This window comes from Peromyscus eremicus, chromosome 7 (assembly GCF_949786415.1).
Source record: "Peromyscus eremicus chromosome 7, PerEre_H2_v1, whole genome shotgun sequence".
Lineage (NCBI taxonomy): Eukaryota > Metazoa > Chordata > Mammalia > Rodentia > Cricetidae > Peromyscus > Peromyscus eremicus.
Window position 1 is genome coordinate 12,060,317 of NC_081422.1, and position 71,547 is coordinate 12,131,863.

The 71,547-nt window shown below is 44.3% G+C and overlaps 2 protein-coding genes across 3 annotated transcripts; one reads left to right on the plus strand and one right to left on the minus strand.

The window, feature by feature from the left end:
• Positions 1-6,660: 6,660 nt before the first annotated feature.
• Positions 6,661-16,271, minus strand: LOC131914739 (synapsin-1-like). The gene is made up of 2 exons (XM_059267360.1): positions 16,228-16,271; positions 6,661-10,106 (listed from the first exon to the last, which is right to left on the minus strand). Exon 2 carries the CDS (start codon positions 9,517-9,519, stop codon positions 9,097-9,099), a length of 423 nt encoding a protein of 140 aa, XP_059123343.1. The 5' UTR covers positions 9,520-10,106; positions 16,228-16,271; the 3' UTR covers positions 6,661-9,096.
• Positions 9,325-46,109, plus strand: Slc36a4 (solute carrier family 36 member 4). Of its 2 annotated transcripts, none has more exons than XM_059267358.1 (11): positions 9,325-9,427; positions 27,017-27,140; positions 28,167-28,257; positions 29,432-29,520; positions 30,984-31,079; positions 32,121-32,205; positions 34,114-34,341; positions 35,940-36,038; positions 39,880-40,049; positions 44,405-44,574; positions 45,645-46,109. In XM_059267358.1, the coding sequence occupies exons 1-11, from the start codon at positions 9,382-9,384 to the stop codon at positions 45,944-45,946; spliced, it is 1,500 nt and encodes a 499-aa protein (XP_059123341.1). In that variant the 5' UTR covers positions 9,325-9,381; the 3' UTR covers positions 45,947-46,109. The 2 variants fall into 2 exon arrangements, with proteins under 2 accessions (XP_059123341.1, XP_059123342.1); XM_059267359.1 differs by having other exon boundaries at positions 44,405-44,561; positions 45,645-45,794.
• Positions 46,110-71,547: the final 25,438 nt, after the last annotated feature.

Sequence of the window (71,547 nt, forward strand, 5' to 3'; positions counted from 1 at the left end):
TAATAAAAGGGAAAAAAGAAGAAAGAAAAGGTGTGGTTCTATAGCAAGACGTCTCTCAATTAGAGGGACAGGGAGTTACAGCCTTTGCTGAGTGTATGCTGTCACACGGTCCAGCTGCATTGCCCTCAGAACAGCTGTGGAACATGTGGCTGCTCCTCACCTGCCCTGTACTCTGCACCCTTTGTTTGCTGAATGTAACATACGTCTGGTGGTTCCTGGACTCAGTCCTCCAGCTGTCTCTGTGAAGACTGAAGTAGCACATTGGGTGGCAACACCAGGCACTTAAATTTTCTCAGATGTTCAGGACTGAAGGAGCTGTATGGGGCCAGAGTGTTAGATAGGCTCTTGAAACAGACAATACACCACCAAGAATCAAAATATCTGGACAATTTGCTGTTATTTTCTGGCAGATGGCCATTCAGATGGTCTTAGAGGAGGATGCATTTCAAAGAATTCAGGGCCCTCCTTAAGTTTATGGTCTTAAGGTTTTGTCTGTGGTAACTATGTATCCCTGTGAGCAATACCAAACCCAGATCTGCTTTGATGATAAAAGGGACTTAGTGACATCTGAGCCATGCTTACATGTTAGATGGTGGGTTTTCCTATGACGATGTAACTTCTTCAAACTGGGATGCCGGGAATAAGAGAAAATGCAGACTGCCTGAGCAGACTGGGGCCAGGTGATCAGCAGGCTCCACCCGCAGATATCACTCAACTGGGAGTGGACCCTTATTTCAACTGAATTGAGGGGCAGAGCAAGCCAGAGTAAAGGAGAGGTTGAGAGTGAGAGAGAGAAACACACAGAGAAATCACAGAGACACTCTGACTAGTTTGTGGTTATTCTCAAATGGCTGAGGAAAGCTGAGGGCTTCAGTTGATAAATCCCTGCTCGGGAGTCTCACACAAAAGAAGGCATCTCAGTTAAGGATAAGTCACATGCTGGGTCTGCTGAGGACAGGTAGAGCTCTTGCAAATATTGGACGTGACAGATAATGAACTACAGTGAATACAAACAAGACTGACAGGAAGGCACTCAGTAAACAGAGCACAGTGTACTTGGCTACCAACCACGCTGTAGGGGAAACAGGTAGACGTTTTTCTCCTTATTTTAAATGCCATCTCTTTCTAAAATGTCTCTCTCCGAGTCCCGGAAATTTCTGGTGGTGTGAACTTCGTGGACTGGGATGTGACTGTCTAACCGGAACTTCTTCCTGAAGCTTTCTAATGTCTGTGCTATCAGGGGCTGGATGGTGGTGTCATTAATCAGGATTCCTAGGGACCTGTGTATCCCAGGTTGACTTCCCTCGGGAGCTCTGGTTCTCAGTGGGGCTGATATTCTCAACAGTATCACTAAGTTCTGAACATGTACATCAGATCAGCATGAGAGAGCGTCTGATGCAGGAATTCCAGGCTTCCTCATGCATAACATGGCTCTCCAGTGACCTACTTATCAGAAATCTTTCACACACTCCCTTTGAACTGTGATGAAAGTGGGCTACATACAAGCTGACAGGCACAGCCTGTGAAATTAAATCCCAAGCCAGACCTTGATGTTAAAATCCTGAAACAGAGAGCTAAATTTACACAGGAGGATCTGAGCATTCAGAGGAATCCCGGGCTTCAGTGCTCAGCAGGACAACAGTCTGATTTGAAGACAGAGCAAGTGAAGTCATGTCCTCATAGTTTAGCCGAGACATAATGCCTACAGTGGAATGGGAGCACTTTTAGGGCGTGCTCTCTCATCGGAGGCTTTGAAACCACGCATTTATTAAAATCGGAGCTGTGTAGGCCACTCCTGTGCTTTCCAGCTCTTACTGTGAGTCTTTATGTGTGTATTGTTCTCTGAACAGCTTACATTTTCTGAAGACAAATAGTATGCTGGCATGTTAGCGGTGACACTTGGAGCAGTTAGTCACCTGACTCCACAGGGACTTTCCTAATCTTTCATTGGTCCCAAGAGGACACGTTCACAGAAATGTGTGATGACTGAGTCACATACTGTACAGTGAGGGGCAGTGTGAACAGCACTCACTGAGAGCTGGGGACCTCGAGAAGCTGTGAAGCAGAGTGGGAAACACCCTCCTAGAGTCACAGCTACATTTGGCTTCCAAGTGTGACACTTGGGGAAGTTGCTTAGTCTAAAGCATGTCACCTCTGCTCTTTGGTAAATTCTCTGCAGTGTTTGGGACTAGTCCTAAGACTGGAGCACACCGGGCAAATGCTCTACCACCGAGCTATCGCCTCAGCTCTAGTTTGTATTGGTTTTGTTCTGAGATAGAATGGCTGGCTTTGACTCACTGGGTAGCCCAGGCATGCCTTGAACTGGCCACCTTCTGCCTCAGCCTTCCAAGTAGCAGGCATTACAGGCCTGTGCCACTGGGTTTGGCTTCCCCTGTTTGACTGTGTAGTTGTATAACTGAAAAAAAAAAAAAAAAGAATGTAAGCCAGGTAGGATGGTGCACACCTGTAATCCTAGCAGGTGTGTGTGTGTGTGTGTGTGTGTGTGTGTGTGTGTGTGTGTGTGAAGGGTGAGTGAAGACAGGAGGAGCAGGAGTTAGAGGATAGCCTCATTTACATTTGGAGGTAGCCTGGGCTACATGAGATGTTGACCTACAAAACCATAAATAAATAAATAAATAGATAGATAGATAGATAGATAGATAAATAAATAATTGATTCTACTTACAGTCTTTGTGGTATCTTGACAGACATACATCGTGAAATGGTTATCATAGTCAAGCTAACATACCCATCACCTGTGTGGTATCCTTGCCCTATGCATATGTAATAAGATCACTGAACACCTATTCTTGCAAATTTCCACCATACCATGCACTCAGTATGTTAACTATAACCACCAAGCTGTAAATTAGAATTCCTTAACTTATTTATGGCCCATCGCTGCAACCAATAAGGCCATGGATGTGCATGGATATCGGCATTACAAGGACACAGAGGCACACTGAAAGGCTAACTGAAGGCAGTGGAGGCAGGAAAGGACTGTTTACCTGTTCTGTTGGTTTGTTTGCTTGTTTGCTTTTGGTGAGTAGGCACAGTGGGCTCAATGCCAGATAACCCTAACCTCAATGGGGTGGTGATGAGAAGTGTGGCCTTTGAGAGCTTATGAGGGTGATAGCCTCATGAACAAGATTACTATCCTTATAAAAGGGACCTCAGAGAGCCGTCTTATCATCCTTCTACTGTGTGGAGGCAATTAGAAGGTAGCAGTCTGCAGCTGGGAGGAGGCTCACACCACTTGTACTCTGCTAACACCTTAATTTCAGATTCCAGTCCAGAGCTATGATCTGCCAGTTTCTTTGTTCCCCCTTTTTTTATTAAGAGATTTTCTATTCATTTTACATACCGACCACAGATTCCCTTGTCCTCCCTCCTCCCACCCCCCAGCATTCCCCCCCAACCCACCCCCTATTCCCATCTCCTCCAAGGCAAGGTCTCCCATGGGGAGTCAGCAGAGCCAGAGTCAGTTGAGGTAGGTCTAAGCCCCTCCTCCCTGCACCAAGGCTGCGCAAAGTGTCTCACCATAGGCACTAAGCTCCAAAAAGCCAGAATAGCCAGTTTCTTTGTCTACCGGACACCTATTGAATGGAACTTGGTTACTGAAGGCTCAGCTAATTAAGAAAGCAGATATTTAGAGAACTCAACACAACACGGGAAGGTAGAGCCCCTTAGGTTAGAGTCTTGAGAGGAACCACATTTTGTACCCTATAAGGAAGGCACAGTGGGAGTGAATACCTAGCTCCATTCCGCCCTGTGGTCTCCTTCCAGAAACCTGAATGGAAACATAACTCAAGAGAGCCACTGAGTACTCTGTGCAGCGAGGCTGTCCAGGACAAGGAGCTAGGTAGAAAGTGGGTGTGAGCTCGGTTGGAAGCTGGCATTAACCGGGGAAGGCCACCACAGTTAGCATGCTGCCTGTCACAACCCTTGTAGTAAGGAGACAAATGCAGAGTGAACTCCAGAATCTAGCTGGACCTTTGAGAACAGTGGATGATCTGAGAACATTTTAATGTTTTCTGCACATGATCTTTAGAACATTTCGGAATGTATCAGTGTGCGTGCCCAAAGGCTTTCCCAATAGCAGAGCCTATATGCTCTGTTGTACATGGGATGATTGCAGCCTTAACAGTACCTATTGCTCCACAATTGCGAGCATGCTCACTGAGCCCTGCCAATCTGGGGCAACACAGACTGCTGTGAGGCAGCTCCTCAGCTGGGCTTCCTCTTTCTCACCTGTGCCATGCTTTCCCAGGACACCCTTCTTAGGTCAGTTAGTATAACAAGCAGTGTTTCAGTTCACTGCCTTAAATTTCCAGTGTGGAACATTTACCTTTCCCAGCCCCAAACGAAAGCGACTTATAACTTACGATGGTTCCTGACAAACTTTCACATGTAAGTGGGTTTAAATGGGTATCATAGCTGGATGAGTTAGTATTAGTTTAAACCTGTCACTTGTGGGTCGGTAGTCTTTAATAAATACACAGGCTCCTTTTGTCTCTAAGTATAGTAATTTAAATAACATTTCAGGAAATACATTTTCTTCGTCATCTTCACAGACTCTAAAAATTTAGAATCTGAGGTGCTGTGTCCTTAGCCATAGAGATGGTTGGCATTGAAGCAGTGAATTTGTGCTGGGCACAATAAAACATACTGGAGATCCTGGCTACTGGGGAAAACGAGGCAGCAGGATTGATTGTTTGAGACCAATCTGAACAATTACTGAAACTGTCTCAAAAAAGAAACAAAAATGTGCTGGGATGTAACTCATCGGTGGAGAACTTACTTGGCAGTTCAGTATTGAGATAAACACAACACAACACAACACAACACACACACAAACACACACACACACACACACACACACACCCCTTTCTATCTCCCCCGTCAACACCATGACCACCAGCACCACCACCAAAATACCAAAGGATTCTGAAAATTACTACAGAACAGGAAACAGTATGATTTTAAAAATTAATAAGTTTCATGTTATAGATGACTTTCTAGGATATTTGTCTTAATAAAAATTAATAATTTGTAGAGGCTGATATTTCTTTTGAGAATTTAGTATTTTTTTAACCACGTACATAGCTTAAAATCAAATAGGACTTATGACAAAAGATGGAGTCTTGCCTACTTATTTTGTTTTGAGAGGCCACTGCTCTAAACTCAGGAACTTCATTTTGTATTTGCTTCCACACTTCAAGAAAGCACACACTAATTTTTCCGTTTTGTTTATCATCATTTCCCCATAACCATAAAAAGTAAGAACTTAGAATCTTTATATCAGCCTGCACCTGCAGAATCGTAACGTGTTTGCCGTTGTTCATCATCTCTTGGGATGTGGCTGTGTGTATTACTCATGGCCAAGGCGTATTATGTGCTCTGCTCATACTTTATTTCTTTTTATCAACATTGCATTAACTAGACCTGCTGTCCGTGTGTCTATCCAGCCCCTCACCTTGTCCTGCTGCTTGGCTTTTGTCACGTCTGCAGCAAAGTCTTTTGATGTTCTCCAAAAGGAGTAAAATGTCTTTTTGCCCAAATTTTATAATTTCAGAATATTCCTTAACTTCACCATTTCTTTTATCCCTTCCTGGTGCTCCAGGTGGACGGACATCTCTCCAGGTGCAACTGTGGTCTGGGATCTCTTAGGACTTCCTCGCCTGCCTAGGATTCTTGCTTTCTTGGTTGCCATGTTGCCATGTCTTCTAACTAGGTTTACGCCTTAATTCTGGTAAAGTGTTCTTCCAGAGCTCACTAAGACAAAGTACATGAGATGGCCAGACTGAGTTTTTATGTTATATCAAAGCATGTTTGTATTTTTCTTTCACTGTATCCACAGTTTGGATAGAGTTTTAGCTGGGTGTGCTTTCCTTGAAAAAGTGGAATTCAATGCTTCATGGAGCTCTAGCCTTTGACGTTTGCTATGAATCAGCAGGTGAGCTTCAAGCCAAGGAGGCTCTCCCCATTGCTTTTTAGTATTTAAACTGGCAGCACAATGTTTAGCGTCTTTCTGTTGTTTTCATTATTCTAAAGTTTTATGATAATATGTCTTGGTTTAAGTTGGCTGTCACCTGCTGTATTGGGCAGTCAGGGGTCTGCTCAGTTATGAACAAATGCCCTTCAACGATAGTGTTCTTCAGTCCCAATGTGTGATTCCTGATTTCCTTCTCTTTTGTCTACCTGAATTAAGATTCCAGATCTGCTGGGTGGATCCTATACTTAACTCTTCTTTGTCTGTTGGTTCTGCTTCCTGCTCCCACATTATTCTCTTTTTCATCGCATTCTATTTTCGTTTTGTGGATGTGCTGGCTGTATTTTTGTCAACTGGACACAATTCTAGACATCTGAAAAGAGAGAACCTCAATTGAGAGAATGCCTCCATTTTGGCCTGTAGACAAGTCTATTGTCTTGATTGATGAAGTGCCCAGCTCTCTGTGGGCAGTGCCACTCCTGAGGAGGTGTTTCTGGGTGCTGTTAGAAAGCAGAGTGAGCAGGCAGTACCTCTTCATGGCTTCTGCTCCAGTGCCTGCCTCCAGGTTCCTGCCGTGAGTTCCCACCCTGGGTTCCCCCAGTGATGGACTTCCATGCTGTAAGGTGAACTAAACTCTTTCCTCCTCAAGCTGCTTTATCATAGCAACAGAAACCCTAACTAAGACAGCGGATATGATGTGTTTATAAAAAATTATGTGAGGACAGTGTGAAGCCTTTTCACAATAAGTTAAACTCACACATCATTTTTCTTGGTTTTCAGCTTGAGAAGTCAGTCCTAAAGAGCTAAGTAAACAAAGACACTGCAGTAAAGGTCATGTTATCAGCCCAGTGAGGAATCTCCCAGGGCACTGTCATTGTGTCCTACGTCCACCCATTGGACACCTTCGATGTTCAGAAGATAGGGAGGAGGTTGCTCCTCCTTCCCGGAAATCAGCAGATGGTGAAGCCACTTTAAAATACAAAATAGGCAATGCCTAACAGGCAAGCTGAAATGGTCTTCTCTACACACATGCCTGGTCAACTCTTCCCGAAGCAGAGTCCAACTGTTCAACCTCCACGATCTGAAGAGGGTTCTCAACCAGCAACACTCTGTCATTTTCCTCAGCAGCAGTCAAGCTGATCTGTCAGCTTCCCCTTCTCTTCCCCCTCTCTCCCCAGCTTCTCCACTCTCTCTGGCTTGCTGTGTCAGGCACCTTCAGTTCCATGTGGACGGAGGCAGTGACATTCTACACCTTCAACTACAGCAGTGGTCGCAGTTCCTATGGTGGCAAGGACTAGTGTGTGCTTCCTTATATGTGATTTTGCCTCTCAAGTCTGTAGTCACTCCCTGTCTGCTGTGGTCTGAAAATAGTAAGTGGAAAATCTTAGAAATAAAGAAGTCGTTCTCTGTGCATTCAAGGCCAGCCTGGTCTACAGAGCAAGTTCTAGGACAGCCAGGGCTACACAGAGAAACCTTGTCTCGAAAAACAAAACAAAACAACAACAAAGAGGAAGTCACAAATTACAAACCGCACTCTGAGTACTGTGGTGAAGTCTCACACTGACGTACCCTCCTCTGCATGCTTGTGAATCTCCTCTTCTTGTAGAGTATCCATGCTGTATACACTACCCTCCCAGTACTCACTCAGTGTCTTGGTTTATCTTACCTACTATCAGGTACCATAGAGCTTGTGTTCAAGTGACCCTTAGGAAGAAGCCCACGCCCCAATGCCAGTCTCACACGTCTTTTATTTTATCAGTTAAACCCTGTCTTACGTTTGCTTACATAGGGTTCAGTGTTTATTTCACCCACAGTTGCAGGCATTCTGTCAGTCTTGCATTGTAGGGGACTACTGCCTCAGTTCATAAGACCGGGAGCAAGAGTGACATAATGATGTACGATAGCATAGTTCTCTTGATTCCTCACTACCTGGTTTTTTCTCACATCACAGGAATGAAGCCCAGTCTGGAAGCCCGTCTTAACCAGGCCTCGCAGGACAGTCCGGCTAGTCTCCCCGTGTGCCATCATCAACAGGCAATGGCTTTTGATGCTTTTAACACAGTGATAAACATGGGCTATCAATTCTGATACAGATCTCTGCTGCCGTGCAGCCCAGGGACCCGGGTCCCAGTAGCTCACCATCTCTGCTACATTTGTGCTATTTGTGAGGAGTGAGGATTTCCCTGTGATGTGTATGTGTTTTCAGGGGAAAACGGGGTGTGAGCAAAAGTTTTACTGTGCCTAGTTATCTGATGAAAACCTTGAGGATTTTTGAGAGGAGGAAAGATGTGGGGCTGAGAGGAACTGGTTCTCTCTTAATCCGGGGAGTTTGAATATCTAACACACTGAGTTTTTATTAGTGGTCTGAACCCAGACTGCCCTGTTCCCACAGAAACAAACATACCTCTTTCCTGAGCTGACTCCAAAACACAGACAAGAAACAAAAAGTTTTGTGTGATGTCCTGACAGTAATTTCTAAGTTATTTGTTTACTTACTTAATTTTTTTGTTTTTTGGAGACAAAATCTCATGCAGCTCAGGCTGGCCTCGAATGCCATACAAAATTAAGGATAGCCTTAAACTCCAGCCTCATCCTCCCAAGTGCTGGGATTACAGGCATTTGCCACGGTAGTAGTCTTTCAAATTTTAATTTTATGGTAAGGCAGGGTCTGTGTATGCAGCCTTGGGTGTCTTGGAACTTTCTATGTAGCCGAGGCTGGCCTTGAACTCACAGAAACCTGCCTGCCTCTTCTTCCCAGCGTTGGATTACCTGAGTAAGCCACTACACAGTCTTCAGTCTCAAAACTAAATATTTTTCTAATCAGAAGCGTGTTTTTTCCTGTGGGTTCATCATGTATTTATTGGGGTCCACCAGAGGCCAGCTTTGCATGCAGGCCGGGAGTCCCCGCTGCAGTGGTGGTTCCCTGCCTTGCCTTCACTGGCTCACTGTGGGTGGTGAGGTGACATCCCTTTGCGTGGACAGTGAGCACAGTGGGTTCCAGCATCGCGCGGTCTCTCCGGTGCCCACAGAACCACGCAGCAATGTGTGTAGTGCTTGACAGCGCGGGACACCTCCCTTTGCCTCAACCCTAGCTTCAGCTGTCCTTAAGATGCTGAGAGTGTAACCTGGGATGGAGGAAGACCGACCGTCGACCGTCGGAGTTGCAGGCTGCCGGCTTTCTGCGCGGCCCGAGGCCCCGTTTTCCGGCACGCGAAGCCCCGGGTTCGGATCCCCCGGCCTCTCGGAATCGCGCCTGTCACCCCGCGAGGCGCAGTCCCTCGTGGGCTGCGGTCGAGGCCGGCCCGGGCCCCGCCCCTCGGGGCGGCTCTGCGCATGCTCGGCAGTGCGGGCGGCAGAGCGGGCGGCGGCGACCTGGAGACCCCCGAGGGATGGAAGCGCCGGCGCCGGCGGAGGCGGCGGGATGCGAGGAGCTCGGTGGGTGTCTGCGGGGCCCGACCCGGACCCGGGGCGTGGGCATCTGTCGTGTTCGCAGTCCGGGGTGCGGGCCTCCGCGTCCGCGGCGGCATCCGGGCTCCCTGTGTGTCGCGCGTCTGGCGGGGGCGTCCCTGCGCGCGCACTGAGCACTGGGGGACTGGGGACGGGGTGGCGCGGTGTGCAGAGACCCCAGGCAGAGGCTGGGAGGTCCTGGGACCCCGGCTGGGGTGCGCGCCTCCAGGGCCAGCACCTCGCAGTGGTCCCTAGGCCTGGCCTGGCCTTGCAGGGCGCTGGCTGCATCGTGTGTGTCGATGTCTGTCTGCTGGGGTGTCTTCAGGTCTCTTGTCTGTGTGTCGGTCTGTCTGGCCACCGGCCTGTTCTTGTAGCGCTGTGCGCCCGCGCGGGGAGTCGCCCAGTTTGTTCACGTCCACGTCAAAGGGAGGCGGGAGCAGCTGCCACTGGTTTTTTTCCAGGATGTTTAAAGGAAGTTGCCATTGTGTTCTTTTCTAAGCTAAGCCCAGATCTCAACTCTGGGCGTCTCCAGGCGAAGCCTCTTTTGACTCTGTGCTCCCCAGCTGTTCTGACTGGGATGTGGCTGCCAGGGAGAGCAGGACGCACTTGGGCGTGACCTGCCCTCACTCTGCTTCCAAGGTTTTGGAAGGCTTGCTTCTGTTTGCTGCTGTCAGAAAGAAAAACAGAAGCCGGGGTTAGGATAAAACAATGTCTTCCCAGCTGCACACTGAGCTTAGGAATATTTCTAATTCCGTGCAGGATGTTAACCCTGAAGAAAGAGGTTAAATTAAGATGCACTTCAAAGTACTTTATGGGCTGGCGTTTCTGTAATAATGGGCCAGCACTTTGTAGTTGTTTTCTTTAAAGTTACGATAATGGTGGAAAGTGTAAGGGTAAAGTAACTTTTATTGAGAGCCTCAAGCAGGGAGCTACATAATTTGCTAGCCAGTGTCCACTTGATCCTCCCAGGAGTCCAGCGAGGCAAGTTTTTTTTGTCTTTCAATTAAGCTCATTAAAGTCACGACCATGTTCCTACAGACTCGAGTTTATGTAACTTTTCAGTTCATGGATAACTTATGTTGGTGAGGTGTGAGGAGATTGGCAGGAGCAGGATAGTACATTATTATTAAAACCTATAAAGTTGGTGTCGTAATAGAACACACCTGCAATCCCATTTTCCTGGACTGAAGCAAGAGGACAATTATAGCCTGTGCCTCACAGCAAGCTCCAGGCTAGTCTGGTCCACAGAGTGAGATTCCCTCCAGAAAAGTGAATCTCTTCCCTCAGCAATTTTATGTCTAGGATATTTCTCAAAGAAGTGAATCATGTGATAGCATTTTACATTAGGCTGAGAAGATGGTTCAGTGTGAAATAGCACTTCCCCTGCAAGTCTGATGGCCTGGATTTGGACCCCCAGAACCATGTAAAGTGGAGCGTGGCCATCTGTTATCCCTGTACCCTGAGATGGGAGGACAGAGGCGGGAGAATCACTCGTTGACTTCAGTGCCAGCTGCATGGCACAGCAGCAGGAACAAGAGAATTCCTGCCTCGAGCAAGGCGGGAGTGAGACTAGATGACCCAGCTATCCTCTGACCAACACACACACACACCCCTACACACCTGCCAGAGGACTTTCATTGCAGCATTTGTAATGGGGTTGAGGTAGTTACTGTCTAAATGTCCAATGAAAGGCCATGGGCTAAGATGTGATTTAGCCATATAGTCATCTACTGATTAGCCATTAAACATGATATGGAAGAATGTTCACCATGCATCATAGCTGGAAAATTGTGTTGGTTCTCTCCTCCCCAGCCCTCTTTTTGAATTTTCAAGGTGGGGTCTCACTGTGTAGCTCAGGATACAGGAAACATGAAAAAAGACCCCCCCCCCAAAAAAAAAAACCCATTAGGATGCCTGCCTTGGTTACTGTGTTTAGTAACCAGACGCAGACAGTGAACAGGGGAGATTCCAGTCAGGTAATTATACAGCGTGTCCAGTGAAGGGTGCTGTGGAAGAAGAGCAGTGTGAGGGAATTTGAAGTGAGAATGAGCTGAGTGTTTACAGTAACATGACTGACTTAGGTTTAGTTATCTGTTTATTTTTGAGACAGGGCCTTCCTGTGTATCCTCAGCTGTCTTGGAACTGAGAGGTCTGCCTACCTCTGCCTCCTGAGTACAAGTGCCAGGATTAAAGAGTGAGCCTTGCATGAGTTAGGTTTTAAGAAGATGATGGGGGAGGCACATGGGAATGTAGCTAGGCTGATAGAGTATTTGTCTAATAGGCCTTAAGCTCTGGGTTTGATCCCCAGTACTGGATAAACTGGGCTTAGTGTACGACACTCAGGAGGAGACAGAGGAGGATTGGAAGTTCAAGGTCACTCTCTGCTACATAGCAAGTCTGAAGCCAGCCTGGTCTACATGAGACCTTGTTTTAAAAAATAATACAGTACAAAATAAGGTAAGCTTCTGGTGGTTTCCATGTGAAGAAGGGATTAAAAGGCACAAGCAGAAGCTGGAGGAAAGAGGCCAGCGTGCTGTCAGACCAGCATGGCGGCAGTGATGCAAACGGAGAGGCCATTAGACTGTGCATGTGAGGATGTGGACCAGCTCGGTTGGTAGACAGGATGGCTCCAGGGACCTGCATGTCTGAGAATGAAGGTGCCTTGGATTGAGGGCTTACAGCAGTTTCATACTGTGCCCAGCCTTCTATGTTTCCCTCTTTAGAAGAAGGGGCTTCATTTTGTCTCCCTTGAGTACGTGCTGGACTTAACTTCTGATGATTAGCCTTTGACTGATGTGATGGTTCACCACTTCAGAGCTAGACAGTGGAGGCACTGTGCCTTCCTCTTGGCACGCTCAGTAGAATTACTCCCTGGAAGGGAAGCCTGCTGCCGTGTTAGGAAGATACTCAGGCAGCCCCAAGACAGCATCCATGGGGCACAGATTGGAGGCGCCTGACAGAAGCCACGGACCTTTCTTTTTCTTTTTCTTTCTTTCTTTTTTTTTTTTAAATAAAGTAAAAACCAACTGCTATCAACAATAGAAGTGATCCCCACATAAGAGGTGACTTGTTTGCTGGGTGAGGTCACATGGGTTTGGAGAGGAGATGAGAAGTTTGGTGTGTAGAGTTACTGGAGGGTGAGAGGTCTAGGGAGGAAGCTTGGAAGTTGTCAGCATGTAGGTGAGGTCTGGGGAGGAAACTGGACATCGTCAGCGTGTAGGTGAGGTCTGGGGAGGAAGTTTGGAAGTCATCAGCATATAGGTGAGGTCTGGGGAGGAAGCTGGAAGTTGTCAGCATATAGGTGAGGTCTGGGGAGGAAGCTGGAAGTTGTCAGCGTATAGGTGAGGTCTGGGGAGGAAGCTGGAAGTGTCAGCATATAGGTGAGGTCTGGGGAGGAAGCTGGAAGTTGTCAGCATATAGGTGAGGTCTGGGGAGGAAGCTGGAAGTTGTCAGCATGTAGGTGAGGTCTGGGGAGGAAGCTTGGACATCATCAGCATATAGGTCGTACTGAAGCTGTGGAGAGGGCAGGGAAGGGAAGGGGAGGCGAGGGATGGAGGAATGGAGAAAGAGATACAAAAATGTCTGAGTTATTACCGAGGCAGTGTCTGGATGGTGAGGTGGTTTTAGAATGTGCTGTCACACTGTAACCATGCTTTCTGATTTTCTACAGTGGCTGAGTGTTACACAGTGTAAAAGGCATTTTAACATTGGGCATCTGTGGAGAACACTGCTGGAGATGAAGGTCAGCTTCTTAGCTCAAGGCTGGTCTTCATGTCACAAGTCATTGGGGAGTTCTAGACTGTTTATATACTATTCTCTCAACCACAGGAATAAAGTAGTCTTACTTCATGATCAAGATAGTAGTTCATAGGTGTAGGTGACAGCATCGTGCTATTTTTTTATAAAAGAAACCGTGTGTACTTTGTCTTGTTTTCATTGCCAACATATAAATGGTTTCTTATTTTGCTGGAATAAGAAGAGCAATCTAACATTACTTCATGTTTTTAAAACTTTCATAATGAGAAGAGGATACAGATGTTCTTTCTGTGGTCCATCTGCACCCTCACTAGCTTATTCCTACTTTGGTGCATTTTCTTCTCTGCATTTCCACTTTACTTTTTAAAACATTGCAGTGTAGTATGAGTACGTAGTTCCTCTCCTGATTCATCATAAGCTGTGACTGCTCTTGTTTGTCTGAGACTCCTAACCACAATATGAAGTCAGGGTTGTGTTTTGTAGAAGGGGTGTGCCTTAGTGAGTAGAGTAAGCTGTATACTTAACAAGTTTTGAGAAGTCATGTTTCGACAAACATCTTTATCAGTAGCTTGCCAGTAATGAGCACTGTAAGACTTAATGCATATTGCTAAGTTTGTTAGTCTTTAGCTACAACTGGAGCTTAAGCTGATTTTGGGGTAGGCAGTTGAGGCTGAAACAAGAGTTGGGGTGACATAAGAGAGCATTTGTGTTCTGCCTCATTCAAGTTTCATTAGTGTGTGTGCATAGTATGTCTAAGGTGTATAACACTGAATCAGATGAGTGTTTCTTATTCATACATGTTATCCACTTGTAAATAGAAATAATTATGCCCCAATAGTTTGAAATCCACTGCTTACTGGTATTTTATAAGGCATTATTGATTTTTATCTGTTTTACCACAGCTTTTTATCAGAACTGTCTAATTTACTGCTTGGCCAAAGAGTATATCAAAACACCAACAGATAACAGACTATGTGTAAACTACATTCGCTCATGTAATTTTTAATTTCTTGATGTATAGTATTCAGATGTTATTCTGTGTGATCTTAACTCTGTTTAATCTTTTCCCATATTATGTCTTTAGTATCATCACTATGGTTATTATTTCAGAGTTAATTCACTAATTCATGTAGTGTGTGTGTGTGTGTATGCATGCATGTGTGCGTGCGTACATGCATGTGTGCACACGCACACAGGAGCGGCCAGGGTACAGCTGTAGGAGTCAGTTCTTTCTTTGTACTGTGTAGGTCCCAGGGGTCTTCAGGCTTCGTAGCAAGCATCCTTACAGACTAAGCTGTCTCTCTGGCTGTCCGTAAGGATGAATTTTGCCTTAGTTTGTGTTTCTCTTTAGCTGGTATAACTTCCCGTCTTTGCAAACTCAGTCTTATTGGGCACTTTGTAGCTCCAAAATGCTCATTATTAACTATTTTTATTAATAGTTCTGATGTCTTGTCAAAGATTAGTACTTTAAAATCCTAGACAATATATGTCACTTGTGCTTTGGTACACAGCGAGGGCGGAACTGCTGTGCATGTGCTGTGGAGTGGACTCAGTGCTTCATGCCTGCTGCATCATTTCACTGTCTGTCCTCTGAGAGGTAGAAGTTGTGACTTTCATCGGGTGTGTGATATAACAGGCCAAGAGGCCTCTGGGTAAGATGTCATCCAGCTGACTTCATTCCTTGCTTAAAGCTCTCCAGCAGCCACTGGCTACACGAGGTTGGTCTCTGAGTATTTGCAATGTGTGTGTCCCAGTAAATGCACCCTGGATTTCAGGTCCTCGGTATGGAAAACCCTGCTTTTTGTGTTGGCTCTCTTGTCGGGTGGCAGTATGTTGGACTCATCAGATTAAACACAATGCACTATTAGATGTCCTCTCACCAGCAGGCAGAGGTTCAGGCCTGGTGTGTGCTCTGTAGAGGTCTCCTGACCAAAGCCAGTGTTGCTTGCTAGAGGCTAACATAAGAAACATCACTGCATTTCCTAGGGGGTCTGACACAAGAGTTATTGTGGTATTTACATACTATATCCTGAAGTTCAGAACAGAATACAGTGTGTCATTGTACAGGTAGTGATTCATGGGGTTTCTGAGAGTTATAAGTGACGGAGTTTGTAGCAGATCTCACCCTTAGGTCCTGGTTGAAGTGGGATATTCAGGGATGTTTTAAGTTGTAGCTCCTTAGCTGTAGCTTTCCTGCTGTTAGCATCTGAGTATCTTTTAATTCTTCAGATTGGAGTTACTTTGTGGCCTTTAAGCTGATGTAGTCAGTTTTAGAACCTGACCCTTCACCTGTTTTTAGTTTAGTTAAAGGAGATAAATATTCCTTAGTATGTATTGTTCTTCCAGTAATGAAGTCTGAAACAAGGGGCCGTCATAGAGCCTTCCCAGCTGCCTTTAGACATCATTCAAGCACCGAGACAGGCCTTCGTTAGCAGAGCACCATGCCTCTGAGTTCCGCTTCGGTGGCAGAGTCAAAGTAATACGTAAATGTAGACTCCCAAGCTCCTAACCTGTTAGGGAATTTTCTCTCAATTTCAACTTTTACAAATTCATTCCCTTAAATCTCATTATGAGAAGGTTAGAGGAGTATCCTGGAATAATTAACTTTTATTAAGATGTTCAATATGAGGGATAAAAACATGGATTGAAAGCAAAGAAATATAGCAACAGATTTTTTTCACAGTAAGTCGTGGCTAATGTTTCCTGGACTGTTATAACATTGAGAATGACTTTAGAACTGGGGAAAAGTGGAACTTGGGGCTGGACAACAAACTTCAGTCAGTCGCTAAACAACCTAAGTTAGGAGGGAGCAAGAGCCCAGCTGACCTGTGAGAGTCATGTGAACACTGTGATGCCGATTTGAAAGTCAACCATAGATTACAAAACTGTTATCTACAGCCATTTTGATACTTGTAGGTTAGATTCCCAGGTTTTAGCTAAAAAAGATACTGAAAATAAATTCCCCACCTATACAATGAAAGCAAACTTCTCATTTAGAGTTGATACATTTTCAAAGTCATGAGAGAACTTACCTTTTCCTGGACGTTCCATGGCTGCTGTGATCTCTCTGGCAGCCGGCTTCAAATAATGGATGGTTAAGGTTTTGAAATACTGAGGTGATAACTATCTTTATGGAGAACACAGTGAACTCACTCCAGCCACAGCCCAGGGCAGAAAGAAATTAGAAAGTGGGCGTAACTGGTAGTTTGGACAAGCTGAGTGAATCAAAGTGAATGAAGCCAAGAGCCCACATGGCAGCGGGGTGCACTGAGGCATAAAACCAAAGCTGATGGAAAGAATAGGGGTGGCTGATGGGGTTCACTAGCTTCCCCAGAAGTCACATGTTGGTCCAGTACCTCAGGAAGTGATCTTACTTGAGACAGGACCTGCTGTAGAAGGCAGGTGACTGATGTCCTTACAGAGGTGTGGACTTAGGTAAGGCTTAGTTATGGGGGAGTGTTGCATGAACATGAAAATGACCACATACAAAATGGGACAGAGCCTTCCCAGCCGCTGACAGGAATTCACTCTCCCAACACTCGTATTTCAGGCTTCAGCCCTCTTGACCTTTGGGATGATGGATTTTTGCTGTCCCATTTTGTAATGGTAACCCTCACAAACTGCAGTGATGGTTTTGGAGGGGAAACAATGCATTGCTTTGTATGGACATAACAGAAAAGGAAGCAGGATCTGCTCCTAGAAAGGAAACTTATAACCGATCCTAATGTGTGTCTAGGGTAATTATGAGATGACGTCACAGTAGACCTGCCGTGGCCAAACGATTACTGTCCCCTTCTGAGTTTTCACTGTATTCAGGTCTAGCCTGTCCATTCTTTGCTACTAGAGACCGAGAAAAAAGGCAACGTACAGAGTAACCCATGGAGAATACACCGAGGATGACTGAGTCAGAGGAGCCACCCAAAGACGAAAGGCAGTGGAGCCTGAATTATCAAAGTCCTCATGAGTTTAGATGGATGACAGGAATTTGGAGCATTCCGTAGCTTAGCTGATTTTAGCCTGTCTGTTAGTTACATCACTTCAGGAGGAAGGATGTAAGCAGAGACTTTTAAAGTATTTCCCGGTATTGCAAAGCCTTGCCAAATCATTAAAAATCCATTGGCTGTACTCCAGGTGGTGCTAGACTGGACTGCCCAAGCTAACGGATGAACACATCAGTCCCAAGCCTATGAATTCAGTTATGGACAAAATTCAATGACTCAAGGAACAGTGCAAGGAGACCCACAGATGCTACAGTGCAAAGACATGAGAAACAGAGAAAGAAACACTGTGTATCAAGTTGTTGTAAACATGGAGAGTGGACAGGGCAGAGCATGGAGTGGACAGGGCAGAGCATGGAGTGGACAGGGCAGAGCATGGAGTAGACAGGGCAGAGCATGGAATGGACAGGGGGACAGCATGGAGTGGACAGGGCAGAGCATGGAGTGGACAGGGGGACAGCATGGAGTGGACAGGGCAGAGCATGGAGTGGACAGGGGGACAGCATGGAGTGGACAGGGCAGAGCATGGAGTGGACAGGGGGACAGCATGGAGTGGACAGGGGGACAGCATGGAGTGGACAGGGGCAGTATCAGGATATGTGAAGAGGTGGGAGTAGAAAACTAGGAAGAAACTTTGGAAAGCTCCTTGAATGTGATCGTCTTAAAGTGCTAAGAGTTGGGGGCTGGAGAAATGGCTCAGAGGTTAAGAGCACTGGCCGTTCTTCCAGGGGTCCTGAGTTCAATTCCCAACCACCACATGGTGGCTCATAACCATCTATAATGAGATCTGGTGCCCTCTTATGGTGTGCAGGCATACATGCAAGCAGAACACTGTATACAAAATAAATAAATAAATCTTTTAAAAAAAAGTGCTAAGAGTCTGAACAGAGAGGCCTGGTCTTCAAGTTAGCAGTTCAAGGCCTGAGGCCCGGAAATTAATTTTATTAGTAGTAGGACTGAGGGTCAGCCTTGGCAAAGATTGCTTATAGAGAAGAGCTAGACAGAGCAGAGGAGAGGCTCCCCTCACCCCGGCAGTGAAGGGAGAGAGAGGAAGAGAAAGCTGAGGACCTTGCAGAGGGAATTGAGCCAAAAGACATGTTGCTTCCTCCTCACCCTCATCCAGGACCTAAGCTGGACTTCATGATTCAGGATCCTTGTATGTGAGGTGTTTAGGAATAGGGAAATGCAAAGTAGATAGGAAATTATGAATTGTCAAGGGAGAGTATATTGAAATAAAAAGGTAATGTGTCCTTGAAAAACGAGAAATGAAAATGTAGCAAAGACAGACGTCCAAAGGGTCTTAAAGAAAGATGCTGAAGTGAAAGATGGGCAGGGGAGCAACACGGGCAGGTGGAGCCCCAAGAGAGAGTTTGAACCTGCAAGTATCTGGAACTATCATCCAAGATTTTAGAAACAAAAGAGAAAACCAGAATCAGTGTGTCAAAAAGGCCCATTCAGCTCCAGAGAGACGGACTCAGGAGGACCAGATTAAGTCACCCATAATGAAGTATTTGGGCCTTAAGGATACAGGTAGGAGGAAACCAAGATGACAGTGGCAGCCACAGCAGCCTGAGCATCGTGCTCCAGCCTCTTGGTTGCAGTAGCTGTAGCCTCAGCCAGGCTCTGATCTCCCCTGAGAGTGAGTGATCCTGCTCCTCTCTGGCCAGGTGAGAGGGGACCTAGAGAGCACCGGGGCGAGAGAGTCCTGCTTGTACCTGGCAGGCACCAAGACTGGGATCATCAGGAACAGATCCTGTGAGGTCTGTGACCCCTCTGGCTCCTACAGTCCTTCCTCCCTCTCTTCAGCAGGACTCCCCAAGCCCAGGCTAATGTTTGGCTGTGGATCTCTGCATCTGTTTCCATCGGTCATTGGATGAAGGCTCTCTGATGACAATTGGGGTAGTCAGCAATCTGGTCACAGGAGATGGACAGTTCAGGCTATGTATCCACTATTGCTAAGAGTCTTAGCTGGGGTTATCCTTGTAGATTCACGGGGGTTTCCCTTCCATCAGGTTTCTACCTGACCCTGAAATGTGCCCCCTTTCCAGCCATCTCTTTCAGTATTTGCCCCCTCCACCCACTCCTTAACTTGATCCCTCAAGTTCCCATCCCCACCTATCCCCAGTCCATGCAGGAGATCTCTTCTATTTCCCCTTCCCAGGGAGATCCATGTGTGCCCTCTTGAGCCCTCCTTGTTACCTAGCCTCTTTGGGTCTGTGAATTATAGCATGGTTTTCCTCTACTTTACAGCCATTATCCACTTATGAGGGAGTATATACCACATTTGTCTTTCTGGATCTGGGTTACCTCACTCAGGATGATTTTTTTTTTCTAGTTCTGTCCATTTGCCTTCAAATTTCATGATGTCTTTGTTTTTAACAGCTGAGTAATACTCCATTGTGTAAATGTACCACATTTTCTTTATCCATTCTTTGGTTGAGGTGCATTCTTAGGTTGTTTCCAGGTTCTGGTTATAATGAATAAAGCTGTTAAATATAGTTGAACAAGTGTCCTTGTGGTATGATTGAGCATCTTTGGGTATAGAAACCCACACAAACAACTAACCGTGCTCATAGGAACTCACAGAGTCTGAACCAACAACCAGGGAGCCTGCATTTGACCGACCTAGGCCCTCTACATATATATGACAGTTGTGTAGCTTGGTCTACATGTGGGAGCAGGGGCAGTCCCTAATGCTTTGGCTGGCTCTTGGGAATCTATTCTTCATACTAGATTGCCCTGCCTATCCTTAATACAAGGGGTGGTGCTTAGTCTTACTGCAACTGGATATATCATGCTTTGTTGATACTCATGGGAGGCCTGCCCCTTTCTGAGCAGAAACAGAGGAGGATGGGGGTGCAGAATGGGAGGGAGGAGATGGGAGGAGTGGAGGGAGGGGAAATTATGATTGGGATGTAAAATAAAATTTTAAAAAAAGGAAAGAAAGAAACAGCTTCTGGACACTGGAACACCAAGGCCCGGCCTAGCCCTAGCTGGGCCCAGGTGCGCTGGGAAGCACAGAGATCACACCAGGGTTCCATGGCCGGCTGGGTGTGGTGGGAAGTGAGTGAGTAGATGGTGGGGTGATGGGAGAGGGAAAATGAGCAAATAGGCGGTGGAGAAAGGGAAGACCAGCCGTTTGTGCACTCTGAAGTGAGTTGGAGAGGAGACAGGAAGACAGATGCTCCTCTTGTCCTTGGGAAAAGGTGAATGACATCGTCCATCAACCCAGCCGGTAACAAACACAGGTGCTTGTGGGCCTATGAGTCTTCCTTTGAGAAAACCGACCACTGATGAGCCACTGTGTCTCCCAGAGCTGCCTCCTAGCCCGGGAAGAGGAGCAGCACCTGCAGAATGGAGCCCCACAGCTGACTGGACGTGCCCTGCTGTGTCTGCTTCTCATCACTGGCCTAGCTGCTGACCTCTCTAGTTGGTCGTGGTGGTGGTTCAGCCGTGAGACTGGACAATTCTATGTTGAGTTACAGTTTTACAGTGCTATGCTTAACTTTGGCCAGAGACTTATTTCCTTTGGAAGCTTTGGGTTGAACAAACACTTGACACCCAGAAGCCCCACCCACTGCCATGTAGAGTAGGCAGGAAGAAGACACCCAGAGACCCCGCTCGAAGCACAAGCTACTACAATGTGCAGGTGTGGGGTGGAGAGATGGGAGAGAGAGAGAAGCAGAACAGCTTGAGCAGTATGAAGAGAGGCGGATCTGGAGACTGGAGGGTGGAGAGGAACAGCCTGATGCGAGTGGCCTGCAAAGCCACCTGAGGCCATGTGAAGTTCCTACACGTGCTGCCACTGAAGGCCAGGTCTGGGTGTGAGGCCGTGCAGCAGCAGGGGTCTGTGTTGATGTCCATGGTCCATGTTACTACCAAAGAACGTGTGGATGTCCCTGGTCTGCTGCCTGGGACCACAGTATCCAAGGGCTGCACAGAGTTGGTCCCACCCCTCACTGGGTGCAGCACGAGAGAGAGCTGCTGAGCTGCCCTTGCCCCTTGATGGCTGCAGCACTTGGGAGAGTGGGCTCTGCACCTCACCTGGGCAACACAGTATGGCTGGCTCTGGTGCCGGGGGTGGGGTGGGGCGGATGAACCAGCTTTGAGGGTATGAGAGTGGGAGAGCTGGACCCGTCCCTCATCTGCTGTGTGGTGACGTGGGTGAGGGAGAGATGCCCTCTACCCCCCTTACCCCTAGCCACCTGCAGCAGGTGGGAGAGCTGGTCCTGCCTCTCACTGGCTGTAGAACTTGGGAGAGCAGGCCCTGTACCTCCCTCACCTGAGCAGCCTAGTAGAGCTGGCCCTGGTGGTGTAGGTGTGGGTGAACTGGCCCTGAGGGCATGAGAGCAGGAGAACTGCTGCCTTCGGCATTAGCTGGGCTAGCTGGTGCGGTGCTGGAGAACTCACCCTGGTGGTGAGGATGCGGGAGAGCTGGTGGGCTGACCAAGTCAGCTATCATCCAGTTCCAGATCCAGGGCTCTGAGTTGGCCCACTCCAACATCCATCCCCATCTATGAACTGGAGCACGTGAAGGGGCCATTCCTTCAGATACAAAGCTGCAGGATCTTCATGACACAGGGCAGCAACAGGATATACAAGAGGAATTCCAGTGAGGATCCTGCATTGATAGTGTAGCAGGAGCCAGAGGCCTCAAAGCAGACCAGTGACTCATTGAAATGAAGATTTACAAGTAAAGATGTATGGACTAAAGGGTATACTGTGTGACTAATGGTGACACACTACAGCTTCCGTGATGAGATTTTTTATTTTTAATTTTTAAAAAATTTTTGCAGATGAGGTTGTAAGGGCAGAGGATGGATACGAAGGGATGAGGAGATGAGTGGGATTGAGGTGCATGATGTGAAATCTACAAGAATCAATAAGGAGTTAAAAAAGAAAAACCAATACAGGTAGGTCATTAGGCCATTTAGGGAAAAGAACAAATCAATGACTGAAAAGGTGAGTCTGGTATTGGAACACCCGGGAGAAGCTATAGGAGGGCAAGGCAAGCATGAACCGAGGATTTTATACCCAGCCCTTTAGATAGCTGGATCATGGGAAGCATTAGACAAATGCAGAGAAAGCAAAAGCCAACAGGTGCTGGTGTGGACGGGGAAAAGAGTAACCTTGCTGCTGGTGGAAATGTGAATTAGTGCAGGTGTTGTGGAAATACCACATATTTTCCTTTAAATAAATAAATAAAAACCAAAAATAGAGTGACCACATGGCTTGGCTATGCTATTCCTGTGTAGAGTCCTAAAAGACTTAATAATCCTTCTATGGAGATACCATGTTCATTGATGTTGTATCCACAATAGTTAGGAAATGGAGCCAGCACTGATGTCCATCAATAGATGAATAGATTTAAAACAAAACAAAACAAAACACTAATGTGATTAAGTTGCTATCCACGGAAATAGCTTAATGATTATAGGAAATTATTGGGGGCTTGTATGTATATTTCTACTCTTATTTAAGGTATTGTGTTTATAAAACTCATTTAAAATTGCAATATACAATTAAAAAAATACAGATTAGCCGGGTGGTGGTGGTGCGCACCTTTAATCCCAGCACTTGGGAGGCAGAGCCAGGCGGATCTCTGTGAGTTCGAGACCAGCCTGGTTTACAGATCCAGGACAGGCACCAAAACTATACAGAGAAACCCTGTCAGGAAAAAAAAAAGAAAGTCATGTTAGTTAAGTTTTCTAGGTATACATAGATATATTTCAGATAGACAGGTAATCTTCAAACACTTCAAAAACCTACAAAATATGGCATTTAAAATGTTTTAAAAATTTAGACTTTCTGGACAGTGAGACATGTCTGCTCCTGGCAGCACCGATTTACTTCAAAGAAGAGAAGATGGGCATCAAAGACACCCTATATGGAGTTTATCTTCACCTTGGCAAAAATAGCCATTTGGGCAAGAAACTGTTCTTGCCTGGACTGCTTGACAAAATGTTGTATCGATTGGACATGCAGGACCCATGGAAAAATGACCACTAAATTCTGCCAAAACAAGGCAAGATGGTCCTTCAGGTTCCTGCTTCACAGAGGAGATTGCCAGACATTCTATAGGACACAGGGAAATTGGCTGAGAGACTAGGCCTATAGGCTGAAAATGGATGCCACAGTGGTACAGAGGAACTTTGGATGACTGTCCAGGCAGCCAGCTGTCTCTGTCATTCTAGATTTTTGAAAGTTGCTTACAATGCATTTCCTATTTACTTAGGTAATATTATATCCTTCTGGGATCTTTGATGTAGTTAAAGACTAGATAGTTATAATTTTTCTTGGTTACAATAAAAGGTAAATTAGATATGAAACTTTACACTCAGAAATATAAGTTAAATGATAAAATATTTTCTTTAATTTTGCCAAATACAAATAGACAAGATATTGCAACTGTAATTCTTGCTTGATAACTGTTTGTTATATATAATTTTGCCATATTAAAGCTAAAACCTTTTTTTTTAATTAGAAAAGGGGACGTGCTGGAGGATGTCTTTCTGTTCACTGTGGATATATATTATTCCTATTGGTTAATAAATAAGCTGCTTTGGCCATGGGAAGGTAGCTTAAAGGCAGGTGGGAAATCCAAGGAGAGAGAAAGGAAGGAGAAAGGCAGAGTCTAGAGAGACACCAGCACTGCCAGGAGAAGCAAGATGTGAAAGTACCAGTAAGCCACGGCCATGTGGCAACTGATAGATAAATAGAAATGGGTTAAGTTATAAGAGCTAGCTAGCAAGAAGCCTGCCACAGGCCATGCAGTTTGTAAATAATATAAACCTCTATGTGTTTACTTGGGTCCCAGTGGCTGCGGGACTATGGGTGAGAGAGATTTGTCTGGACCGTGGGTGGGTGGGGGGCAAGTGGGACCCTAGAAATTTATGGCTACACAAAATAATGGAATTTTATGCAGCTTTAAGAAAGATAAAATCATGACATTTATAGAAAAATTGTGAAATTGGAAATTATGTTATGTGAAAGATTCCAGACTCCAAAAGACAGTGCAGACTTTCTCCCATATGTGGATCTTAAATCCTAATTTTTATATAAGTATTTTGGTGATAGTAGAGGCCATGAAACTAGAAAGGGCTCCATGAGAGGGGAAATGAGGTCTTAGGAAGGGTTGGGGAGGGTATGAAGGAGGGTGCATGGGAGCAGAAGAGAGGCTCCTGGGGGGATGGTGGGGCAGATGGAGTCAGTGGGAGGAAAGTAGGGGCATGTAGGGGGAAGGTCAACAAAAATGAACCATGTATGAAAATATGAAACCCAGTACTTTGTATACTAGATTTTGAATGAATGAATCCTTGGAGAATACTGTAGTGGTGATTCCTTCCTGAAGAATCTGCTAGGACTGTGTTCTCAGAGTGAGTCCCCAACATATCAGGGTCTCAAGGCCTTACTCTCAGCTCCAGCCCAAGCACACTGAGTCAGAAACTTGGGGGTGGAGCATGTCAGTTCGCTAGCGAGCCCTATGGGGCCTTTCTGAGACATCCTAATTGGCATAAACTCTGGATGATCAAGGAAATGGTCAGAGAACTGTAGTTGAGTGCCAGTCTTGTCTGCAGATCTAAATCTAAGGTGTAGATGGAGACATGATGGGAAGAATGTTTACAGAAAATGATACAGTTGATAACAGAGAACACAAGATGGCAACAGAAGAGGCTGCAGGCCACCATGGCAGGGAGAACATGATGGCAGATGGTGCATGGCTTCAGTGGTCCTATCCTGGTGGGAGCATGCATGAGCTGCTTGCCCACTTCTCAGTGGACCAGGAAGTAGAGACAGGACAGAAGGCAGGCTGAGCTGTGAACCTCAAGGCCCGCCCTGCCTAGAGACCCACGTCTAGCTAGGCTGTACTTCTAAAGGTCCACAGTCTCCCTAAACATCAGTACCTGCTGGGGACCAAGTGTTCAAACACATGAGCCAGTGGACACTTCACATTTGAACTATAGCACACAGGTAGTAGGTAGACATTGTATAACAATCAAAACTGTCAAGGCAGGCAGGAGAGATGGCTCAGTTGTTAAAAATGTGCACTGCTCTTGCAGAGGACCTGAGTTTAGTTCCTAGTACCTATACAGGTGGCTAGCAATCACTTGCAGTTCCAGTTCCAAGGGATCTGATGCCTCCTGCTGGCCTCCGGAGGCACTGCACTCACTCTTACACAGACCCACGTACAGATGCACATACACACATGATTTAAAAATCTTAGAACTGTCTAGATAGTAAAAAGTTAAGGAGAAGAGAAGAACCAAGGACATCCTAAAAGATAGAGTGATAGAGGTGACCAGTGGAACAGGCCAGGAAATTGGAGTCTGTGGCCCTGCCCTTGACCCCCTGTCCTGAAACAGCTCAGAAGAGTTAATTGGTGCAGCTGTGGAAATGAAAGCCCTAATGTGGAATTTCAAGACCTTTCTAGTTCTTAGGAAGGATGCTGCCACAGGGTGAACCGAGACCATGTGTGTGAACTCCGCAGTAACTCATAGAAGTGAGTCTGCATTTGAGAGGGAAAAAGCAATTGCACCAAATGGTGAAAAGCAAAGAATGCACAAGGTGTTAGTGCTTGTTGTTGTTGTTGCAAGTTTAAACCTGAAATTACGCTAAGATGAAGAGTTTGAAGAGCGAGGTTGATCATTTCTAGCTCTAGTTATTCTGTCCCCGGTATGTCAGCTTCCCGTGAGTGGTAGATCAAAGTGTTGACCTTTAAAATCTCTGAACTTCAGTCATTTTTGTTTTGTTTTGAGACAGGGTTTCTCTGTGTAGCCCTGGCTGTCCTGGATCTCACTCTGTAGACCAGACTGGCCTCGAACTCAGAGCTCTGCCTGCCTCTGGGTCCTGAGTGCTGGGATTAAAGGCATGTGCCATCATGCCTGGCTTTGTATTTCAGTCTTAATGAACTCAGATTTAGTAATTTCTATTGCAATAAGAGGACAGTGAGGAATAGTCACATGAAAACATTGTTAGAAAGAAGAGAATGTTTTGATACTAAAATTTTTAACTTTGGAATGACTGTAATTTTAAGTATTTAAAAACACAATTACTCACCTATTACAATGTGACTTGAAGCTGACCAGATGTGGAAAATATGTTTGATTATTTCTTCACATTTCTTGTCCTGTAAACTTCATGTGGATAAAATAAGAACTGTTATCTATATTACTTAAGCTTTTTCCTCTACACTGTATATAATCCAATAGAATGTTTCTTTATGACAATATCAAGACTCAGGGGCTTGCTGGGCGGTGGTGGTGCACGCCTTTAATCCCAGCACTTGGGAGGCAGAGGCAGGAGGATCTCTGTGAGTTCAAGGCCAGCCTGGGCTACAGAGTGAGTTCCAGGAAAGGTGCAAAGCTACACAGAGAAACCCTGTCTCAAAAAAACAAAAACAAAAAAGGAAAAAAAAAAAAGACTCGGGGGCCAAGGTGAATTAAGATACTCATCTGCAGTGAATACAGATGGTGCGCGTGCGTGCGTGCGTGCGTGTGTGTGCCTGAAGTTGACCTTGAGTATCTTTCTAAGTTGTCTCCACTTTATTTATTGAGACAAGATCTTTCACTGAATTCAGGGTTTATGGTATCTTGCTAGTCTATCTTTCCCTAGAGAAGATGTTACAAGCAGCTGCTCTGGCTACCTGGCTTCTTTGTGAGTGCCAGGGATCAGAACTCAGGTCCTTAAACTTGTGGGCCAGTTGTTTCATCCAGCGAGCCATCTCGTCTCTGTAGCCTGATACTTCCTGATATTTAAAAATTCGAGAGATATAGCCTTACATCAGTTTTACAGCCAGTGGTACAGGACTGTTTCTGTTTTGCAGATATGGATGTGATGAGGCCCTTAATAAACGAGCAGAATTTCGATGGGACGTCAGACGAGGAGCAGGAACATACGCTCCTGCCTGTGCAGAAGCACTACCAGCTGGATGGGCAGCATGGGATTTCGTGAGTGTCAGGGTCGTGGGTCCTGGGCTCGGTCTGACTCTGTGTGCACTTCCTAGTCTCCTCCAGGTCTGAGTGTTTACAGATGCTACAGATGACACAGAGATGATTCGGAAGACTAAGGAGTCAGACAGACACCTAGATGCTTGTAGTCTGGGAGAGAAGGATATTATGACATTGAACAGCATGGGGATTTCTTCAGTGCTGATGGATGTCCAGCCCTGTGTCCCTCAAAGAACGGTGTCAGTGAGAAGACAGAAGTGTTTAGTGTTAGGAGAATGGCTTCTCAGAGGGAAGGAGCTCGTGTAGAATGAGGAGACAGTTACTGGTAGAATGGGTTATAAAACCATGTTTTGGTGCCTTGTGATCATTGAATTCTTGCTTTAATAGTGATTTTGTGATTAAGCACAGACACATGAAATTTGACCAAGTATAAACTAAAAACACCGAATAACTCTAGGTAGTTGGTTTTTGTTTGTTTTTTTGTTTGTTTGTTTGTTTTTAGGTAGTTGTTTTTGTTTCATGAGTTTGAAGTTTGGGTTTCTCTTAATTTCAGTTTGTTTCTTCTTGGTCAAGGAGATGACCTCCAGTTACTCCTAGAAACTTCCAACTCCTAAGGAAGCTCGTGATAGCAAATTATTATTTTACCTGAGGGTAGTGTTAAAACTTGTATAAATATTTTTTCTTTTATAACTTCCTTTTAGGGTAGCAATCATAGATCAAATGTTTAGAGCCATAATTATCTAGACAGTGCCAACAAGTCCTTCTGTTTTACCAGCCAGATCCTCAATGTTCTTGACACCATAGCAGCAAAGCATCTTATGAGAAAACTGCCATTTTAGTTGACTCTTCTATATGCCCCATATTTCATTGAATTTCCACAATAATTCTCTGTACTTGCCTTTTATGAGTGAAGATGGGATTTGATCCTAGGGTGACTTCTTGCCTGCCGGTGGGATGGAAACCATTACTTGTTTGTTGCCTAGGTCCTAGGTTGAATGCTTAAATCCTACGATTTTCACTTTCCAGATTCATGCAGACTCTGATGCATCTGCTTAAGGGGAACATCGGGACCGGCCTTTTGGGGCTCCCCTTGGCAATCAAGAATGCCGGCATTGTGGTAAGGCTGTCCATGTGCCCTCCACTCTAGATACAGTCTGTGAAAATGATTGAAAGCTACCATCTCGCCTCATCCAGTATGGGTTACATGTAGGTGGCCATTGGCTGTTGTCCTGATACAATTATGTGAACTCTAATAATCATGGTGCCTAACCTAGAGTGAGAATTACTGTTTTCATTTATATGTGATTGCTTATTTTTAATATTTAACAACAAAGTCTCAAACCTAACCCAGTTCTTAATTTCTGAAGATGAGTATGTCTCATTTTGGGGAGTTGTCAGAGGCTTAAGCAGTGTACCCACAGCAACTAATGTATTAAGGGAATGGATTTTTTTTTGTGTGTAATCTCATTAGTATTTTAGAGTCATTATAATGTGTATGCAGTATTCATAACTAAGAAGAATAGTTGAAATGAGTAACAGCGTCTTTGAAACACCAATATCAAGGCAGTGTTAAAGACAGTTGCTGTAACTGTTGCATTTGAGGGCCTTGGTGAGGTGGGTTCCTGGATGAAGTAAACTACACAGAACTGTTTTTAAATGGGTTGATTTCCATGGAGGGTGTAGCTATCCAATTTTTCTGTCCTGTGTGTAAAGTAACTAGATTTTTGATTGTTCAGGTAAGCTTTGCCCGGTTCTGTTACCCACCATAATCCAGGCTTCCCTTTGCATCTGCTACCCAGCCATGATCCAGGCACTTGGAGTCTGGCGAGTACACACTTGAAACTTTTCATGGGACCACCTTTTGAAAGAATTATTTCCTAATTGCTGTCCCTGACACACGTGCAGATTCTCCAAGAGCAATCTTTAGAAGGTTAAAGATCTTTTTTGTCCAGACAGGGTGTCTCAGTGTGTACTACACCCGTGGGACACTGATGATGCTGTAGATTTATCCTCCTGTGCTGCTGTGACATTGCGTTCCATACTCTGCTGAGTGTCTACTCTAACACAGGCTTCAGTGGCCAAGTCGGCAAGTTAGCATCATTGTCTAAAATATCACCTGAAATAATTTCTGTGTCAGAATCACTGATTTTCTTCATGTCTGTGAGGATTTAATCAGTGGATTCAACAATTTTTTCACTGTAAATGAATTGTCTATTGACCCATTGCTTATAATAAGCTCGCTCAGTTTTTAAAAGTGAATATTTAAATCTTCTGTATTTTCTTCTCCACAGCTTGGCCCAATCAGCCTTGTGTTTATAGGAATTATTTCCGTCCACTGTATGCACATATTGGTACGTTGCAGTCACTTTCTATGTCAGAGGTAAATGTGGACTCATTAAGTCTCTTTGATTTATTGTAAAGCTTCATATTTGCTTAGAGCATCCTTGTCTCGTGTATCTCTTGTGCTTTGCCTCTAGAGGTTGTGTTTCCTTCCACACCGGACACAGCTGAGATAATAACCAGGGGGCAGGCTAGCATTTCTGTAGATAATGTGGTCAGGGTCTGTGGGCAGTCATCCCTTATGTTCTCAGAGGACTGGTTCCAGGATCCCCATGGATACCTACACGTGCTCAAGTCCCTCACATAAAAAGATGCAACCTCTGTCCAACCTTCCAGATGCCATAATCATCTTTAATACAGTATAAATGCTATGCACATTATTATTCTATACTATTCGCCAAATGGTGACAAGAAAAATAAAGTTGTGTATGTAATTATCACAGACATGTTTTTTCATGAATTTTCCATATGCAGTTGGTTAACCCACACATGAGGAACTCGTGGGTAAGGAGGGATGATGACTGTACTTCCTTCAGTGTTGACTGTTGTCTGTGTGTATACGCTGTATGTATGTGGGCACATGGATGATAGTGCATATGTGGAGGTGAGAGGACTTGTGGAGTCAGCACTTTCCTCCACTCTCGGGGCTGCTGGGGTTGAGCTCAGGTTGTTGGGCTTTTCTGGCAAGTACTTTAGCTGCTGAGTCATCTTGCTGGCCTGTGACAACAGACATTCAAAAGGTGCTCTGCTGGGGAGATGGGGTGGGTTCTTTTATCTAGTAGAGGAGGAAACCACGCAGCTGTGCATTTGAAGTGGCAGCTCCAGGTCTTCAGGTTGTTGGTGATTCAGTTTGGGGCAGAGCGGCTTTAGTGACAATGATAAGTGGGCTGACAGACCTAGACAAATATATATCCCCTTTCAGTTCTGCTTCATGAAATGCTTCATGGTATAGTGGACCAGGGGTCTGGCCCCAACATTTTCATTAAATGGTCATATAAACGGTTTAATGTAAACTGTTTATATCATGCCTGCTGTTTAAATAACGATGCAGACCCTAGAGAGGAAAGTGGAATAGAGCATGGAGAAGGAACACTGGCTTCATGGAGGTGTTCTGAAGACTGAACACGACAGTGTATTTGGAACTGTATTGCAGAGCCTGCACGCTGTTCCACAGGGCCACCACAGGATGGGTCATCTTCAGATGACCAGTACAATTGCTAGTTTGCGGTGCTTGAAGTATTTAAATCAAAGCTGTCTGAGTCCTATAAATAGGAAAACTACAGCAGCAGATAAAATTTTGTATGCCTGCAACAGGGCAGATGATATTTTGAAATCTCTTGACTCATGCTCATGGGTACACAGATATTTATTCACACTTTGAAAACAAATCTGCTAATGTATATCCTGAGTTCACAAATCTCTATTTATTTGATGCTATTTTCATGGAATGGCCTTATAGACCAATTTAATACTTTGCTCTGTGTGTGTGCCATTAAATTGCAGGTTTAAGAAGTCAACGTTGGGGTACAGTGACACTGTGAGTTTTGCCATGGAGGCCAGCCCATGGAGTTTCCTTCAGAGGCAGGCAGCGTGGGGCCGGTGAGCACTGGCCTTGCTCCTAATGTCTGTGTGTTGAAGTTATGCTGATTTTAACTATTTTCGTTGAATAAGACATAAAGTATGACAAAGTTGTGGGAACATAGTCAGTGGTTTTTACAGTAGGACAGACTCTGGTTCTAGTCACTACTGTAGTTTGCTATTTTATGGTGTTGATGGCAGTTGATAGGAGTCATCAGTCAGTCATTCAGACCTTGTGCTCACCCCTTGCTCCAAGTCCAGTATGCAGGATGCAGTACCTGGGACCTGCCGTATCCAAATGATGTCACATAGATGTCTGGCAATAGTTGCTCTCTCCTTCTATATAACTGTTTTATGTTTTGGAACTTTCCAGAGCATCTCATTATAAAATAAGAACAGAGAAAACTTACCAAAGATGTTTCTGGAGGGTTGATTCATGCTTCCAATCCTCTTGTGTTCTGCATTCTTATGGACTTAGGAAGTAGCAAGTATACTTCTGTGTGTAAATGACCGGAGGCTGGCAGGGTGGAAGTACACGGGGCTGGTGTGCGGAACATCTTGAGAAGCAGGGGGAAGGGTTTAGTCTAAAATACGAGTTTTTCTCCAGTGCTGAGGCTTGAACAAAGGTCCCTGGGCACACTGGCCTAAAGGCTGCATTGTGAGCCACACTCTAAGCCTGAACAGAGTTCTGTGAAATTGTTTTACAAGCAGCCATTCTTACACAGCAGAATCACAGAAGTAGGACTTGATGTAAAAATCTTTGTCAGCCTGGTCTACAGAGTGAGTTCCAGGACAGCTATGGCTGTTAGACAGAGAAACCCTGTCTTGGAAAAAAAAAAAAAATCTTTGCCTTTTAAGTGAGTGAAGCGTGCTTTTACTATCCTAGTCTAATGCCTTGCTGGCTGACATGTGAACGTCCTGGGAAACAGATACTTTAAATGGTCGTTATCTTAGGAAGTAAAAGAATAAATGGTATTACAGAATGTTTTAAAATAGTTAAAAAGAGAAATGCTACCTGTTTAGAGTTCCCAGTGACACTTCTTTGTGGGACTGTGTTTTCAGGAACGTGGTTGACTTCTTTCTGGTGATAACACAGCTGGGATTCTGCAGCGTCTATATCGTCTTCTTAGCTGAAAATGTGAAACAGGTGAGTATGTTTCTGCAGTCAGTGAGATGTTTTCTTCAGATGCCTTGTTTATTGCACGGCTCATCTGTGGAAGCCATGGTTGAAGCTAAAGGCATGTTTCACTTGTAGTCTTTTTTTAAATTCTTCTTTAGTGTCTCTTTGACAATTTGGATTTCTGATGTTATTGCTGTTGGTGTTATTATGCCTGACATTATATCAACCGTACTTGGTTTTTTTGGGGGGCCAGAATGTGGTCTGGCTTACTGTGTCTTGATTATTTCAAATTCAGATCTCAAAAGTATGCACATAGATACTGGGGGTCACATCCTTGATGTTGTTGATGTTCTTTAAAGGAGGTATAGGATGGTATGCAGCAGCAGGAAGCCGGAGGTAAGAAGGCGAGCGTTTATTCCTAAGGTCCAGTAACCGTTGCTGTTGTTTCAAAAGGGTCTGAAAACACATGCCGTCTTGCAGTCATTCCATGGAACGTGATGGCAGCAGAGTCTGGGATCATGCGAGATGGCCCTGATGGAGCTGTTGTCCCATCCCCACCGTTTTTACTTGTTTTGAGATGGTCTCACTTAATCCAGGCTTGAACTTTCTGTGTAGCTCAGGCTGGCCTTGGACCTCCTGATCCTCCTGTATTTACCTGCCAAGTGCTGGAACTGCAGACGTGTGCCACCGTGACTGGTCACGGCTGGGTCTTTCTAGTTCTCCCAAGGAAGTTGCCAACGAGCCCTGTTTGAATCTAGGAACAGTGCCTTGTGGTTTTATGTTTACAGTTAACTTTTACAATCACCCTGGAGTAACTACTGCGGAGTCTTGTGTACACGATTGACGTGTACTGAGCTTCCCGGGCATTTTCCTGAGACGGAGCCCCCAGTCACCGGTCACAGCTGCTACCCTAGTGTGTGCTTTGTTAGCTGTGTATTGCCTTGAACTCGGGTCTTGGCGTCTCATTTTCTAAGTGTTGGGTTTCCAGTTATGTACTGCCACACCTGGTTGGCCACCTTTGGTAATGATTTTTATCACCGGGTAGGAATTTTAGGGTTTTATTTTGGGTGGGGAGCGGGAGAGGGAGGAAACATCTAAAGACTTTTAATGACTTTCTCTTATGAGACAATGTCTGTTCCAGCCAGAGTTTAATGGAAAATTTAAGGCACGAGAAGATGAGGTAGAAAAAGTGGCTTCCTGGCTGGTTGGAAAGGGAAATGTCTTTTATAACTAGAATGATGAAAGTCTTTTAGAAGCATAAAGGGAAACAGAAAGACATGCAGTCAGACTTTAGAAAACAGCCTGAGGCAGCAAGGAACACCCACGTGGGCAGGGCAGGCAGCAGCCTCAGAAGCGTGAAATTGGAAATTGTCACTCTGGGCAGAAGTTTTCCTTCCATTGTGGGCAGTGCACATTACTATGTACACTGGCTAAACCTTACTGGTCATCACTGTCACTGTTAGACACCGTGGGATGAACTCACAGGTCACTCTTGTCGGAGGGAGACACCGTAGGTGGGATGACCTCACTGGTCACTCTTGTTGGAGGGAGACACTGTGGGATGACCTCACTGGTCATCACTGTCTCTGTTAGATACTGTGTCATGACCTCACAGGTCACTCTTGTTGTAGGGAGACACCTTGGGATGACCTTACTGGTCACCACTGTCAGGAAGACACTGTGGGATGACCTCACTGGTCACCACTGTCACAGTTAGACATTGTGGAATGACCTCACTGGTCACCACTGTCATAGGGAGACACTATGGGATAACCTCACTGGTCACCACTGTTACAGTTAGACACTGTGGGATGGGATGACCTCACTGGTCACCACTGTCATGGCGCTTGATCATAGAGGATGTGAGTTTTATTTTCTCTCTCGTGACTGTAAGCTGATGGATAATTTCTGTCCTCCTCTGTGACTGTACTACAGGTTCATGAAGGACTCCTGGAGAGCACAGCGTTGGTTTCCAACAGCACAGATCCATCTCAGGCATGTGAGAGAAGAAGTGTGGACCTCAGGGTCTATATGCTCTGCTTTCTCCCGTTTATAATTCTCTTGGTCTTCATTCGTGAGCTGAAGAATCTCTTCATACTTTCGTTCCTTGCCAACATGTCCATGGCTGCCAGTCTTGTGATAATTTACCAGTATGTTGTTAGAGTAAGTCTGCTTTTGAGTAACCATCCTGTGTTCCCATGTGTGTAAAGCTTTCTTTGGAGGTGACAGTTGTGACATGGAGAGACCTGTTCCGCACACATGGCACACGGACAGCAGCAGATATTGATTTTCCTTCAGGGGATAATGTTAATGACATAGATGCTAAGAGGCTGCGTCTGGCTTGAATGTTGGTGAGGGGGCCTGTGGGTTTGCATCAGTGTTCCCAAACATCCCACCTTCCCTGTCGCAGCTCTTGTGAGATTTAGGATTGTGCTCTTCCTACAGAGCCCCCCATGACTCGTTGAGTTACTGTGCTTATGCATTGGAGCTCTGAGCCAGTCACAAGGATGGGCATGCATGTAATGCTCTAAGGTTTTTGCTTGCTGCCCTGTGCCCTCCACTGCCATGGCACAAGTCTGTGACTCCTTTGTTTAAAGACCATGCAGTAGCTGGAACTGAGGTCACTGTTTGAAGTCTCAGGACTCTTAACCCAGTTATACTAGGCAGAGGCCACGGACCCCAAGAAAGTCAAGGATCCTGTTTTATTTCCTCATGATCTAATCCATCAAACATACTACTTCCAAGATATCACAAGATTTTCATGAGAAGTTCACATAAACTAATTTACTGGGTCTGTTTCACTTTCCTCCCTCTGGATTCTCAAACTGGTAGGAAAGAAGGTTGCCTGAGCCTTTCTGAGCTTCCCAGTCCCTTAGCTGGACATGTTAGATTGGGGGATCTCTCAGGAGAGGGAAGAGCACAAGGAAGTGCCATAGCATCCTGCTCACCTGAGTCACGGTTTAGCGGTAGCAGACGATCAAGACCTTTGGACCCTGCTCACTCTGCTCCTTGCTTTCCCTGTCACGTGTCTTCTTCACATCATGTAATTCTACATGTGCCTCAACTGTTACCAACCTCCTCATTGCCCACATTACTCACGTGCTTTCACACTGGTTTGCATAGCCTCTTTCCTTGGCCTTGAGTTTTAATTCAGTAGGTAAGGCAGAGGAGATGATTGTGGCAAGGGGGGGGACCAGAATTGGGGTGTCTGGAAGGAAGGTCATTGTGGTCAGTGGTTTCGAGCCAGGTGTGTTCCAGTGACTTTGTCTAGATCTCAAGAGAGTGAGAAGCATTACCATGAGATGGTAATAAAGGGGAGCGGGGTCATCCACAGTGAGGAACAGGTCGTGTGTGTTGTGTTGGGGCACACACTGAAACCAGAAGGACACCTGAACCAGGGAGAGCCAGGGACCCGAAGGGGTGGCATGCATGGAGACCGCAGCAGCCTGGTGACGGCTGGGCTCTGGGTTCTGAGTATGCCTGCATACTTCTCATGTGGCAGGAGATGTATCCCATGCGCTGCCTGGGACTGGCCAGTGGACACAAGTACTCAGGAGGAATGTGTAGATGTGAGGGAAACAGTTGTTTGTGTAACGATGTCCTAACAGCTTAGCCTCCCTTAACATATATATGTAAAACGTTTACTAAATTCCATAAGCCCATTTGCTCTGTGAAGCTTGGAAGACGTGATTTTGTTCTTTAATTTTAAATAATTTGCATTAGATAAAGCTGTAACTTGCTTTCTTTTTTCTTTTCTGCAGAACATGCCAGATCCCCACAACCTTCCAATTGTGGCTGGTTGGAAGAAATACCCACTGTTTTTTGGTACTGCTGTGTTTGCTTTTGAAGGCATAGGAGTGGTAAGAATTAGCCATTACTTGTTTTTTAAACTCTTATCACAAGAATTTTTATAGTCTAACTGTATAAAAGTACACTTTTTTTGGGGGGGAGGCTTAGTTTCGTGTATTCATAGAACATGATTCCAGTTTGGTGGGTGGATGAAAACAATGAAATCAAAGGAGGAGGGCCTGGCTGCCCCTAAGGTGTGAGACTTTTTTATTGTAGATGTGAGGGAGAAAGCAGGCAGAGGGAAGAGTCCAGGCTGAACATGACTGGCTGACACCGGGCCCTGAGAGGAGAGTGAGGGAGAGGGAGCAAGGGAAGAGCCACAGACCCCGGCCCAGGCCAAGAGACTGGGGGAGCCAAAATGGCTGAGTTATATAGGAATCAGGCTGGGGGAGCCCAGCCCTAGGATGGGGAGGTTTAGGGTAGGGGGTGGGGTGAGGGGTGCTGGGAGGAGCCACAGGCACTGAATGAGACATGTAGCTTTGAGTCCTAACTTGAACTCTTGTTTAGTTTTTCTACTGACCAGTAACTTAACCTTAGACATGTTTCTTAGGTTCTCTAAGTCTTTTCCTTGGTAGGTTAAGTGACAATATTAGACTAGATTTTTAGCATTTTGGGGGAAAAAATTTCAAGCCTATAAAAGCCTTAAGGTATTATATATACTGAAAACTCTTGTTAAGTATCACGTAACTTCAGAAAATAGAACTCACAATTTTGTTTTGTTTGTATCCCACATACTCAAGCATGCCCAAATAAAGCTTTTTTTTTTTTTAATTTTTAAAATTCTGTTATGCATCTGGGTTGTTTTGCTTGTAAGCATGTCTGTACACCAAATGTGTGCCTGGTTCCTGTGGAGGCCAGAAGAGGCTTAGTGAGGCTTTGGAAAGGAGTTACAGATGTTTGTGAGCCACCACATGGGTTCTGAGAATCAAAACTAGGTCCTCTGGAAGAGCAGCCACTGCTCTTAACCTCTGAGCCATCTCTCCAGCCCTCAAATAACCCATTTTAAAAAGGTGCATGTACTGGGGTGGGTCAGGGGAGTTCAGAGCACAGCTTCCAGGAGCTGGTTCTCTCCTTTTCCATCGTGGGGGCAAGGTCTCTCCTGTTCCTGCTGCTCTGCGGCTCTCCAGGGTAATAGGCCAGAGGGTGTCTAGGTAGTTCTGTGTCTCCACCCCCCTCTTTCCACAGGAATATGTGGTTTTAGATGTGAGGTAGCTTATCCAGAGAGTGTCTAGGTAGTTCTGTGTCTCCACCCCCCTCTTTCCACAGGAATGATGCGGTTTTAGATGTGAGGTAGCTTATCCAGAGGTTGTCTAGGTAGTTCTGTCTCCACCCCCCTCTTTCCACAGGAATGATGCGGTTTTAGATGTGAGGTAGCTTATCCAGCCTCTGCAGGGTTCTGGTGACTGAACTCAGGCCATCCGGCTTGCATGTCAGCCTGCCAGCCCCAACATCACATTACAGACTAGAATATTTGAAGGCTGTGGAAATAATTATAAAGTTATTGCCATGTGAAACTCAAAGATAAGTCTCCCTTTGGGTCGGGCACATCATATTTGTTTTAAGGTAAAACATTAGTGAGATGTCTGTGCCAGGAGATACATCCTGAGGCCTCTAACATCTTAAGTACTTCTACTCAAAATACTTTCAGCATTTGTGGCCTAGAATTTGTAGATTTAGGGAAATTTGAATATTAATGTCTGCTGTCTTCAGGTCTGATGGTTTTGGTATCAGAACAAAACACTTTAAATGCCTCTTCCTGGAATGCAAATGGATGTCGTCGTCCCCCCACTTCCCCCTTGGCTCTCTGCTGTCTGAATTCTTAGGAATTCTCACAGCTCCTCTCTGCGGTTGCAGCTGTAGATTCGGATTTTAATGTCTGTCTTTCATTAGTTTAGGATCTTAATCATTGGATATTTAGTTAAGTGTTGATTCTCTGACAAAAGTCCAACATACAGTTGTTCATTCAAAACCAGCCTCACTATCCCACTTTCTCTTCCCTCTTTTATTTTAATTTTTAGTATTTGCTTTGTTAGGACACAAAGTTTCCTATGACATTTCTGTACACACACATCATATACTGTCCTTCCCTGCTTTTGGCTTGTCTCTTCCGTATGCCACACAGTCCCTCCTGCCTTCCTGTCACACACTCCACTCCTACCTCTCATCCCTTCCCAAGATCCCTGTCCTGTTCTGTGGTCCCCTTCCTGCTCCCTCCACACACACTATAGAGCAGTTACAGATGTCTACATGTGTGTTCCTACGCATGTGAGCTTTAACTTGCTCTGTGTCCTGAGGGCTTCAGAAGCAACATTCCTCACATAGCACACACCCTGGAGATCTGAATTCTAAATGCCATGCTCCAAGACAAGAACCATGTTCTGTGGAAACAAATGTCTGATGAAGACTGAAACCATGGAATCCAACATGAGTGTGGGGCTCTCTATAGGCCAGAGAGGAAGGACGTGCTCAGAGCAGAGGACGGACAGTGAGGCAGTGAGCATCACCAGGGACGCACACATGCCTGGTCGTATCACAGTGACAGAATGTTGGGTTGTGACTCAGAGTGCATAACAGATCGCAGAAGTCCACAGGGAGTAAGTGATTGGACTAATGACTACGAGGCAGGATCCCTAGTTGCACCTCTTCCCCCAGCGGGTGTAGATAACTCTCACTTCGTTCTCGGAGAGTGGGTGGAGTTAGAGACCCAGAGTATGATGAGGTGGGTGGGACTAGACGGAAGTACACCAGTCATCACAGTCATGATGGAAACGTGAAAGAAGAGCACTTCAGGGTGTGATGTCTGTCTCTAAAAGCCATGACCCCTGTCTAGTCACAAGGAAGGCATTAGGACAGACCCAAATTAGAGGGGTGTTGTGCAGAGGAGTTCAACAAGTCGGGACAGTGAGCAAAGAAAGACCGAGAAGCCAGCCAGACCACAGGAGAGCGAGGAAGCAAGGTGAAAAATGCAATACGGTATCCTGGAAGGTCATTCATGAAGAGCTGGAGAAATTGAGATGGGCTTTGGGGTTCAGTCACTTGTGGTTGGCCACTGTTGTCTCAGTTGTGACAACTGGTAGTATAAAGTGTTAATCACGGGAGAGCTGCTCCGGGGGCACATGGGAGCCATCTGTGTTTTCCTTGGCATTTAAAAAACAAATCTAAAATTATTCTAACCAGAAAAGGTATATAAAAAAAACCCAGCAGGTTGCCTGCTGAGAGCTGATCTTCAAATCTTTTTAGGAATTAAACAATAATGTAATATAAAAATCTACAGAGCACAGGGGCTGAGTGTGTTAGCAAAGTGCTTCTGTATAAGGATGAGCCCATCCCCCACATAATCAGCTGGGTGCAGATGTAATCCCAGTGCTGGGAAATGGAGACAGGCAGATCCTGACTGCTCACAGGTGGGCAGTTTAGCCCAGCCAGGAAGCTCCACGTTCAGTGAGATCCTGTCTCAAACAGCTGGGTGGAAGCTTGGTATGGTGGTGTGCACCTTTAGTCCCAGAATGTGGGAGGCAGAGGCAGGCAGATCTCTGTGAGTTTGAGGGCAGACTGGTCTGTATAGTTCCAGGCTAGCCAGGGCTACATAGTGAGACACTCTCAACCAACCCAAGAGGGGAAAAATGAGGTGGAACACGGTAGAGGAGGACACTGATGTCAACCCCTACACACACCACACACACGCAAACATACATGGATATGTCTACATATCACAAAGAAAATAGCTCTTACAAATGGAACGAAGAGAAGACTTTGCACATGAGACTGCAGAAGACCAACCTTTCTAATTACCCTGGTTATTCTGAAATTCCTGTATTCTATTCCTTTAAAATAGTTACATTCTCCTCCTAGGTGCTTCCGCTGGAAAACCAGATGAAGGAGTCTAAACGCTTTCCTCAGGCGCTGAACATCGGCATGGCGATTGTCACAGTCCTGTACGTCAGCCTGGCCACTCTTGGCTACATGTGCTTCCGTGATGAAATCAAAGGCAGCATTACACTGAATCTTCCCCAGGACATGTGGTAGGTAAAGCTGACTTGCCAGTCATAGTTTCTGTGGTTTTTATTCACAAGATTTGATGGGGAAGATATATTTTTAGATTTATGATTTGAACGTTTAAACTTTTTCATGATTTCATTATTTGTAGAACTAAAAATGCACTTAACAGGCTTTTAAATTTTCAAATATTGGCTGGAGAGATGGCTCAGAGGTTAAGAGCACTGCTTGCTCTTCCAGAAGTCCTGAGTTCAATTCCCAGCAACCACACGGAGGCTCATAACCATCTGTAATGAGATCTGGTGCCCTCTTCTGGCCTGCAGGGACACATGCAGACATAACACTATACATAATAAATAAATAAATCTAAAAAAAAAAAAAAGAGTTGGATCTTTTAAAAAATTTTTCAAATATGAGATATGGGTAGAAACAGTAACAATATTTATTCACAGAAGTATTTAAGGTAAATCTTCCTGGAAAAGGAATTGAAGAGAAAGCCTGCAGACAGATAGATAGATGCCCCTGTTCCCAGCTAAGACATGGAGAAGGACCGCGACAGGACTCTAGGAAGGCATGCCTATATATTGGCAGTTCAAGTGTGGGGGTGTGACCTGTACTTGAAGTAGCCCTTCATTCCTTCCAGGACTGGCTCATCTCTGACCCCTGCTTGCTATGGTTCTCAAGTTAGAACACAGCAAATTAGGACTGGTGACTCAAAGACTGTTCAATCATAGTTTAGCCATCTAATTTTCAGCTAGAAGAAGGCCTCCAAAAGTTATGCTGAGAAACAGTAGACATCTTGAAAAGTAGGCGAGCAAGTCAGGGTAGAGAGAGGTTTCCTTTGGAGAGAGTCCGTCTGAACCTCTTCACAGGGTAGCTGGGTGCAGCCTGTCCTGGTTCACTGTCTGCCTTGTGGACCTGGTAAGGTAGTAGGAGTTAATAGTCCTTTGAACTATTAACTCCCTGAGAGCTACAGAGTGACTGTCCTCTCAAAGGCTAGTGCTCTGGAAAGTGGTAGTGCAGAAGGCCCTGGGATTGCATGTTTCCTCTTGTCTCCTGTGCGCATCGCAGAGTGTACAGCTCTGTGGCTACTTAAGCTGAAGTGAGAAAAAAGGTTGAAGAGTTGAGAAAAGTATTAAGTGTTATTGAAGGACACATGCCAACCAAAGAGATAAATGGGCTTTTGAAACAGAATAGGTAAAAGTGAAATAAATGGGGCTTTTATACAGTGTGTTTGAACACTGACATTTCTGTATTACTCTTCTAGGGTTGAAAAACCAGTCTGTGTAGTGCTCACTTCTCCAGCACGTAATGTGAGGGAAAAATTAGAGCAGTGTTCCATATAACACCAGATAACAGTACTACGTGTGGATGGTATTAACACTAACCATGTGTTAGCCTGTGGAACTCCAGCTTTATGTCAGTGGAATGTAATTATAATTATATGCAAAATAGTGTTTTCATTTTAAAGTATATTACCGGCCATACTTTGAAGATATAACAGTAATTAGAAAAAAGCAATATTCCTCTTTTAAGTGAATTATGAATTAATAAGAATGTTTGCTTAATTCTCTACAGCTGCTTATCAGAACATGCGAAAAAATAGTCATTTGGTAACTTTGCGTATTTTCAGCCACAACCATTTACAGTTAAATGTTAAGGCCCTGGCTAAGTATGTCCTTGGGTAATTTCTAAATTAAGATTTATTATTTTCAGCCCTGAGGACTTCCTTGTTCCTAATTGTGGTGTTTGCCGTATTTTCAAGTCTACTCTTACTCGGCCCCATTTGCTTCTTGTATTTGCTCCTCGGATGTGTGTGTGCACCGCAGCCAAAGCCTACTGAATCCTTGCTTGGTCACAGACCACAGAGTGCGCATGCTTCTCAGGGCTGTTGGTCTTAGGATGTCAGAAATAAGCTTAAGCCCTAATTAATGGCTTTGCCGAAAGTAGAGTCCTGTCTATCCTTTTAGGATAATAGGATTTGTTCCAAGGAGACGCACAGAGGCTGTGGACCCTGGCATTTCCACAGGCGAATGAACACAGGAGCTGGTCACTGCCCCAGCCTGAAGCAGTCTACCTCAGCACTGCCCCAGAGTCACAGCTCCCTCCAGCCACAGCCGCCTTTATAGTGTGTTTCTTAGAACACACAAGTGGATATTTCTTTTGATTATTGTAGCTGGTGTTTTCTCTCCGGGTCCCGCCAAGCCTCGGCAGTCCCTTAGCCCATTTATAAAATAAACATACAGGCGCTTATATTATTTAAACTGCTTGACCATTGGCTCAGGCCTATCATTGTTTAGCTCTTACTCTTAGATTCAGCCCATTTCTATTAATCTATACTTTGCCACGTGGCTCATGCCTTACTGGTACCTTACATCTTCCTTGTTCTGGCGGCAGCTGCAGGCAGTCTCTTCCTTCCCTTACTGTTCCCTTAATTCTCCTCTCTGTTAGTCCCGCCTATACTTCCTGTCTGGCTACTGGCCAATCAGTGTTTTATTTATTAACATATTTGCCATACAGAACATCCCACAGCTGATTATTTTAAATATAAAAAATATTTTAAATTTTCAAAATGTTAAAGTATTGAAATATTACTATTTTTATCATCCATAGCTCAGAGGAGTAGGTTTATTCCTTCATCCGACTCTTGTGAGTCCACACATACTCTACATGTCACCAAAAATGTCACTTTCTCTAGACAGGGATTTGCTGAGGTATTGACTGAGACATACATGCTGAAGGGCTAGAGAATTGGCTCAGCCTTTCAGAGCACTTGGTTCAGTTCCCAAGGCCCATGTGATAGCTCACAGCCAGTTGTAATAGCGGTTCCAGGGGCTCTGGTGCCCCCTTCTGTTGCCTAGAGGCACTGGACACTCATATGGTACACAGAGATACATGTAGGTGAAACACATAAAATACTAAATTAATTAATTAAAAAAGGAAAGAATGAAGTGCATGTGAGTTTTGGCAGGGGGTCATCACCAAGGTAAAATCTAAAGACTATCACACATTTTATATTGAATTGACATACTACTGTTTATAGTGAGTCCTCCAGAGATGACCACCTAGACACAGTCTAGCCAATTGAAAGTCTTTATTGTAGCTGGCTAGAACAACACTCAGATATTTGGGACCCAGTTGTAGCCCTGAGCAAGGGGTTTTTGAAGACAAACAAAACCTTCTGTATCTCACTGGGCAGCTACGGGGGAGATTTAACATAAGCAAGCAGTTCAGCAGGAGCTAAGTTAAGCAGTCAGCTGGAGGGGAGGTTTGTATAAGCAGGCAGTTTAACAGAGGCCTAGATGAGGTAGCTGGGGCATCGTGACTTGATTCCTAGAATAGAATTGGTAATTTTCCCTGGGATTCTCCGTCAAGGAGATCAAATTCTAGTTAAACCTGAAATGGCCTTTGCAACAATACAAGATGGAGGACCCTCTGCACTGTCTTGCCCTGTCAGACTACACTGGACCCTGTTAGTATGTGGGACTCTCCGTGTATCACATAACATGAGTAATTAGAGAATTCTGAAGATGTCTATGAGTGGAACACTGATGTGCACTGGAAGCCCTGACCTCCAAGGGACAAGTTTGCATCACAAACCAAGCAGCAGCAGCAGCAGCACAGCACAGCACAGCTCTCCCCTTACTGCTTTGATCTTAACACAGGCAGCGGGTGCCTCGTGGAAACTCAGCTGGGGAAAGGATTCAGATGCCCTCCTTGTGCCCTTTGCCTCACAGAAATGTAAAGCAAGGAGGGCCCACATTGAGAGCCCAATAGGACATTTTTCTTCTACATGGAGATCACTGGGGCTGTGACTCAATATTTCAAAGAAATATATTCAAATTTTTAAAAGAAAGTTGAAAAAAATATTGCTCTGAAAAGCTTCGGAAATCTCTTCATGGGGCTGAGGATAGGCAGGGAGCACCAGCGTGGCCCTAAACTCAGTCTTCTAGTACCGTGTCCCCAAGTCTGCGCTCAGCCTCACAGGCTCGTCAGAGCGAGTTGTCTATTGAGGACTAGAAATGTGGTCAGAGGAGGTTGGTTTTTTGGTTTGGTTTTTTTTTTTTAATGTGTGTGTTTTGCTTTCTTTCTTGAGACAGGGTTCTTAGTCTGTAGCCACTGGTCTAGTCTGGAAATGAGTACAGATGTAGGCCAGACTGATGTGGAACTCACAGCGGTTCCTCCTGAGTTGGCTTCCTGAGTGTTGGCCTTATAGCTGTACACCACCACGTCTGGTTTCGTTGGCTTTTTCACCTTTGATTAGGACGTTTCTAAACTGCCTTGTATTCTTTATTTCTTGTTTATCCTCTAAGAATTAAAAAAGAGGAAAGTCAAACTCACATTAAGAAAAACTAAATGTTGAATTTCTTTTTTCCAACAGGTTGTATCAGTCAGTGAAAATTCTGTATTCCTTTGGCATTTTCGTGACCTATTCAATTCAGTTCTATGTTCCAGCAGAGATCATTATCCCTGGAGTCACTGCCAGACTTCATGCCAAATGGAAGCGCATCTGTGAATTTGGGATACGGTCCTTCTTGGTTAGTATCACTTGTAAGTATCAGTACATGTCTATCGTAATAGCTGACTTGCATGTGCATGTGTTAATGTGAGACCTGCTTAAATCATATATTTTGCAAACAGTTATTTTTTTAGAAATGGGGTTATGTTTTTATATGTGTAGATCAGGGCAGCTTCAAACTCATTGTCCTCCTGCCTCAGATTCCCAAATTCCAAGGTGGCAGGTTTGCACCACCACTCCTGACTTAGCCTTAAACCATTAGCAAGAATTCCACAGAGGAGCTGGCCACTGTTGAGCGTACCGCATCGGGGCACTGTGGGCACTGCCTAGTGTACCACATCCGAACACCAGCTTTGCTCACTTGGTTAAAGTGGCCTTTTTGTTTCTCCGCTTCAAAGACAGTGTCTTAGGGAAATAATTTGTGACTATACGTATATCCGGATCTCATCCAGCTTTTAATTTTTGGTACTAGAAACAAACCCTCACACATGCCAGACATGCACTATACCCTCAGGCCAGACTTGGGCTTTTGAGACAGGGCCTTGCTATGTAGCTCAGGCTGGCCTCGATCTCATGATCTTCCTGACTTGGAAACCCAGTTTCTGGGATTGAAGCTTGCACTGCCACACAGCACATCCTGCTCTGTCCACTCATTCTCGCATCCTCCATTGGCTCCTCTTGCTCAGTGACTATGGCCTTGTTCTCTTGATAATGACCCTCTGGTGTGTTGTCCTGAAGAGTGGCTGACCACAATTCTGCTGTAAGAACTGGGCTGTCTGCACTCCTGTTTGTTCCTGGCACACCACACTGTTTGTGTGTCATAGACTCCTCTGTGAGGCAGGGAGAGGAGCCTAGTGCTCTGAAATAGACGCTCCACTCTCATAGCACAAAGTTCATAGTTGTTTACATGAGAAATGTTTTCTGATAAGTATGAGTCCAGAAAGTGTTTCTCTGGTTTGCTCCTCCCTAGCTCAGAATAAATTATGACAGTTTCCCCATTAGCAGTGGCTTCTGCTAATTACTTTCATTGTATCAAAAAGCTCTTCGTTAAGTCCCTATGTGTGTAGTAAACATGTCAACAGAAGCCATTTTTTTTTAATAGGTGCTGGGGCGGTTCTCATTCCTCGCCTAGACATCGTGATCTCCTTTGTTGGGGCTGTAAGCAGCAGTACGCTGGCCCTGATCCTGCCCCCCATCGTGGAAATCCTTACATTTTCTAAGGAACACTACAACATATGGATGATCCTGAAAAACATTTCCATAGCATTCACTGGAGTCGTTGGCTTCTTGTTGGGCACGTATGTCACTGTTGAAGAAATTATTTATCCAACTACAGTAGCTGGTACCCCACAGAGTCTCTCTCTGAATGTGAACTCTACATGCTTAGCACCTGGTTTGAAATAGTGGAAGATCTGTGAGCCTTCTGTTATCATCCCAATTCTAACAGCAATTAAGAACCAGTACAGTGTATTGCCATACACCTAAACATAGTGCCAAACTCTTGTTTTTGTTGGCACAGTATTGTAATTGGATTGTGAACTGGTCATATTTTGCAGCTGTGGCAAATTCTTGCTTTTATCTAATGACAATGAAAAATTTTTAATTAGCTTTGAGAATTGAAAAAACTAAAATCAAAACTTAAACAATAAGCATACCCTGTTAGTCTTTGTTTCTGTAAGAAACACTTTGAATAAGAATTATCTTTCTTACCACTATTGAGAAGATAAAGCAATTCAGCATTGTAGAAATTAAATAGGGTCATAGTTAAGAAAATCTTTCTGGAACATCCCACAATAGCAAGTAAGCCTCCTGTTTGAAAATGCATCGATTGCATTTTTATTCCATAGGTAATGCTTCTGATAGCCCCTGGGGAGGATAGACGATTCCCATTGACCATCATGTGAACATTAGGAAGTTTCCAGAGCCAGAGTCTCTTCACAGGTAGGCTCTACAGACAGTCGGGCTTCATAGTCACCGGGAAGCACTGAACAGGATTCTCACCTCCTGTTTCCATCATAGGTGAAAAGGCCATTGAAGTTTCTGGAATACTGCTCCCTTGGTTACTGTCTTAGTTAAGTTCCTATTGCTGTGATACAGCACCATGACCAAAATCAGCTTATGGAGCAAAGAGGTTATTTCAGTTTACAGTTCCACATCACGGTCCATCATCAAAGGAAGTCAGGGCAGGAACCTGGAGCAGGAGCTGATGCAGAAGCTAGGGAGGACGCTGCTTACTGGCTTGCTCCTTATGGCTTGTTCAGCCTGCTTTCTTATAGCATCCAGGACCACCAGCCCAGAGGTGGCCCCACCTACAAAGGGCTGAAACGTCCCAAATCGATCATCAATCTGGAAAATACTCCCACAGACTTGCCTACAGGTTAGTCTTACAGAGACACTTTCTCAATTGAGAGTCTCACTTCCAAAATGACTCTAGAGTGTGTTAAGCTGACATAAACTGGACAGGACAGTTACCAGTGTAGAAAATGGAGTCCCAAAATGTCAGGTGACTTCATCAAGAGCACTTACTGAGTCAAGAAAGCCTGATAGTTGACTCCATGCAGAGATTTTTTTAAATTATTTTTCATGTTATCGTCAAGGAGAATGAAAAGCCACATCCAGCTTAATTTTAATGTAGAGTTTAATTATATTTTTATCTTTTGAGAGTGTGTGCCTGCTCTTTGAATATAGGTGACATAAAAATTCAAGAATCCTGCCTAGTGGCTTTATAGACCTCACACTGGAAGAGAAGCTAACATTTCCTTAAACAGCAGGGGACTGGCTAGCTGTGGGGTGTGCTGGTCACAGGAGGTGGGGTCTCCTTAAACAGCAGGGGACAGATGGCTAACTGCACAGTATTCTGGTCACTTGCCTCCTGGGCCTTCAGGCATCAGAGATAGATGACAAAATACAATTTTGGATCTTCCTAGCCTCATAGCATTCTTACTGCAATAGTAAAGGAACCCTAAAATGCATGCTTAGGAAAACTTGAAACAATCAAAAACTGTCTGGTAAATAAATACTGAGACACTTCAGGCATCATCCTGAGAAGTGCGTCCTTTGTTCCATCTCCAAACACACTAGCTAGGCAAACAAGCTCATTTGATGAAGAAGACGAGAATTACGGGGTTTAAAGGAATGTGTGCCGGGTCATCTCCTGACTTCTCAGCCCGTGGCTCTCCAGTGTATCTGTCTGTAAGATGTCACCAAGCCGTCTGTGGAATTCTCTATTTTTCTATGTAAATGTTAACTTATTTGCTTATGTCATTACTTTGTCTTCATGTGAGTCTATAAATATATCAGAAGCTTTATTTTGGTATGAATTCATAAGAACCAAAATTTTAAAAACATTTATGTTAGATATTTCTAATGATTGTTTATGATGTTTAATGTTAAATTGTTACTTCAAGTCTTTAGTCTTGTGCAAAGAAAGTAGACACGGTTGTGAGGAAAGGAATTTCATAGGAATGTGACTGAGAAATCGATATTTAAAAACGTGCAGTGGCCTACAGCGAGTTAAAATTCACTGACTAGGAGCTACACGAGGCTCTTGCTCCTGTCTTCACGTTATGTTCTACTCTGCATGCTCAATTGTATTTTTGTATCTTCACCTGTTACTTGTGGAGTTCACCAAGTGCAGTGGGTTTTTAAATACTGGGTCACTGCAGTACTTTTTAAAGTTCTGCACAAACACTGTGAGCATCTTATCAGCCAGGATTTCCCACACAGTAAGAGTGCTGAATCAACACCCCGTGTAGGAGTCCCCAAATGATCAACACAGGAGCAGTCACCAGACAGAAAGGAACATAGACTAACAGGAGAGGAAATAGTGTGAAACACGGTTTAGATGCAAAGTGTAAAAGGCATGCACTCTTGTTTAAGGGCACTGAAGATGTATTTATCATTTGATCATTTTTCTATAATAGTTTTACAGAATTATATTTTCTAAAGATTTTTGGAGACGCTATTTTGATTTTAGCAGCTATTCCCTTTGGGGGCCTGGAGGAAGGAGAAGCGGCCACACATGTTGAATTCATGTTTGCTCTCTTGATCCATCACATGGTGGCTGAAATGACCCCCACAGTTTACTTCTCAGCACAGTGGGAACTTCCCCTGAGAGCTGGCTGTGTGGGTGCTATTTCTGCTGTGGGGAGCTGAGAGGAAAGCCGTTGTTCACCTCCCATGGGCTAGACTCAGCCATTTGCCATTTGTCTCTGTTCCCTGACACTCCAAAGAGTTTTCGTCGGCGACTGAGTCCTCTTGTCAAAACAGGGTTCCCGCATGGCCCAGTTTCTTCACATTAAGAAGTGGGAGCTAGAAGTTTTCAGGTAGAGAGTGCCACTTGAAGAGAACACACCGGGGTTTGCCACGCCCCACTACTGCCCTGCTCTGTTCTCCCTCACTTGTCACCAAAGCCAGTTCTGAGTCTCAGTCTCGTGAGATGGTGTGCATGAAGTGGTTATGAGCCATTTACGGCAGTGCACTTGTGATTTCCTACAGGCTTTGATCGTTGATGTATTTGTAGTCCTAGAAAATGTCAGCGTAAGTGCACGTGGGTGCCATTTCTATGGAAGTCGCACTCAGCCCTCCCGGTTCACTTGAGTCCCCCCAGATGCCAGCGTGCTTGTTATTGGCAGCACACAGTAGGTCTTGTGTGCAACTCCTTTTCCTTCAGTCAGGATGGAAAAGATACAGGATAAGCCAATGGAGATAATACAGTTGCTTATGTCAGCAGACATTAACTGTTGAGCAAGAAAATAATTGGTTAAAATATAAAGCAGTAATGTAAAATTATAAAATATTGGAAATGGGTTTATTTTATCAGCTTGGTCCAGTTATCTCCCCTTGATTAAGAAAGTGGGAAATTTGTCTACTGAGGATAACAGGATGCTTCCTATCATTAAATGGCTACATGTTACTTGATCACACAGGGCTTCCTGGATCTGGTTAGGATATAAAAAGAAATATGACTAGGTCTGGAATTTATTGCCTAAAAAGTGAAATGACAAATCACCCAATTGTTCAGATTTCCTGTTAGAATTGGCTACTTTTTATGTGCATCCATGCATGTTACCCCAAAGGGACTCACCTCTGAATCCATTCAACTACTTACCACAGATTGGACCACAGTGATGATCACATAGGAAAATGTATGTTCATGACTTGAAAAGTCAAGCTATAGATTTTGTATTTCAAAAATGATTTTATTAGCTTTATTAAAAGTCAAGTTTCATTAAACTTGTGTCATTTCTTATAATTTATTTTTCTTTGTAAAAGAATTTGAAAAATGTCTGCAAGTACTGTAACTTCTCAATTGTCAATAAAGTATTATTTTGCTTGCTATTAAATGCCTTTTAAGTTTTCCATTTATAAGATTAAATAAAATGGAAAATATCCTAGCTAAAAATGCACAAATATTTTGTTTTATTAAAGTTTTTAAATTAACTTCTTATTGTATGTATACATGATCCAGATGTGTGGCTGCACATGCCACAATGCATGTGGAGGTCAGAGGACAACTTTGTGGAGTTGGTTCTCTCATCTTTACATGGGTGGGATCGAACTCAGGTCCTCAGGCTTGTGTGGCAAGCTTCTTTAATCATTTTGCCATTTTGCTGTCCCTCCCCAGTTTTCAGTTGCTTAAACTTTGTTTCATTGTTATTACTCTGTGTGTGTGTGTGTGTGTGTGTGTGTGTGTGTGTGTGTGTGTGAGAGAGAGAGAGAGAGAGAGAGAGAGAGAGAGAGAGAGAAGCTTGAAATTTTTCATGATGAATAGTATAAACAGTCTTTATGGATATTAAAGGCCTCAACGATTTAAGAGTAGATTAAAAATGAAAGGACACTCAGAACTATGTACCCAGTGATGGACATGACTCAATTTACCACTTTTTTATTTCAAAAAAATCTGAAGTGTGTTAAAGGTTGCCACCACTGAGGACTGATAAATGTTTGAGATGGTGAGCATGCCAGCTCCCTGACTTGAAAACTACACATTGTATACATGTAGTAAAACCTCATGTTGTACCAAAAAAATATCTGTTTTTTATTTGCCATTTGAAAAACCTTGAAGCAACCGGGTGTCAGTCATATGGGTTGATTTATAAAAATGAGACAATGGTTTCAGAAAGTGTTTTTCCACCCCCCACCAAAGGAAACAAAATCCCAGGAATTCTGACCTTGTGAACTTTTGACAAGTGTGTGAGAAACTTCAAGAGAAAAACCTGAAAACAAACCACCAACAAAATAACAGTAAAGCACTACTGGGCAGGTGTTGTGTAATAACGAGGCTGAGGCAGGAGATCTGAAATTCCAGGCCAGGCTGGACTACAGAAGAAGACCCCATCTCAAAAACAAAACCAATAAGCAAAAATTGCTTGTAAGCAGAACATATGTTTGACCCACAAGAGAAGAAACAGAACAGCCCCCCCCCAATTGTAATTGAAGGGAGATGTCCCCGTAATGAGAAGCCACATCCAATCATCCACCATTTGTGGTCCCTTCTCCATGTGATCAGCATCTGATCTTTCACCAGTGCCACCACCACACTCAGAACATGGCTTCTGAAGTCACCATTGGAGGGGAAAATGAGAGAGACATGCCATTTCTTCCTTCATGTTACTGCCTGGAACTAATCACATAGTCTTCAGCTACCAGTCGAAAGGGGCTGGGAAAGAACACACACTAGGAAGAGAAAGAGGATTGAGAACATCGATTGAGTTTCATATGAGACATGAATAAGAGTGTTATATAAAAATTCTATTGAGTATGATTTTAAACTATGAAATTTAAAGCTAAAGCATGGTAGACCTAATAAAGCTTGAATTTAAGGATTCCTGTTTGGGATGTGCCGTGGACCCCTGAGAAAACTCAGAGCCACTGCTGACCAGGAGGTGTCTTACAAACTGCTGCTTGTACTCTTCATCTTCTGAGCTGAAGTGATGAAGTTACCGAGAACTGGCGCAGCCTGAGCTGTTCCCATGGGTTCATTTTCATCTCACTCAGGAGTACTGGGGAGCCAGAGCAGGGCTACACACTCAGAGCATCCCCTCCCACACACCCTCGTCCTGAGGTGTGGAGATAAGAGACTTGGCATGAACCAGACCCTGTGGAGTGCTGATCTGATTAGCACTGCCAACTGAGCATCCACATGGGATCCTGGAAAGGCAGTGGTGGAGAACTCATTTCTGTTTCAATAAGGTGAGGAGGAATGTGGGCTTTTCAGCTTTTAAAAGGTTAAATTTCTGCATCCAGGTTTCTTTTCTGTTGCTGTGATAAAACACCCTGATCAAAAACGATCTGGAGAGGAAAGGGTTTATTGGGCTTACATCATGTCACAGTCCCTCACTGAGGAAGTTAGGGCAAGAACAGAAGCAGAAACCATGGATGAGGGCTGCTGTTTTAATAACATCTATTCCTGTGAAGAGACGCCATGACCAAGGCAACTTAGATGAGGAAGCATTTAACGGGGGCTTACAGTTTCAGAGGGTTAGTCCATTGTCATCATGGTGGGAGCATGGCAGCAGGCAGGCATGGTGCTGGAGCAGCAGCTGAGAGCTTACATCTGATCCAAACCAGTTCTACCAACTGGGGACCAAGCATTCAAATAGGAGCCTATGGGGCCATTTTCTTTCAAATCACCACAGCTGTTTGCTGGATTGTTTTCTGAGTCACTCTCTGCTAGTTTCTTACGCCAGCCAGGCCCATCTGCCTAGGCAGGTGAGAATTCTACCATTGATTATTTCTACCACCCATGCCCCACTGTCTAGTACCCATAGTGGGTACCCACATCAGTCATCAATCAAGACAATTCCTTTCAGACATGGCCATAGGCCAGTCTGATCAAGGCATTCTTCATTTGGGGTCCTCCCTCCCCAGGTGATTCTAGGTTGTGTCAAATTGACGATTAAAAACTGACCAGTACAAGTTGCCATACAAAGCAGCAGGCTCCTTGTTGGCACTTTTTATACATCCATGGCATGATACTGTGTTCTTAGCACATTCTTTCCTGTCTCCGTGCCCTTCCTTTCCCCAGATTATCCCCTCTCTTATATTTAGGTTTTAGAATTCAAAAAGCAACCAAGAAACCTGACTACAGAGAATATGGAATAATATTCCACAGTGTTTTGATTCTGAAATTTGCATCTACCTTTTCCTCCTCGGCCCCCAAGTCTCAGAGTTATACCAGCACCATTCCAGGAGTGCAGCTGCTGAGATGAATTTAGATTCCCGTCTAAGCATAAGAAGGTGTCAATAAACGTTTGATGAATGAGGAACAGATGCAGGGACTTAACACTGCAGGACCCCAGGCGCCACCAGTTTTCATTTAAAAGATAAAATCAGTAATTAAACCTGCTGTTTTCAGTCTTTTTTTAAATAATTTTTTTATATTTAAAATTTTTTTCTTTCCTTTTAAATACCAACCCCTGTTCCCCCTCCCTCCTCTTCTCCTGCTCTCCCTACTTCCCCCCATCCACTCCCATCCCCGTAAACTGGGAGGGGGAATAGAGGAGAGGGGATTGGAGGGAATGGGAGGTGGGAACATGGGGGAGGGAGAGCAATGAAAGAGATATCTTGACAGAGTGTACTACTAAGGGGATGGGGAGAAATCTGCAGCTAGGGAAATCCCCAGGAACTCACAACACTGTCCCCAGCTAAGACTCAGCAATGGTGGAGAGGGTGCTTGAACCAGCCTTCCCCTGCACTCAGATTGGTGTTTTAAGTCTTTCTTGAGCCTTAGCAGCATGGATAATCCTGGCATGGCTGGGAGTGGCTACTTGCTGTTAAGTTTTGTATTTTTTATTACAAAGCATTGTTTAACACAATATTGAAGAGAATATACCTTTGGAGGAAATAGGTAATGTGAAAAGTGCCTGGTGTGGTTTGAGTATGGTTTAAATGTGTTCTCCCAAAAGGTTCGTGTGTTGGGAGTTGCTCCTAGGTTTGAGGTGTAGAGGTGCTGTGGACCCTTTAAGAGTGATGAAGAAGGACCTGCATGGGTCACTGGAGGCAGGGCCTCAGAGATTGTGGAATCCAGACTCTTTCTGGCTTCCTGTTCCTGTATGTCTGTATTCCTAACATGGGCATCCATGAGATTGCCTAGGAATCTCACCAGACTGCCAACATCAATGAGCTACGAACCTCTCTTTTTCTTGGTAAATAGTTTGTCTCTGGAATTTTGCCTCACCTGAGTAATAGGTAATACACAACCAGACCTCCTTCAAAAGAGGACCGAAACTCCATCCTTGTGGGATTAAGGCCTACGGCCTGTTCTTTTGTGCTTAGTTTTCACCAACAACTGCCACTTGAGCTGAGTCCTCTGCTCTTGGCTTGCAGCGTGAACAAACCCAGGAGGCCATCATCTGATCAGTTGAGTTTGTAAAGATTCCAGTGGCTTATTTCTGGAGGGTTCCAGGTTCCAGGTTCTGCGTGTGGTTTCCAAGCCGAGCATGCTGGAGTAACAGGCCCTCTGTGTGAGCACGAGGCAGAATAAGCAGTAAGGAGGCTGAGGTCCACATACTCACACACCCCAGGTTCGTCCCCTGACATGCTGTCTCTCTCTCCCCTGAGAATAGTGCTGTCCAACCCCTGTGCTTTATAGCTTGTATGTTATTTTTCCTGCTGCCTCTCCTTTCTATTCGACTCAATTAATAGTGGTCTAATGAACTGAATAAAGCAATCTAAGAATTCGGCCATTTAGTCCTGACAGACACTTGGCCAGCAGTAGCTGAGACTTGCCACGTGAGTACCATTGTTGCCTGGTCAGCTAGGTGTGAGGACACGGCTATGAAAATGAGAAAAAAAGAAGAATATGTGGGGAGGATCTGGGAAGAGTTGGGGGAAGGAAACCATGATCAGAATAATGTGTGTGAAAAACATTTATTTAAAGTTTGTGAAAACATTTTAAAAATCTCCCTCGTTTACTCAAACTTAGAAAAAAAAATGTAATCCCATAAATAAACTTGGATCATTACTTTCGACTTTGACCACATGGAGCGATGAGAATGGAAGCAATCTCTTAGGTAGCCTAGGACATATGATGCTCCGATATAGCAGGTCAAAAGAAGCAAACACATCCAGGTCAGTGCAGGGCTCTTTCCAGCTAAGGTCACACCTGTTTAAATCTCACAACCATGCAAAGCGGCACTAGTATTGAGCCATTTTCAAGAAAGGCAAATGAGAGAGTCAATAAGGTTCAACAGCATGCCCAAGGGGATAGGAGGAACCCTGCGGCCTGACCCCACGACACCTTCTGACTTTAGCCAGTACATCACTTACTCCATCCATTCCTTCTTTGTGCAGGGGGATGACACTGAACAGTTAAAGATCAAATTCATTATCATTCTCTGGCCTTGTTCAACTTTAACGATAATTGCCCTTGGCATTTTTCAAAAGTCACACAACGTGGTAGTGACTTCTCGGAGGGATTATGTTATTCTTCCAGTGTGTTCTAGTCTCCTTCAAAATGTCAGGAGACGAAAGAGGGAGACCAGTTCCAACTGGAGCAGGTCAGATGTAAGAAGAATTTCCTATGAGTGTAAGAACTATGGAAATTTGTGACTTAGAAATGTGTTAAAGTATCCTCAAAAGATTTAAAGGTTTCGGCCCACTACTGGAGAAACCGGTTGACTTTAATTTTGAAATCAAGGATTTTCATTAGTAAGGAAATCCCAAACTCAAATTCAAATCCTTGATAGCATTTATCTAATATCTTAATTATAATTAGGAAGTATCAAACAGTACCCATTCTCTCTGAATGTAAGAATTATTTTAAAAACATAGGCTTTGATAATATTTTACTGCTATTTAAGAATTCAAAGGAAATTAAGAGAGCTAATGTAATGTGATATTTCAATATTAATTTAAAATGGCTGCAATTTCAGATATGTATATGTGTATTTATATATATGGACCTATGCATATATATCATATGCATATTTATCCATAGATCCACATGTATCATATATGTATATATATACTTACGTGTGTGTGTGTGTGTGTGTGTGTGTGTGTGTGTGTGTATTTGTACTGCTTTCTTTGTCATCTTGATACAAGTTGAAATCCTCTGGGATGTGGGAGCCTCATTTGAAGAACTGCCTTCATCAGATTGGCCCATGTGCCTGTCTGTGGGACATTTTCTGGACTGATGATTGATATAAAAGGGCCCAGCTTACTGTGGGTGGTGCCATATCTGGACAGGTGGTCCAGGGATATATAAGAAAGCAAACTGGGCAAGCTGGGAGGAGCAACCCAGTAAGCAGCACTCATCCATGGTCTCTGCTTGGGTTCCTGCACTCATCCATGGTCTCTGCTTGGGTTCCTGCACTCATCCATGGTCTCTGCTTGGGTTCCTGCCTTGGTCCCTCAGTGTTGGGACCTGTAGACTCAATAAATCCTTTCTTCTCCAAGTTGCTTTTGGTCATAATTTTTATCACAGCAGTAGATAGCAAATTATAATAATATATAATATATATTAAATTCTTCTAAAGTATGTATATATGATTAGTAAAACTGAGTTCAGTGGCTTTTGTGTTGCACATTTGGGGCTATAAGGCAAATCAAATGCTATTTTCATTCTGTAAATATGAAAATCTTCGGGATAGTTAGGCAACATAATCTAGCTTCCCAAGTAAATATATTGGAGTTAATGTGATTCTGCTTTACTCACACACTGAGGTTGGGTCTGCCAGGGGTTAATCAAGGAGAAGTGGTGGGCTTCCATCTCCTGATGGCAAGTTGGGCCCACAGTTGGCTCTCCTCATTCATGAGACCCTTTGCAAGAGCAGTAGAGATATCAAAGGGAATAAGAAATCACAGTGAGGAGCACCGCAGGAGAGTTATCAGCAGACAAAGGATTCCTGAAGTATGATGTCATCGGAAATGTGTAAATACAGGAAACACAGCAGGAATTCAGTGCAGAAAGTGATCCTAAGGAGGCTGTAGGAGCACACATGGATCTTCTCCACAGAACCTGGATAGCACAGACCTCCCTGCCTCTGGGTATGGAAGTCCCGCCTCCGGGTGTGGAAGTCCCACCTCCGGGTATGGAAGTTGCTTGTGAGATAGGGAAATTAGTCATAAGCTTTTCTTCAGAAGGTCTGTGCTGGTTCACCTCAACTACCAAATCTGAAAGCTGACCTAGTTTTTAAAAAGTTGAAACTAACTCTGCAAATTCTTCAAAACCTAGAACATAACTCATGCTGTGCTGCCAGACACTAATTCCTGATCCAAAACTAAGATAAAGATGACACTAAGAGAGAAGATTGCAAATCACTCTTCCCTTTTAAGTATAGACACTTCATACGTGAAAGAGGAGCCTCAGAGCACATGGAAAGGAATATGCAACGTAACAGTCTTAGTCAGTGTTCCATTGCTCTGAAGAGACACCATGACCACAGCAGCTCTTATAAAGGAAAACATTTAACTTGCTTACTGTTTCAGAGGTTTAGCTCATTACCAGCAGGATGAGAAGTGTGGTAGCATGCAGGCAGACATGGTGCTGGAGAAGGAGCTGAGAGTTCCATCCACAGGCAGCAGGAAGAGAAAAAGCCATTGGGTTTGGCTTGGGCTTTTGAAACTTCAAAATCCACCCCAAATGATACTTTCTACATCAAGGGCACACCTCCTAATCTTTCAAATGGTGCCACTCTCTAAGCATTTAGATATATGAACCTAGGGAAGTGTTCTTTTTTTTTTTTTTTTTTTTGGTTTTTCGAGACAGGGTTTCTCTGTGTAGCTTTGCGCCTTTCCTGGAACTCACTTGGTAGCTCAGGCTGGCCTCGAACTCACAGAGATCCGCCTGGCTCTGCCTCCCGAGTGCTGGGATTAAAGGCGTGCGCCACCACCGCCCGGCAAGGGAAGTGTTCTTACCATTCTTACTCAAACCATCATAATGACTGAGGCGGGGGTGGGGGGAGGTGGGGATTGGTCCCAGGATTGCAAGATCTTTTAAGCAGTCACATGTCAATTAATGTAATGCACTGTATCAATAGAATAAAGCCCCCAAACCACAATTAGCTCAACAGAGAAACAGCGCTTGTTGGAATTGAACACATTAACCCAGATCAGCTTGTGTTATGTAGCAGAATCTTGTGAGAAACAAAACTCCCTCACCAAAGGACTCAATAATAGAATGAATGCAACCCAGACAGAATAAGTGAACTTGAAGACAGCACAAGGGAACTGACAATTTGGAAGGTCCCCCGGGATCTGAATAGATTTGTGTCGACAGACTTAATATTTGTATATGACAAGACAATCAGAAAGAGAGAACAGGGCTCTTTGAGAAAAATAGTTCAAACTTTAGAGCAAGATCTTCTCTTTCAAAACATCAGAGCAACTCAGACACCTCCCCACCACTGTTACCATATTTTTTATTGCTTTTCCCATATATTTTATTTGTTTACACAGGACAAATATGAGTGGTTTAAAAAAACCCACAATTAGTTATTGTCTCCTGTATTGCATAATTTCCTCGGGACTTGGTAGATAGACGTCTGCAACACTCCTCGGGCTTCCAGACAGTTCTGTTGCTCCACACAGTTGATGGATCCAGTGCACACTGTCTGAAGTCTATGGATGCCCACTCTTGTATGCATTTGCCCATTTATTCAACAATGTTGTTACTTGTTTCACTGACCCACGTGTAGGAAGGTGGTGTTTGACCAAGACTGCTGCAGAAAATGCTGCTGTTTGCTGTGACGCTTTACTTTAAAACCATTAAATAACCCGTAGCTAAGTTTATTTGTGATACTTCAGGAAACACTTGTTATAAAGTATTACATTCATCGAAGCGTTCACCCAAGCCCAGTATCATCCCCATGTACATTTTAAACAAGGAAACCCTTCCAGCACCCCATCTGGCCATCTCCATCACTGCTGTGACCCTGGCAAAGGATGTAACCAGCAAACGTGTGAGTTCCTGCCAAGTTCGTTAGAAATTTGGGTAAAGGGCACCGGGTTCTGCTAAGTATTTTGTGTCTGTTTTATTGTGCTGACCAAAATAGCAGAAGGCCACTTCTACATTCCACTAATAACTAAATCAATACTAATTAACTGAAATTTGTGATCACAGAGGCTAATTTTCAAAAATCAAGAAGATTTATGACTTCCAGATAGGATTTATTGAGCAAGTATATGAATTGTAATACAGTAAGGAAATGTTAAAATGAACCCGTAATATTATTCTACCTATAAGGCAATAGTTATATTTCAACTGGTCCCATCTAATTTAAATTTCTGTGGACAACCATTTTTGTTTATTAGAGGCTGACTCATGGATGTGGAATTGTAAACTATCATGGTAAAGTCACCTCTATGTGGAGTCAAGTAATTCCTGGAGCCTTTGCCTTTCATTGAAAGGTTTGTCCAGTGATCTTTTGCTGCTCAATGTCATTTTTTTTTTTCTTTTTTGGTTTTTCAAGACAGAGTTTCTCTGTTTAACAGTCCTGGAACTTGTTTTGTAAACCAGGCTGGCCTTGAACTCACTGAGATCCACCTGCCTCTACCTCCGAGTGCTAGGATTAAAGGCATGTGCCACCACCACCCGGCTCCAAAGTCATCTTTTTTATGGCGATCAAAGCTATATATAATTTTCCTAATAACAGTTATAGAAGGTAGAATAAGGGACATCTCATTGAAATTATCAGACAGAAATCACATTTCTTTGCTTATCTCTAAAAACCACATAAGCAGATGAGGGAAATGAATTTTCGCCATCAGTGTAAGAATACTGTGTGACTGTGTTGTGGTTATCCAAGCAGAAATGTAACACTATTAAGTAAACAGGTCTTCGAATGTGTAAAGATTGTTCATTGTCAGTTTGGAAACCTATATACATTTTTTTTTAAAGAAAGGAACTTATTCCAATAAATTCTTCTTCACCTTAGTAACAACATATGCATTTGTGTTAGATAGTAGAACTACAGAAATCTAGAAAGATAGGGAGTTCTGGTTTAATGTAGATAGCCTAAAGATGTCATTTGGAGGCATCTGAGAAGTAATTCCCTTAAGTGTTGAGATTTGACCAAACTGTCCTTTGGCACTGAGGTGACACCAGTTGCCTGCAATGCCGTGCCATGCATTTTAACTTGTAAGCCCCACTGTGTTCACCGAGCTCTTAGAACTACTGTGGGATGCTCTGAGCCCTGCTGTTATCACGTGCTCTTACTCAGACCATTGTTGTTATTTCGGCCTATGGAGGTCAAGGCTTCCTCGGCATCCCTCATGTGTGGACCAACAGAGAAGCTAGGACCAAAGGACAAAGAGTTAGCTCAGCTCCTGGGCGGTACGGTGGGGGGGGGGGCGCTGGTGACGGCCTCAGAGCATTAAAAGGTCAACCGCACACTCTTTGTGCCCTGCTCCCTATTCACACGCCACAAGACAGTCTTGGTCGAGTTCTTTAATTGTACCAAAGCAGCCTTCTAAACCTTGCTGGGTAAATGAATCCCCTTCCTGGATCTCTGTGACTATCTCCCCTTAAACCCTCTCTACCTCAGTGAATTGTTCCAAGGTTGAGATTCCAGCTTGAATCTGTGCCTGGCTCCAGCACAGAGAACATCATAGGCACTCAAATCATTTTTTGACTGAACAGTTAAAGAATAACAACACATTAAAACAAGATTAGGGAGTTTTCCAGGTTATCAAACATCAAACTCTCAGAAGCATGAGGACGACCCAGGAGGGAACCCTCACAGGTCCCTTCCTAATACCCTCAGGACATCAACAGGGAGTGGGGGGCTGTGATGAAAGATCTGAGGCTGGGATGGAGATGTCATTTCCAAGCTTGGGGCTGGAGGGAAAAGTTGCCTCCACAAGACCTGAGAGGCTAAGAAGCCCTGGATCTGAGGACCAGTCTCCCTTCATAGCCTTGCCTCTTTCCTATTTGCCAGGGACAAGAACGTTTCTCTCTTTAGAAACCTAGTCACAGGCGTAATGAGAAAAGCTCCAGCATCCGTCACTGAGCCATATTCCATCTTGGAGGGCCAGAGCAAGGACCGGGACTCTTGAAGCAGGACTCCCTCTGTCCAGTACCGTCCTCTGGACAGCAGAAGAAGGACTCTCTCTTTTACATCTCTGTATAACAACACCGGACCTGTTCACGAGGACTCCACTCTCATGTCCCAGTGACCTTCCAGAGTTCCCATCCCTGTGGCTTATTACCCTGATGCACAGGTCTCAGCATATGAATGTGTGAGGATACCTACCTTCGGTTCAAAGTGCCACTCCACTGTCAGAGCAGGATGGAGAAGAAAAGAGTGTTGGTGAGGTGTGGGGGGCTTGTTTATGTTCAGTAAACCCATAACATATTTAGAAATAGAGATAAGAGCAATGGTTTCAGGGGAGTGTTGGACCAGGAACAATCATTTGAAGCTGTGTGTTTAAAAAGATATAGACTTGTTTAGTAGTTTAAGGTTCACATAAAATAAGTTTCCGGATACTCTCAAAAGAAATGATCAAGTTCTTTGCAATTTTATCCTCTGGGGGAAAGCAACCTGGAACAATGAAGTCAGGCAGATAAAGGCGGTGCATGGAGTCATTAATGCAGACAGCGAACCCCGTGGGCACAGACATGCTCTATTCTCCAAGATTAACAGTCACAGCTCTCCCTTGTTGACTGTCCTCTGCCCTGCGCTCTGGAACGAGGCTTGTGCTGGTTAGTTTTTGTCAATTTGACAAAGTTAGAGTCCCCTGGAAAGTGGGAGCTCAACTGAAGAACTATCCCCACCAGATTAGCCTGTGGGCATGTCTGCGGGGGCATTTTCTTGGTTAATGATGACGTGGGAGGTTCCGGACTACTGTGGGTAGTGCTGCCTCTGAGCAGGTGGTCCTGCATTGTGTAAGAAATCTGAGCAAGCCATAGGGGGAAATCCAGTAAGAGCACTCTCTAAGGTTCCTGCCTGATCTTCCTCCAGTGACAGAGTGTGACCTGGGACATGTGAGCCAAGTAAACCCTTTCCTTCCCAAGCTGCTTCTGAGCAGCGCTGTCTCATGGCCGCAGAGAAGCGAACCAAGACAGTGCTTCTAAAGTGTGATGGGCCCAGTCCCTTCTTCCTTGGTTTCTCTCAATTCTAGGCTAAGCAGGGTAGCTGTCGGCACTTGAAGACCTGGATTCTTGCTGTTCAAACTGTGGACCAGAGACCACAATCACCATTAACAAATTCGGGAACCTTTTAGAGATGAGACCCTTGATCACCTCTCAGATCTGCAAGATTAGAATCTTCCTTAGAACAAAATTTCAACTGAGGGATTGCGTGCTGAAGTTGGTCAACATTTTCAGCTATTTGTTAGAACAGCATTAAATATGAAAAACAAAAACAAACAAACAACAACAAAGAAGGAAATAGAAGGTGAGGGTGGGGCTCAGTTGGAAGAGTACCTGCCTAGGATACGTGAAGGCCTGGGTCTCATCCCCACTGTGCATAAACCAGGGCATGGCAGGGCATGGCTCAGGAGCTGGAGGCAGGAGGATCAAAAATTCAAAGTCCTCTTCAGTCATATAGCAAGTTCAAAGCCAACCTTTGATACATGAGGTTTTCTTTTAAAGATTTAGCTTACTCTTATGTATGCGCCTCTCTGTGTGTTTCTATGTGTATGCACACCTGTGTGCAGCTGCCTTCACAGGCTAGAAGTGGACATGGGATTCCCAGAAGGTGGAGTACGGTTGTGAGTGAGCTACCTAGATATGGGTGCTGGGAGTAGAACTCAAGTCCTTTAGAACAGTATGTGCTCCTAGTCATCAAGCCCTGATACATGAGGTCTTGTATGTAGTGATACATTGTGTCCCCCAAATATATTGTGTACCCTAATAAAACTTTTCTGGGGTCAGAGAACAGAACAGCCACTGGATTAGACATAGAGGCCAGATAGTGGTGGTGCACACGCCTTTAATCCCATCACTGGGGGGGGGGGATCCATCTGGACCTCTGTGAGTTCAAGGCCACACTGGGAACAGAGCCAGGCATGGTGGCACACACCTTTAATCCCAGGATTTGAGATCTCATGTCTTGCTTGGGAAGGACACACACCTTTAATCCTAGGAAGTGATGGCAGGAAGCAGAAAGGTATATAAGGCATGAGGACCAGGAACTAGAGGCTTTTAAGCTTTTAGGCTTTTAAGCAGTTCAGCTGAGACACTTTTGGGTGAGGACTCAGAGGCTTTCAATCTGAGGAAACAAGATCAACTGAGAAGTTGGCGAGGTGAGGTTGGCTGTGGCTTGTTCTGTCTCTCTGATCTTTCAGAATTTACCCCAATATCTGGCTCTGGAATTTTTTATTAATAAGACCATGATTCATCTTACACTTGTACAAAACTATTAGTGACAATAATGATAATGACAATTAGCTTGGTTTTAGAGACACAAAGAAGCTCCTGTTTCTAGATGTCCTTACTTTGGACTGACAATTGCTACTATTTCATTGCTGCAGGATTTAATGTCCATAATAATCTGTGAAGTAGGGTCTTACAGATAAGCAGTGAGGACATATGCCTTTAGCTCAGGTTCACTTATTGACAGATCCAGGACTTGAACTCTGGTCTATTTATCACCAATGCCAAAGTTCAGCCATAATACCACACTGACCTCTGACACACTTCAGGAGCTTTCTATGTCACACTTAGACTCCTGCATCCACCTCCAAACTGTTCTCCACGTATCAACTATGAAACTCACCATGTCCTCATCAAGTCCAAGTGCTTGGTACCCCATTGAGTGTAAACTTAATGACCTCCAGTCTTCACTACCTGATATGTGTCCGGCCTGGTGAAGAAGGGAGGCGGCCCCAGCTTCCTAGCCATGCTCATGCATAGGAATTGGGGTGGTTTGAATGAGAAATGTCCCTCTGGGCTCATGTGTTTGTACACTTGGTCCTCTGTTGTGGTGCTGTTTGCTCTTTGGGGAGGTTGAGGAACTTTAGGAGGCGGAGCTTTGCTGGAGGAAGTATGTCACTGGGGTGGGCTTATGTCCTCACACCATTTCTTCATTCTCTACTGCCGTGTGTGGTTGAAGATTAGATCTCTCGGCTTCTTCTTCTAGCTGTCTGCTGCCGTGCTTCCTGGGCTCCTGTGGACTCCCCTTCTGGAACTGTAAATCCAAAAGGACCTTTTTCTTCTAGATGTTGCTTTGGTTGCTTTGGTCATGGTGTTTTATCACAGCAACAAAAGATAACTACTGCAAGGGTCTTTAGTGTCAACAGAGCTGCCAGGGACAAGCCTCACCAGAGAGCTGTTAGGAAGAATCCCTGGGAAGGCCTCCTGAGTGCATTAGCTTTAGGCTGCCGGGCTATAGTTTCCTGCCTGTGAACTCTTCTGGGGAGTCTTGTCAGGACATTTCAGGTGAGACCTTGGACAATTTTCTTTGCTTCTCTTTGTGTGTTTTCATCTCTACAATATAGGGATGTGAATATTGTCTTCTCTAAAATGAGATCCTGCCTGTTCTTAGCACAGTACCTGCCAGATGAAAAGATGTAGATAACTGTTGGCTAGAGACATCATATATAAAACTCGGACAGTATCTACTTTACAAGGTTGCTATTGTGGTTAATGAATTACAGTAAGGAAGTCACTTGGCATGTGCCTAATGTAGCAGGTGAGCAATGAGTGGTAGGAAAAAAAAAACAACAGAAATCATGGTCATGGTTCACATGAGGTGGGGAAGGAGGGATAGATCAGGGAAAGAGACCTTAAGGTCTCTGACTGTATACATAGACACTTTGTCCCTAAGGAATCTCACAGAGAACCATGGTTGCGTTAGGCTTTAAATCAGAGCCTGGCATCATCCATGTCCCAGTATGGAGTCCTGCACTGAGTCCCCTACCCACTGAATAGGAAGGAAGTGGCTGGTGCCTAGCACTGAGACTATTTCTTCCTCCTCCCCTTCCCCTTTAAATTTCTCCTCCACTCCTCCCCCACTCCTCCTCCAATTCCCCCTCCCGTCCCTCCCTAATTGTCCTTGAACTGAACAGGTACACAGAGCTAGGGACCTGGCTGAGACTTCTCTGGCCTGTATGTGGCTCTTACTGTTCCAGCCTCATCAACAGAGCCAGGAGAAGTCAGCATGCCTTCAGACATGCCTGTTCAGAGTAGGAATGTGTTTCCAAGGAGACAGAGTAGCCCTTCTCCTGACCACACCTGCATTGTGGCCTCATCATTACTTATGTCTGCTGGGTTACGGTTTTGTGTTGTGTGTGTGTAGGTCACAGGTTGACATCGAGTGTCTTCATCAATTACTTATTGTTTGAGACCTGGTCCCTTGCTTAACCAGAACTCACCACTTTAGGTAAGACTGGCTGGCTGTCGAGCCTTCCTCACTAGGGTTTCTCTCTGCACCTCTGCCCCCATCTTCTCCTGTCTGCAAACAGATTAACTGTCCCACAAACCCAGTGGGTATGGACTTGATGAGACCTTCACAGCATGCTGCCTGTGTCTTCAGCAGATGAGGGGCGGGGCACTGGGTAAGAACACTGTTACTTAGCTCATCCCTTTAACAGAGGATTTGGGGCTCATGTAGCAAGGCCACATGTAATATATATGGGGCATTCTTAACCCTAAAGCTAATTTCGTGTGTGTGTGTGTGTGTGTGTGTGTGTTCATCTGTGTGTGGGTATACACATGTGTTCGTGTATATATGAAGGACAGAGGATAATCTTGGGTTTCATTCTTTGGGCATGTCCTCCTTTTTGCACCTGGTTGCTGTGGATATTGCTCTGTATAAATAAACACTGATTGGCCGGTAGCCAGACAGGAAGTATAGGCGGGACTAACAGAGAGGAGAATTGAGGGAACAGGAAGGCAGAGGGAGAGACTGCCTGGAGCCGCCACCAGGACAAGCAAGATGTAAGGTACCAGTAAGCCATGAGCCATGTGGCAAAGTATAGCTTAATAGAAATGGGCTAAATATAAGAGTAAGAGCTAGACAATGATAGGCCTGAGCTAATGGCCAAGCAGTTTAAATAATGTAAGCATCTGTGTGTTTATTTTATAAGTGGGCTCCGGGACTGGTGGGGCTTGGTGGGACCCAGAGAGAAAAGCTCTCCAGCTACACCTGGTTATGCAAAAAGCCCTATTTTCCTCAGTCAATCTCTCTGCCATACCCCTAGGCCTGAAGGAAGGGGATGGTCTGAGCTTCATTTGCACAAAAAGCAAAGCTATGCATCTACAGCCTGCTTGTCTCCTAGGCTCAGCCACAGAGTTAGTTACCTAAAGGTTCAGCAGGGCTCAGAAGCTGAACTATTTGCCAAGTGGTCTGGGAGTATTTGGGCATGCAAGAATTTCATAGCAGAAGACAGCTGAAATATTAAAAACTGGGTAACACCAAATATTCCATGATAAATGGCTTCCACTAGAAAAAAATTCCTTGAAATTTCTAGGTGTAGCTTTAATATCCAGCTGAATCTCTATAATACATTCTTGGGGCTCACAAGAAGGGTTCATGGATATCTGTCTTCTTCCTCCATTTCTGAGTTCTTTGTGTGTTTTGGGTGAGTCTCTTGTTAGATTTATGACTTGCAAATGTTTTTATTATCTTATGGATCTTTTTATTTTCTTTCTTTCGTGTGTATCCATGTGTGTGGTATATGTATGTATTTGCATATGTGAGTTTGTACGTGTGGAGGCACAGGTATATGGACAAGTGCACACACGTGGTGCACATATGTGTGCATGTGTGGAGGCCCCAGTTGATGCCAGGTGCCTCTGTCCATTGTTTTTTTTGCACGTTATAAATTGAGTCAGAGTTGCTCACTGAACCTGGAGCTTGTCATTCCCGCTAATCTGGTTAGCCAGCTTGCTCCAAGGATTCTGTCTCTGTCTTCCAGGCACTGGGATACGGGTTGGTTGCCACACTCACCCAACTTTTGCTTGGAGTCTGGGGATCTGAACTCTGCTCTTCATGTTTGTGTAACAAGCACTTTACCACGGAGCCTCTTCCCCCACCCTCTTTTCAGGGTCCCAGTGTAAGTAATTCCAATGTAAGACCCTTCCACTTTGATAGAGTCTTGAGTGGTTTTGTTTTAGCTGCTGTATTTAGGCTTACAACCCATTTTCAGTTTGTTTTCTTCTGTAACTCAGTATTTGCAAGAACTATGTGAGACAGATTTTATACTATTGCCTTAACAGATGTGACTCAGATTCAAGTGAGTTTCCCAAGATCAGACTAATATAGGGTGATGCTGGGATTCAGACAGACACGTGAGACCAAATCCGGGTACACACTTGATCATGTCACAGGCCATGGAGCATTGCTGGCCATAAGACCTTAGTTATTTTCTAAGCACAGAGCACACCCACATTCTGTGATTAGGTAAGATAGAGAAGTTAAGATTTTATCCAAATAAGTGTTCACTTAGGAATTGCTATTCCATTTGTGTTTATACTGGAAAAAAATAATTTGGCAAATAACTTCTGAGGCTAGAGTTCATTAAAAAGACATGTACTCCAAGATGAAAACACATCTCAGAAGACCAACTAGATTCTCTTAAGGCATGGTCGATGAACCATAAGCCATTTTCCATTACTTTCTTCCTTAATTAAATGATGCTACATAAACTATTGATGCACACCTTTTCTAAGACGAAGCCAACAATCCAACCAACTTCAGGCTTAGATCATTTGCTTCAAGACCTTAAGTAGCTCATCTGTCCTGCAGGTGGGAGAAGCTCAAATGGAATAGAAATGAAAAGTAACCAGCTGCAGGAGGAAGAAAAACAAGAGGAGCAGTAAAGGATGGCCACATTGCTTAGTCAGGGACTCATCTCGACAGAGTGTGTTTGGGGAATGTCAATCTTAAATGACAGCAGAATGTGATGGCTGCTGGGGAGTTTTCTGCTACAGGATTTCAAAGCCCATTTGTTTGGTTGGATAACTAACTAGTTGCTCTAGACTTGGTGACTTAACAAATATTAGTCTGGAGGCTGAGAAGTACTTGTGGTTTGCACAATTTTCTTGTCCATATTCCTGCATGGCAGAAAGAACGGGATAGGAGGATGGGGGTGTCTGTTCTTACAAGGGCTCTGCTTCCACGCATCAGGGTTCCATGCCATCCATAGTCAAGAAGTACCCAGAGCTGTTGGAAGGAGAGAGGAAGAAGGAACAGATTTCCCAGTCTGTAGACAACTTCATCTCAGATGACACCCTATGAAACAAACACACAAGAGGAAATGGTGTTTTTGCTTGAAATCTTCAAGTCTGGAGACTACTAGATAAGCAGAGTCAAAGGAAAGATTGAGTTGTCCTCAGAAAGACATCATCAGTGGAGACCCTTCTATGCAGAAGGGTCTTGTCAAGGTCTGGTTTCCTTCATAAGTCACCCTCTTCTCCTAAAAGCACTAACACTATCAACTCAGTTCTGTGGGTAAAGAAATTAAGGCTGAGAGAAAAACACACTGTCCGAGGCCATACTGCCCATGGATAAGTGGTGAGTCTGATTGTAAAAATGTAATTATAACTAATGTAGAGCCCCTTCTGTGTCCAGGCACTACTGTGAGGGCCTGATATGTGTGTACATGATTTCAAGGTTGCTCTCTTGGTATTAGATATGCAATTAGGGGGCTCATGCCTGGGAAAGACTAAATCTCCCTCTCAGCAGTGAGTAGCTGTCTGTAGTTCTTTGTCTAGGAGTTGGGCCACTGGTGAGATTTCCCTCTTTCACGGTAGCAAGTCTATGGGTGGTGTCATTGTTTGGTCTTGTGTAGAAAGCTGATTGTTGAGGTGTTATGGGTGTAGCTTCCCTGTCCTTTCTAGGAATCAGAGTCTCACATCAGACTTCCTGGTCCTCTGACTCTTCTAACCTGCCACATCCTTCTCTGAGCTGAGCTTTAGCGGCAGGAGTTGTGCTGTAGATATATCCATTGGGGCTGGGCAGCCTGTGATCAGTTGATCTCTGCATTTAGAGATTTGTGATTTTCAGAGACCATCTTTTATAAAGAGGGTGAGAGCTACGCTTGACTATGGGCATAAGAATAAGTATTTAAGAGGTGTGCTGGTGTACTTAAGTAGCAGTAGTGTGTTCTCCCCTAAGATCCACAAGGTCACTAGCTCTGGGTAGTTGTGCAGGTTTCTAGGACCAGCCATGACTTCTTCCCTGCTGAGTGGGCCTTAATCCAAATAGACAGCTAGTTGTTAGTTACCACCAAGATATGAGTGCCACTCCCTCACCGTACTGATAGCTTGCCATGCTGGTCATTGTAGTTCATAGACTACACAGATGGGTAGGACTATGGATTGCTTCCTTCCCATGGCAGGTTGCATGGTACCTTCTGACATTCTGGAAGCTAGAGCTTAGGAGGGAGACCTTCAGGTCAAGTCCAGCTCTAGTCTTCCAAATCCTATATCCTGAGTGTATGGTGTGTTCAGCAACAGGGATTCACCTTTGGCTTCTGGAGGCAGCCAGGAGCAACAGCAGCAGTTTATATTGTTTTGAGAGTCTCTTGGGCTATCCTGACCACCAGCTTGAAACGTGGTTCCTCATACCTGCTAATGGGGGTTTTGTTAGTCTGTGGTTCTTGGGGGGAGCATTGTCAGATATATATGATATATGATATGATATGATATGATATGATATGATATGATATGTAATTTTAGGTAAATATAACATGAGTTTTTTTCTTTTTATTTATTCTTTGTGTCTTCACATCATGCATTTTTATTCCATTCATTTCCCCATCCCTTTGTATTCATCCTCTGCCCTTGCAACCTCCCCCCAAAAATAAAATAAAAGTTAAGAGAAAAAGACAAAAGAAAGAAAAAGAGAAGGAAAAAGAAAATCAATCTCACCATGGAAGCTGTTGTGTGACACAGTGAGTCATGCAGTCCACCCTTTTCTCCAACCCTGCAGCTACCCAGGCCCAGAACCAGAGTTAGGTGCTGGCCCACCCCAGCATCCACCCCATCTGTGATCTGCTGGAGCGTGTGAAGGGGCCGGCACTGCAGACCCAAAGCTGCAGGGTCTCCATGACACAGGGCAACAGCAGGATATCCAAGGGGAGTCCTGGTGAGGGCCCAGCATCGATGGTGTGGCAGAAACCAGAGGCCTCGCCGAACTAGACCGGTGACTCTTTGCAATGAACACTTGCAAGTAAAGTTATATGGATAAAATGAGTTCTTAAGGCTTTCAAACATCCTTAGTGTTGTCTGTCCCTCCTCCCTCCCTTTCACTCTATTGAGCCCTCCCTTCTACCTAATTCAGAGGTTCTCAGTCTTCCTAATGCTGTGACCCTTTAGGACAGTTCCTCATGTTGTGGTGACCCCCAACCATAAAATTATTTCTTTACTACTTTATAACTATAATTTTGCTACTGTTGTGAATCATAATGTAAATATCTTAAGGATAAGATATTTGATTTGCAATCCCTCACAGGTTGAAAACTGCTGACCTAATTAAGGCTGCATCCCTGTTTTTGCCAATTCCCCTTTATACCCCCTACATCCTGCCATTCCCACTCTGTAGGGGGTTTCAGCCCGCTGCAGGCAATGCCACCCTTGAGCAGGAGGTCCTGGGGTGTATACGAAAGCAGGCTGAGCAAGCAGTAGAGAGCAATCCAGTAAGCTGTGTTCCTCCATGGCCTCTGCTTCATTTCCGGCCTCTAGGTTCCTACTTTGAGGCCTGCCCTGACTTCCCTTCATAATGAACTGTAAGTTGTAAGATGAAATAAACCCTTTCCTCTAAAAGTGGCTTTTGAACAGTGGAAAGCAAGCTAAGCAATATTCAATCTTAGCATGTACTCAGTTTCTTCCTCTGTGTAGTGGGATCCTGTCAGCACTTGCCTATGTGGTCCTTTTGAGAATTAAATAGATGGACACTTTTAACTCACTAAGACAGGCCTCACTTAGGATAAATGTTATCTTCCTGCAATATTATTAATTGCTATTATTCCATGTTATAGGCACTAAGGTCTTTAAAAATCTAAACTTAAGCCCTTTGGTCTTAAAAAGTGCCTTTTCTTACTTCTCTGTCAGTTGATGTTGTCAAAGTTTTTAGCTATTTTGAAAGCTTAGTTCTTCTAAAAATTACATTCATTTGTTTCTGTGTGTGCATGTGGAGGTCAGACAACAGGTTTCTCCCCTTTTAACATATGGGTCCTGGGAATTGAACTCAGGTCATCAGGCTTGGCAGCAAGCACCTATACCCATGGAGTCATGCCACTGGTCCCAAAGCTAAACTTCATAGTCTTATTTTCAAAGAAGGAAACAGTGAACAATAATAACACAAAAAGATAGAGAAGTGGATCAAGGGACATTTGAAACAATATTTGACAGTTTGCTCAACAAAACAGCAAGTCAATGGATTCATTCCTGAGTTGAGAAAATAAATACCATTTTTTTTTGATGTTAGTATACATTAGTTTTCTAGAAAAATCACAAAAGCCTTCAAGCTCAGCTCTACAGGGAACCATCCAGCCATTTTACTTTCATTATTTCTGGAGAAGTTTACGATGTTGTCTCCTGAATTATAAACATGAGTGAACAGATGGTGTGGGAGAGAAGCTGTACATACTCATTTCTATGACTGCAAATTGGCCCTTCAAAGAGACTGCCATAGATGGAGTTTCCTCTGTGACCTTACCCAAACTATGTGGACATCAAAAGATGCTATTTGTATTCCAGCTATGACTTAAAAGGATTTTAAAGTAGTCCATATTAAAATACATTCTCTTAGGTAATGAAGTTAGAATAGAAAAAAGTATAGGAAAAAGACCATCATCAATCCCTGGGAATAGCTTGGCTAATGTAATTAGCATAACAATTTGTTCTAAACTTCCAGGAAGCCCAGACAGAAAGGCAATCCCATTATCAGAAAGAAAGCCATATTGTATGCCCATTCAGATGGTAGAAAGGAGAGAGCATTGGGCTCATGGTAAGTGTGTGATGCTGTCTGCAGCATTTTTCATCCACTGAGGAATGCTCTACCCTCACGCATGGGGCTAGAACACAGCAGTCTATCAAAGATTGAAATAAAGAGAAACTGAACATCAGATCTGCATGGCTCATTTCCTATTTTGTTTTGCCTAAAGGGAAC

Coding starts and splice junctions, on each gene's coding strand:
- Slc36a4 (XM_059267358.1), top strand. CDS start 9,382: ATGGAAGCGCCGGCGCCGGCGGAGGCGGCGGGATGCGAGGAGCTCG. Junction 9,428..27,016: donor GGCGGGATGCGAGGAGCTCG/GTGGGTGTCTGC, acceptor TCTGTTTTGCAG/ATATGGATGTGATGAGGCCC. Junction 32,206..34,113: donor TAGCTGAAAATGTGAAACAG/GTGAGTATGTTT, acceptor ACTGTACTACAG/GTTCATGAAGGACTCCTGGA.
- LOC131914739 (XM_059267360.1), bottom strand. CDS start 9,519: ATGCCGCCGCGGACGCGGAGGCCCGCACCCCGGACTGCGAACACGACA.